This window comes from Pleuronectes platessa, chromosome 4 (assembly GCF_947347685.1).
Source record: "Pleuronectes platessa chromosome 4, fPlePla1.1, whole genome shotgun sequence".
Lineage (NCBI taxonomy): Eukaryota > Metazoa > Chordata > Actinopteri > Pleuronectiformes > Pleuronectidae > Pleuronectes > Pleuronectes platessa.
Genome location: NC_070629.1, coordinates 5576994 through 5649082, shown reverse-complemented (window position 1 = coordinate 5649082; position 72089 = coordinate 5576994). Strand labels below are relative to the sequence as shown.

The 72089-nt window shown below is 42.7% G+C and overlaps 1 protein-coding gene across 5 annotated transcripts; it reads left to right on the top strand.

Moving 5' to 3' along the window:
* Window positions 1-48634: 48634 nt before the first annotated feature.
* Window positions 48635-57117, top strand: LOC128438350 (uncharacterized). 5 transcript variants are annotated; one of them, XM_053420901.1, is made up of 13 exons: window positions 48662-48685; window positions 50524-50682; window positions 51174-51324; window positions 51726-52455; window positions 52739-52916; window positions 53277-53417; window positions 53750-53905; window positions 54158-54250; window positions 54458-54559; window positions 54743-54835; window positions 55349-55398; window positions 55818-55926; window positions 56408-57117. In XM_053420901.1, the coding sequence occupies exons 4-13, from the start codon at window positions 51740-51742 to the stop codon at window positions 56732-56734; spliced, it is 1965 nt and encodes a 654-aa protein (XP_053276876.1). In that variant the 5' UTR covers window positions 48662-48685; window positions 50524-50682; window positions 51174-51324; window positions 51726-51739; the 3' UTR covers window positions 56735-57117. The 5 variants fall into 5 exon arrangements, with proteins under 5 accessions (XP_053276874.1, XP_053276876.1, XP_053276878.1 ...); XM_053420899.1 differs by lacking the exon at window positions 50524-50682 and having other exon boundaries at window positions 48635-48685; XM_053420900.1 differs by lacking the exon at window positions 48662-48685 and having other exon boundaries at window positions 49467-50682.
* Window positions 57118-72089: the final 14972 nt, after the last annotated feature.

Genomic DNA, 72089 nt, shown 5'->3' with positions numbered 1-72089 from the left:
CTCACTTTAATCCGGCAGTTATTCACCACTGTAGCATTCAAAACATATGGTCCTTGTTTTGCTGGCACCCAGATGGTGGATGTGGTGGTAGAGGGGCCCGTTTCACCCCCTGCCTCATCATCAGGATGTTAATAAGACCATCACGCCTCATAAGGCCTGTTAAATGGAGTCAAAAGCCCAGAAGGAATAGCAGGTGTAGAAGTTAGAAATGAGTTCTGTGGATGCCGCACTGTATTGAGTTATGCTGGTGAGCAACACAGGCTGCTATGCTCATTCTATTGTAAAGGGGTGAATATTATATCCCTTTAAGCTTTTCAATGAGATACCCCTTCCCCTGACTTTGCTGTAATGTTATGTTTGGTCAGCCAGGGTCCAATAAAAACACTGTAGCTAAATGAAAGTTTATGTCATGATGCTTGCATAAGCTATTTGAAAGTCTTGGATGAGATTTGCTTACTACTGAATGCTATTGAAGTTTCTCATTGAAGACCCGTGGGCCTTGTTTTTTAAACATGCTGCTGGTATCAACTTTCTCCATATGCACATAATCACAGAGTTCTTCAAATCTTTAGGGTACGATATTTTCCACAAGGACTGTGCTAATTTAGAGAAACATGAAGCGTGTAACTAAGCAGATTTTAAATTAATTAATTATGCATTTGGATTAAATATATTACTCGTTTGCATTAAATGTGACTAGAAAAAAAGGGTTGACTCATGCTCCAAGGAGCATCTACATGGCCTTGGGGTTCGGATGTAAACATTTGGCAGACAAGGGACACACAAGCTGCAGTAAGGTATTGGAGTAAAGAAACAAGTGTACATTTCTTTGTGATTTTACTGTCATTTCAAACATCCTTTCAATGGCTCAAAATGCTCCCATTGTATGAATTACATATGCTCTAGGTTGGAAAATGTGTCTTATTATGCTGCCACTGTTATAGACTCTAATTTCCTTAAATGTTTGGTCTGAGTTAATAAAAGGCTATTTTAAAGCTGCTTGGTTTTCAATGGACTGTTTCAGCATTGTTCTGCTGCTTTGTGGAGTCAGCTCTCAACCTGCATCAGTAGCACTTCACCAGGGGAGCACAGAAGAAAAACAGAGATGGTGAAATTTACTGAACACGTGCACCTGCTGTTACACCTCTGCTGAGTATGTTTTCCTTCAGCATATCCCTGATGCAACTTATATTGTCCAGCTGCAGCTGACGCAGGAATGATTTACTTTAGAAACATTTGAATCAGCAGGGGTTGCAAATGCATATTTTATCCCTTTTTGTCTCCCCTCCAAAAGGCCCATTCTAATGTCATTTAGTTTAGTTAAAGTGGTGTTGATATGTCCCTTTTCTGGGACCAGCCAGCTCAATACAAGATAAGCAGGGTTGTCGCTCCTTGCCGTCAAACCGGAATACTTTGTAAATGCCCCCATTACTATCTTTCCATAAGCAAGGCATCAGTAGAAGGACACAAAAGAGTGTATTCAATCAGGACAGTACATTTTCCTCCCATTCTCAATATGTTAGGCTTTCTCACAGTAAGTACCCAATCCCAGACCAAGGTGCAAACAAACACTGGTCGTTTTATTTATTTCAAAAAAGAATAAGCAAAGGATCCAAAAAGGCAAAAATCCGAAAGGTCAATACCATTGGGGAGAGCGGGGTATAATGTAAGACACCCCCTGTATCTAGGCAACGGACCACATTTGTTTTTTGCATGTAAAAGTAAATTTTCTTGCTTTGAGCTTAATCAACTGTTGTGTCAAAACAAATTGAATCAGGTAGAAAAACTTGTATCATACATGTTGATGAACTTCAAACATATAAAACCATTTGATTGATGCTAGATGAAGATTAGCCTGAATTGCTAAGAGATGGTGTTTTGTCTTAAACATATTTTTAATGTCATAAACATTGTAGAAAAGCCACATGCCAAGAAACTACACCAGGAAGACAACCTGGGCCAAATACCCCTCGCAGAGATGGAGAGTGCAGCCGCTGGGGTCATGCAAGGAAAGAAGTCCTTAAGAAAAGCTGGAAGGGATAGAAATATTGACAAGATAACCCTCGAAAGATTTTAAAGAATAAAGAGAAAGTGGAAGTGGGTGCAGTAGCTGAGGCAAAGAGAATATTCGCAGTTAAGATGGAGGAGGAGCTTGCCAAACACTTGAAACAACTAGCTGACCAGTTCCATGGCCTTGCTCCAGTTAAGTGCCGTGAACTGGAATTTTAATACGCAGAGAAAAACAATATCCCTGTCCCTGCCAAATGGACAGAGAAACAATGTGCAAGAGATCACATGATTCTGTAGGTTAACTTAGGCCAACTGATCTTGCCACAAAGCTAAATATTATAATAATGGATTCTCTACTCTTTAGGAGTAGAGTGGTTTGGCAGCTTCATAGCATGTCGCCATCTCTCTGTCCGAACTCCGGAGGCAACATCCCTGGGAAGAGCTACAGCCTTCAATAAAACTACAGTTCGGGGAGTTCAACAAAGAGAGCTCTGAGGATGAGATGAGTGATCCTGCAAACACAGATCTGTCCGTGGGTAACTTTGTCTTAATTAACTTTGCAACCAAACACAGGAGTCTCCGTTACGTTGGCATGGTTGAGGATGACAAAATACTTACACAATTCCTCAGAATAATCCAGGGAAACAAGAAAGAGTGGGAGAGACCTACATTTGCTATAAGAGAAAATTATGTGGCACATGTTCCTAAAAGGTGATGTTGTGAAGAAGCTGCCTCAACCTAATAGGCCTGGAGGAACCACACAGAGAGAGCAACTCTTCACCTTTCCCTGTAACCTTCAGGGCTGGAATGTAGAGTAGGCCTTGTTATAGAGTATGAGGCTGATGTTCTAAGCCAGGTGTTTTGAGTCCCAGGCTGTTCTAGCTGGTTCTGATTGTGGTCTGTTAGGGAAATGTAAAATGTGACCGTGATATAATCATGTTTATTTCCCCTTTGATTGATCATGATTGAATCCCTAACAAAGACTTTACAGCACGGGGATTTGTGGTGGTTGTAAACATTGAGAAAGGGGATCTTGAAAACAGATGTTACAATCCAGAGGTCTGAGACAGAGTAGGGGACAGGATATTGGTCACCTATTTCTTAACATCGAAGACGCTGATCGATAAGTTTGTCCCTCTCTAGGAGGAGCTTGAAGATGTTTAAAGTCCTGTATTTCATTAACTGTTTAACAACCCCCTCCCGAATGGGTGGGGTTAGCCAAATGTATAAATACAAACCACTTTTCTGTCTGTGTGCATATTACAAAGTCAACACTGTTGTATGCATCATGCTCTGAGCATTAAAGTGTGACAATGCTGCAAGAGAATTGTCTGGTTTCCTCCTTGCTAAGGTGGGATTGTAGAAATTGCAGCGACAGGTCCCATGACTATTCTAAAATAACTGGTTCTCTCATTTGTATGTTAATTAAAACATTTTGAATTATATTATGTTGTATATGATTTTGTTCGGAGTTACTTTCAAGTGTTTAAATAAATGTGCTTAATTCTGTTACTAGACCGATATTAGTTTTGGAATGAGTGGTTGTCAATCTAGCTGTCAGGATTTTAACTATTACAACATGTGTTGTTATGGTAGTTTTAAAGTGGAAAAAGTAAGTGGATCAGTTTACCCCCAGCTGGTTCACTTTACCCCCTTGATTTCTCTGGTCTGTCTCACTTTACCCCTAAGCTGGGGTAAAGTGAGACACAAGACCACTTTTTAAAAAACAATCATTTTCACTGCCCTTTGTCCTGAAGACACTGATTATTTCCATTGCTAGGAAATGTGTACATTTTAGCTCGCCTAGACAGGACCATATGTAAAAAATGTCTCACATTAACCCGCTCTCCCCTACCAGGTAAACAGAGCTCGAAAAAAGCTGAATACTGGCATAGCTTCTCACAGACAAACGATAACAATCCCACAGGGGACTACAGAAAGACTGGGCTTATATAGAAGGGGGAACAGAGACACGCCACAGGTGAACAAATCAGGCAAACAATCAGGGTGATGATAGGGAACAGGTGAGGGAGAAAAAGGCCGGGAAGCAGCAGAGGGCGGAGTCTCCGGACAATAACAGAACACACATGGCCTGACAACACAAACACAACAAGCACATGACGAAATACGTGGCATAACAAAACACATGCAGGAGGCACAAGGGAAAATGTCTTAGATCGCAGGGATGTTAACACAATACCTCGCTCCGCAGTACATAACCACACACCAACTTCCACATTAAAGCAACTAAATAAAATCCCTTACGATAATAACATTTTCATTTATGAACTAGTCCTTACCTAATTGATTATTTAATATCATGACGTTAGTTTTTGTAATTTTCCCTTCACTTCTGTAACATGAGCGACACACATCTGTCTGTCGATCTCTCTCTTTGTGTGAGTCAGTGTGTCTTGTTTCTTTGTGTGTGGGTTTTATTTGTCCGTCTCCCTGATAGACTTGTGACCCTAATTCCAGTGGCAGACTAAGTCTCTGGTAAGTAGTTCTGTATACACATATATATATATATATACACACAGCTTCAAAAGTGACCAGAGACTTTCACAAAGTTTAATCAAGGGGGGCAATGCATAAGATGAGTGTTCATTTCATTTACTATATACAAATTATATAAACATAACTTTCAATTGATATAATAAAAAATTGCAATGTTTAGAATTGGAGGAGACTGCCTCTATTCGTTTCATAATCTGCATTACAGTGTCCTAGGTTAATGTCATCGCATCAAAAGTGATCAAATTGTTTTGGTTTTACCTCTAGGTGTTAAACAAGGGCTACTCTGCTCCTGAAAACAGTTTTGTGCTCTCTGCGTTATTTTCTGTCTCTCCCTTCTGCCTAGTTGACTGACTGCTGGAAAGGCTGTAATTTTCTAATCTATTTATGAACAGATATTAGCCTGGCTCACATGAAAGTTAATGGTTAAACCTAAGAATTTGCAGATGACCACTAGAATCTCAAAACAATTGTAACACCACTTGTGTGCTAGGGGATGTAAATGTTCATCTTTAGCTCAATTTGTCCTTTGCTGTATGTCTCACCAGCATAATGTTTTGATATCAAGAACAAAACACTACAACACAACTCTGGTATTGTAACACTTTCCATTTTTCTGTTTTCATTAAATGATTTGCTATGCCAGTCTATATGGTTTTAAATTCTTTACTTAGATTTTTGGTCCTTAGGTGAAGAAAAATCCACTCCTAGAGTTCATGAGGGGATTTCTGTACAGATCCCCGATGACCAAGAGGAAGGACTTTGTAAGTGATCATAGTTTCTATATTTACATTTCTGTGCCATGTTAGATTGGCAAATAGATTTGATGGCCCAGCCCATACTTTTCCTTATCAACACCATTTTCTCTTCCTGAAACCGATAATGCACTTAAAGAACTTGAGTCTTCTCAGTGTTGCACATGATGACACTGATGTCATTATTGATGCCAGCACACCAACAACAACCAGCGACTGGAAGACTCAAAACATCTTCTCGTCAGACAGATGGAAGGAAGCCAGACAGCTGCTTATGGACAATATGCTCAGAGCAAACTGCACCAAACCACAGCTCTGTCAAAGATGCTTGAAGAAGGATGCCACAATCAGATGTGCTGAATGCATGCCCATGCAATATTACCGCTGTGATTGTGAAATTATCCATCATCAGTCCCAAGTAATTCACAATCGAACATCCAGGATTCATGGCTTCCACAAGCCACTGCCGCCAACAGTTGTTGAGAAAGATGATGGTGATGGGCACTATTCTCATCACACGTGTTAAATCTATTTATTTATGTTTTTGATCTCTTTTCCCTTAGTAAGAATATTGCCAATGGAAATGCTAGACCATATTTGTGAAAGCCCTCCAGAGAGTGTAAATGTTGTTCCAGGGAGGCCTATAGTCTTCATAAACATGAAAGGTCACCCATTAGCATGAACGTTCCATACTGTGTGACAATTTTAGGCTTTTAAGTGCTTTTTTCTATATTTTTATCAGAGAATGTAACAGGATCCAAGGGCTATATGATCTGAATCTCCCAGAGCTGCAGTGTGGAAGCTGCTGTGCTAGCTGGAAACCAGAGCTCAATGATGTCCAAGTTAGTGGCTACTGGCCAGCCACCATAACATTTTACACACTCTATGATGAAGCCATATTTCAAGGGTTCAAGGAAATGAAGTTGGTTGCTCCATGGAATTCTCGCTTGAGCTTTATGAGAATGCTTGAAGCGCAAACAACAGAGTGTGGCTGGGTGGGTTGGCATATATCCAGAGCTGCCAACTCTCACACTTTCGCCGTGGAACACACGCTTTTGCATGTTTTCACATGCACTCACGCCACACATCCTATTTCTCGTTCCTTTTCAAACTCCCTGATGGTAGATGGCGCTAAGGAGTGCATCTGGAACCCTATTCGCTGCATAGACATCCAATTTACCCCAATGAGTCCCGAAGTTAGCGACAGAAGAAGAGTTACAAAGACAACCGCGGGAGAAATTCAGGGAGAGAATCTATCGCTGAAGAAAATCTTCATCTCCAGTCTGAGCAGAGACTAGGTGTGTTAATGACATGTGGTTCAATAGTACTGACTCTTTTAAACTTTAAATCTTGAAATAAATTATTAGTTTGGGTTTGTGCTTGTGAACTTTATGTTGTGTGGTGAATGTAAACTCAGCTGTCATAACAAGTTGCAGGAGAGCACCTTATTTACCTCCTGGTATACTGCATGCTCAAAACATCATAGTGTGGCTTGCACTCAGGGGTGTGTCCTCTCACCCAGTGGGTTGATGGGTAATGTTAGAGGCTGTAGCTATATATACTTCCCGTATGGGGAACATGTGGAGTTCTTCCTTGTTACTGAATAAACCACAGTAAACAGTACCTGCGTCTCTGCCTTTCCTTGTCTTGCCACATTGGTGACCCCTTTTGTTTTGGACATGTTCGAGGTAGAGGAGGATAGTGTCCCTTCCTCATCGGGGGAAGACGTATTTTCTTCCCCGGCGCCCGTGGACCGTGTCTCCACAACGACCATGGCGCCGCAGCTTCCGCGACCGACCAGCTCCGCGGAGCACGTTAAACTGCCGGAGTTTTGGCAGAACGACCCCGCGCCGTGGTTTCTGCACGTCGAGGCTCTTTTCCATCTGCGAGGAGTAACGGCAGACGACTCCAGGTATTTTTTGGTGGTCGCGGCTTTGGACCAGCAATCCACCCGGCGCGTGATGCAGCTCCTGCGAGCCCCGCCGCTGCGCGGAAAGTACGCCGCCCTCAAGCAGTTTCTCCTCCGGCGCTACAGCTTGTCAGCCGCGGAGAGAGCGGACAAGCTACTGTCGCTTCCCGGTTTGGGCGGTGGTTCGGCAGTGGACCTGATGGACGAGATGCTGTCGTTGCTGGGCTCCGAGGAGGATGGTTTCCTTTTCCCGCACATCTTTCTGCGCCAGCTTCCGCGGCAGGTGCGCGCAGCCCTCGCCAACTCTTCTTGTTTGGCGGCCGGCGACTTCCGTGGATTGGCTGAGCAGGCGGACCGGATCCTGCTGACTTCGAGGAACGTCTCCGTGCAGAGTGTGGCCGTGGAATCCTTGCAGCCGACGTTGGAGGACGAGGTTCCGGCATTGACGGCTGCAGTTTCCACCCGCGGACAGCGCGGCCAGCTGTGTTTCTTCCATCAGCGCTTCGGCAGCAAGGCGCGCCGCTGCGTTCCTCCGTGCGCGTTCGAGGCACCGGGAAACGGAAGAGCCGGCGCTCGGTAGCAGCCGTGGGCGCTGGCGAGCAAGAGGAGCTGCTGTTCGTTCATGACTCCATATCAGGTAATCAGTTCCTGGTGGACTCCGGCTCGCAGAAGAGCCTTCTCCCTCCTGCAGCTACGGACCTCTCGGCCTGTGGCAGTGGTCCGCGTCTGACAGCGGCTAACGGTTTGGCTATAGAGACGTTTGGTACAAAGTCTGTGACTGTGTGTTTCAATGGACGCAAATTTCTGTGTGACTTTGTTGTAGCTTCCATTACGGTTCCTATTATCGGAGCAGATTTTCTGTGCACTAATGGGTTGTTAGTGGATGTAGCTAATCGCAGGCTCATTGATGCTGTGTCTTTTTCGTCTTTTCCGTGTCAGACAGGGGGACCCGGGCCGTTAACACACGCTAATTTCGCGGCGTCGAAGGATGTCTTCCAGCGCTTACTGGCGGAATTTCCTTCGCTGACAACGCCCGCATTTTCTGCCGCGGTTACTAAACACGGCGTGGAACATTTCATTCCCACTGCGGGTACGCCCGTTTTCGCACGTTGGCGTCGCCTCGACACCGTGAAGTTAGCCACCGCGAAGGAGGAGTTTGCTACCATGGAGCGTTTGGGGATCGTTAGGCGGTCCAACAGCCCGTGGGCTTCGCCGCTCCACATGGTGCCCAAGGCGGACGGGTCTTGGCGGCCGTGCGGTGACTTCCGCCGTTTAAATAACATTACGGCCCATGACCGTTATCCCATTCCGCATGTGCAGGATTTTTTGATTCGTCTGGCGGGCATGACAATTTTTTCTAAAATCGATTTGGTGCGAGGTTATCATCAGGTGCCTGTGCGGGCAGAGGACGTGCCCAAGACTGCAGTCATTACACCATTTGGGCTTTTCAAGTTCCTGCGAATGCCGTTCGGCCTTAAAGGCGCAGCGCAGACGTTTCAGCGCTTGATGGACTCGGTGTTACGTGACCTCGCGTTTGTTTTCGTCTATTTGGACGACATCTTGGTGGCCAGCCCGTCGGTTGATGAGCATTTGTCGCACCTTAGGCAGGTTTTCCAGCGCCTTGATGGACATGGTCTCATTGTCAACACAGCCAAGTGCCAGTTTGGGCTGTCTGTCATAGACTTTTTGGGCCATCGCATTTCGTCGCAGGGTGCGGTTCCTTTGCCCTCGAAGGTGCATGCAGTTGCGGATTTTCCCCGTCCGGTCTCGGTCAGGTCGCTACAGGAGTTTTTGGGCATGGTAAACTTTTACAATCGTTTCTTGCCTCGTGCGGCCCAACTCCTGCAACCATTGTATGGTGCTTTGAAGCTTAAGAAAGCCAAGGACCAGGTTGACTGGACCCCTGTGAGGATCAAGGCTTTTGAGGGGGCTAAGGCTGCCCTGGCTAACGCGGCGCTTCTGGCGCACCCCGCGTCTCGGGCGCCCATCGCCCTCACGACCGATGCTTCGGATGTGGCTGTCGGTGCAGTTGTTGAACAGCGTGTTGCGGGTGCGTGGCAGCCCCTTGCATTTTTTAGCCGCGGTTTGCAAGACAGTGAGCGAAAATACAGCGTGTTTGACCGGGAACTGTTAGCGTTGTACCTGGCTACGCGTCATTTCCGTTTCCTGCTGGAAGGCCGCCCTTTCACAGCCTATGTTGACCACAAACCATTGACGTTTGCTATGGCGAAGGTGACAGAGCCATGGTCTGCTCGCCAGCAGCGCCATCTAGCGGCGATCTCCGAATTCACAACGGACATCCAACATGTGGCGGGTAAAGCGAACCCGGTGGCAGACTGCCTGTCGCGGGTGCTGGTGTGCCCTGTGCATCTTGGGGTTGATTTTTCAGCACTGGCTGCCGATCAACCTGGGGACCCGGGTATCGTTGCACTGAGAGCTGCGAGTACCGGTCTGGAGCTGGAGGAGGCAGTGGTGCAAAATGGTGGGCCTGCCCTCCTTTGCGACGTCTCCACGGGCCGCCCCCGCCCGGTGGTGCCGGTTGCTTGGCGCCGTCGGGTCTTTGATATGGTGCACTCTCTTTCTCATTCGGGTGTCCGGGCGTCTGTGAAGTTGGTGTCTTCGAAGTTTGTGTGGCCTGGCCTTCGCAAAGAGGTCAAAGAGTGGGCGGCCACATGTGTGGCGTGTCAGCGCGCAAAAGTTCACCAGCAAACTAGGGCGCCCCTCGAGCCATTTTTGATTCCGGCCAAGCGTTTTGATCATGTGCATATCGACCTTGTGGGGCCTCTTCCCCCTTCCCAGGGTTTTACACATCTCCTTACCATGGTAGATCGGACCACTAGGTGGCCAGAGGCGGTTCCTCTGTCTTCCACGACATCTGCGGACGTGGCACGCGCTTTTCTTTCAGCTTGGGTCTCACGTTTTGGTGCACCGTCTGATATCACCTCTGACAGAGGCCCGCAGTTCATTTCAGATCTCTGGTCGGCGCTAGCAAAGTCTCTGGGCACACAGGTTCACCGTACCACTGCCTACCAACCCCAGGCTAACGGCTTGTGTGAACGTTTTCACCGGTCGCTTAAGGCGTCATTGCGGGCTGCGCTCTCAGACGCGAACTGGTTGGATCGGTTGCCGTGGGTGATGCTCGGGTTGCGCTCGGCTCCTAAGGCTGACCTGGATGCCTCGCCTGCAGAGTTGGTGCTCGGTCAGCCGCTCCGCGTCCCAGGGGAGTTTCTGCCTCAGAGCTCGGCCCCCTTTCCGTTTCCTGTTGCGCGTCCTGCGTCACAGGCCGCTTGTGCACCGGTGCCCGTGCATCATTTTTCTCCTCGGCCTTTCGTGCCAACGGATCTCGCGACCACTCGGTTTGTTTTCGTGCGTCACGATGCTCACCGGTTTCCCCTCCAGCCCCCGTATGACGGCCCGTTTAGAGTGTTAGAGGCGGGTTCTAAAAGTTTCATTCTGGACATGGGCGGGCGCAGGGAGCGCGTTTCGTTAGACAGGCTTAAGCCAGCTCATCTGTTGGCCGGCAAAGAGGTGCTACCGGCCCGGGTTCCCCGTCGTGGTCGCCCCCCTTCTAAGACCCCTGTGTTGTTTTCTCCAGTTGTGCCTCCTGATCCTGTGCCTGTTGTAAATGATGTCCCTTCTGCCTGTTCCACCCCTGCGTTTGCGGACGGGGTCGGCGTAGCCGTTATGGTCGCCTCGTTAAACCCCCTGAGAGGTACTGACTTTTGTCACATTTTTTTTTCTCCCTCTGGGGTGTTCGGGGGGGGGCTGTGTGGCTTGCACTCAGGGGTGTGTCCTCTCACCCAGTGGGTTGATGGGTAATGTTAGAGGCTGTAGCTATATATACTTCCCGTATGGGGAACATGTGGAGTTCTTCCTTGTTACTGAATAAACCACAGTAAACAGTACCTGCGTCTCTGCCTTTCCTTGTCTTGCCACAATAGCATTTTTTATTTAGACTGCTCCTATAGCATTTATCAACAGGCCAAAGACAAGGACTCACTCTGAAGACTTTTTCAAACAGCACTTTGAACAGGTAAGTCGATGTATTCCAAAGAATTTCATGTAAAGACAGGAAATTTGTGCAATAGAAGTAAGCACGTTTCTGTACCAAGAGTAAAGTTATTAAAAACCATTTGAATTCTTAAAGGTAGCAAAGATGTCTTGTAAAAGACCTTTGCCAGGCCCAGGACAAAAGGGAAATCTATTACACTCCTGATCAAAATCTTAAGACCAGTTAAAAAATTGCATGAATTTGCATTTTGCACTGTTGAATCTTAGGAAGGTTTCTAAGTAGAGTTTCAAAATGCAAAAAGAAGACATGGGAACAAGAGCCCACAAGTTGTGAGCAGGCAATTTATTGAAAACAACAATTTAACTGAAGTAGGCTGTTCATCAGCTGATCAAAAGTTTAAGACCACAGTCCAAAAAAAAAAAAAAAACCCTCCTAAAACAGAAATTAAAGTGTCAAAAACTGACTCAGTAATGAGTAGCTCCACCATTATTGTTGATCACTTCAAAAATTTGTTTTGGCATGCTTGATGCAAGTGTGAATGTTGCGCCAAGTGGTGAAGATGGCTTCACGAAGGGCATCCACTGTCTGGAACTGAAGTCCATTTTTGTAAACTTCCCTTGCCATCCATCCCCAAATGTTCTCAATTGGATTAAGATCAGGGGAACACGCAGGATGGTCCAAAAGAGTGATGTTATTCTCCTGGAAAAAAGTCTTGGTCAGACGGGCATTGTGAATTGAAGCGTTGTCCTGCTGAAAAACCCAGTCGTTACCACACAGACGAGGGCCCTCAGTCATGAGGGATGCCAGCTGCTGTTTGACGCCCCTGCACAACCTGGAGCTCCATTGTTCCATTGAAGGAAAAAGCACACCAGATCATGATGGTCCCCCCTCCAATGAGCCGCGTAGAAAACATCTCAGGTGGCATCTCCTTGTCATGCCAGTAATGTTGGAAGCCATCAGGACCATCAAGGTTACATTTTTTCTCGTCAGAGAATAAAACTTTCTTCCACCTTTGAATATCCCATGTTTGGTGCTCCCTTGCAAAGTCTAAACGGGCAATTTTGTGGCGTTGAAGGAGACGTGGCCTTTGAAGACGTTTCTTGTTTTTGAAGCCCTTCCTTCGCAGATGCCGTCTGATGGTAATTGGGCTGCAGTCAGCACCAGTAATGGCCTTAATTTGGGACGAGGATCGTCCCGTGTCTTGACGGACAGCCATTCGTATCCTCCGGCTCAGCGCCGGTGAGATTTTTTTGTTCCATAACCCTGAGGATCTTTTAAGAAATGCAAAATGACTGTCTTACTGCGTCCAACCTCAGCAGCGATGGCACGTTGTGAGAGGCCTTGTTTATGCAGTTCAACAATCCTACCACGTTCAAAGACGGTGAGCTTTTTTGCCTTTGCCATCAAGAGATCTTCACAGTGTGATTACTTGACAGGAAATGACATGGAATCCAGATTTTGGCTTTTAAAGGCTGTGGTCTTAAACTTTTGATCAGCTGATGAACAGCCTATTTGAGTTAAATTGTTGTTTTCAATAAATTGCCTGCTCACAACTTTTGGTCTCTTGTTCCCATTTCTTCTTTTTGCATTTTGCAAAGCTCTACTAACAACCTTCCTAAGATCCAACAGTGCAAAATGCAAATTCATGCAATTTTTTAACAGGTCTTAAGATTTTGATCAGGAGTGTATATTATTTAAAGAACCAGCCAAGTCAGAAAAGACAGACAAACACACTGACAGAACAGCCAGAACAGTCAGACCAAATTATAGAAACAACAGGGCAGCAGACAGAGGAGCAACACACAGGACAGAGAGAGCCGGAGACGGAACAGAGAGACAGTGTTTCCGCCGCGCAATTCTCAAGCGCGCAGGCGCCTGGCTGTTAACACGGGACGCACATTTCTCAACAACATAAACCATATCGATGTTTTTAAGAAGCTGGTTAGGAAAGAGATGAAATTACCAAGCAACACTTTAATCTATTTTCATTGGACCATTGTTCAAAACCGGCAAATCCGACGTGAAAAGATTTTTATTATAGACGGAAGTTTCAAAACGGTAACTTAACACAAATGAGGGTTATGGAGAAGTGCTTGATTCTAACTAGTCCTGTTTGATTGCTGTGGTAACAGTGATTTCAGGTGGTAGAGAAGTTCAGCAATGGTAAGATTGCTAGTAGGATCTCGACTTTTGTCTTCTTTCACTTTATGCGCATGCTCCATTACGTCTTTACAGCGATTTCAACGACTCCGCTCCAGCGTTTCCGGGGTTCAGGTAGACATGATAAACATAGGTACCGAACCATAATGTATGTATGTATGTACATTACTACATACATCAATAGACAGATATATAGAATACAGTTCATAGAGAATGAATAGGGGATTATTTCAGTTTTTTGGGGGATTTAGGAATGTTCTTTCGAATATGAAGACAGCATAAACAGGCAGTTGTGAGAGGAAAGCAGACCCGGCCATTTATAGAGTCACCCTGCCAGTCTTACAGAAAGGACAAACTGGACCAACATGACGTCTGAGCATCACAGAATAGCCTGTCAGCGCCAGTCACGTTTGACAGCAGGTAAAAATGGTTTATTCTATTATGATTTGATCAATAACATGTTTGGCTCTTCAATGCTGATGAAGCATGTCATTTAAGGTAACACTGACCTTGCATCATTTGAGCCCACAGTTGTCCTGGAGCATGAGGCTGTGATGGGGGCATTCAAGTGCTTGTACTGGCTAATAAAGCATGAAATAGTCCACCACACCAACTATTCATTCTTGCTGCAACTAGCTCTTATTTTGGGCTGCACCTATTTTGACAAGCTCAATGTTAGCTTATTTTGTCTTATGCGATGGCTATATTGACAATCAATTGGATTTTTCTTGCATAAAATTAAAGAATTCATATACTGCATTTAATTTCCAGGCGTCTTTGAATGTTAACCTTTCCAACATCTTTTTTAGATTGGAAAAAGCACCACCTATAGGTCACATCAAATCGTTGATGAAATGCTGGAAATTCTGGCGTTGTCATCGTCAAGGCAATATTGAGGGCAATTTCTCAGTCAAAAGCCATAGGCTTGGAGATTGATGAGACCAGAGATGTCTCTGTGCGCAAACAGCTAGCCATTCATGTGAGGTAGGTCTACCCAAAGTGTAACATTTCATTGACCAATACAATTTAAATATACAGATAATTCAAATGTATATACTGTATCATATGGACATTTTTAGATACTTGGACAATGAGGGGAATGCTTTCTGCCAATTCTTGGATCTTATTTGCCTGACTGCAGGAAAGCAGATTCAATTGTGGCAGCATTAAAGAATATTATTCACACAAAGGGCATCCCCACACACTTAATATTTGGCCTTGGAACTGATGGTGCTGCTGTAATGACAGGTGCCATACCTTGTTTTTTGTACATAATTAAATTGTTTATTAATTTGACTTGTTAGGTGAGCACAACCTGTACTAAAACAGTCGAAAAAACGACTGAATGGTATTCGGTTCATGTCAACATGCTGTAAAATCATTTTCGGTTTGTAACAGCCCGCACAGACATGCTGACCAGATCATGGACTGGAACAAAAGGATGGTGCAAAACATGTGCAATGCCTTATGCTCCAGATTTCATAAGGTAATTTTCATACATTTTTTAAAAGGCCACATTGCACTCAGTGATTAATAGATAACATTTGTATTCTCTATTTTATAGACACAATCCCTTTGTGTCTATTTTCCCCACAGACACAAAGGGATCTTCAGAGGGAGAGGCAGAGCCTAGAGGCTATCAAGGGTTAGGGTTAGTCTGTGAATGATGTGACTGCAGCAGTGGGTCACAGATGTACAGGATTGGGCTGAACATAGTAGGTGTCTTATTATTTCCGTGTTCAAATATGAACAGACAAAAGACTTGGCAACATTGCATTACACAATTTACATAAAAATTACAGTATTGCTTTGTGTTGTTCAGATTCACCAACTGGCAGCAGTGATTCTCTCCTGGAAGTGAGGAGGAGAATTCACTGGGCTTAAGACAGCGTAGAGTCCGTCTTTAGAGTCATACAGGTACATACATTGTGGAATACATCTAATAGTGGACTATTGAATATGTTTTGTCATGTACCGTGACACCAACTCAGGACGCTCTGTGATTCGTAGCTGCATGTGGAGGGAAAGGAACAAGCTTGAGGTCCATGTGGCTCAGCATGACGAAATGGTCCATCCACAACAGGAAATTGGCGCTGTTGTAAACCACTTAAAAACTGGCTACATCTTTCCATGGCTGTTGCCACCAATTTGTATATTACCTATTTCGTTATTTGTGATGATTCTGATTGAGGGTGTCCCAGGTGCCAGCTAATGGTTTGCTTAGACCACCTGCCTTAACTTTTTGTGAATATGGAAAATTATGATACTATTGTTTTTGAAATAGCGTATCCCATTTGTTTTTAGTTTTAAATCTGTTTTCCTCAATAGTTTTAGCCCTTCCACCACTGTAAACTAATGCATGGAATTGTCATGGATGCATTTCTAGATAGCATCGATTTCCTTGTAAAAAAGGTGAAAAGGTTAGGCATGTGAGAAGACTTGAGGAGGAGGTCAGAATCCTTGCTACTTAAGTAAGGCAGAATTGGAAGTTCCTCAAGCAAAGGGAGGATGACTTGAGTGGTCTTTTCACCAGCACAGAGGGTAAGCATTGACCCACATATTGTAAGGAATTTACTCTGTTTAGGCACCATATAAAAATGTAACTGTAATAGATTTGTTTTTCTTCATAATTAAGAAGGTAGCCACAGGAGTCTCTCCATAGAAGGCCTTCAAGGTCTCCAGGGAGAGCTCAACCGCAGATTGTTTCGGCAGCGATCTCAACTGAACTCAGTTAGGCATAAATACTTGGAGCTGATAAAGGCAGGGCTTCAATGCTGGCCCTATTTGGGGGGAAGAGCCAGGGGTCGGATTTATAACCATTGCGTACGCACAAAACGGGTCCTGAAATGTGCGTACGCCACTTTTCACACCAAAGTTGGGATTTATAAAAACGTACTTGACGGGAAAATGTGCATATATCCCAGCGGGTCGGATTTATAACCGTTGCGTACGCACAAAACGGGGCCTGAAACGTGCATACGCCACTGCTCACGCCAAAGTTGGGATTTATAAAAACAAACTTGACGGAAAAATGTGCATATTTCTAAGCAAACTCTGACCCATGCGTACGAACGTTTTGGAGATGGGAGAGTGGAGATGCAGACATGAGGTGTTGAACTGATGACAGATTATTGATCCAATTCTTCATTTACATTAAAACAAACATCTTAGTTTTGCTCGCGCGACATCTGCTCCACACGAGTCTTTTAATTAAAAAATATATCAAACAACTTACAGCAAATTACGTTCAGATTCTATTTAATAGTGGAGGTACAGAGCCGAGTCATTAATAGTTTTTAATAATATCTTCTAACAATGTGCGTGTATCATCATATCTCTGCAGTGAACGTGGCCGTGCCACAGGGCGCACAGGAGATCACTTGTAAGAAATGAAGACACTTTCCCAAAAATATCCCAGTGGAGGTAAGGATCCACAGATGTGGGGGAATCGGTCCGATTCTCTAAATAAATAAATACTGCCATGACAGTGGTGCGGGGATCTGTGTGATGTGTGCACGTGAATGGAAGGACGAGGAGGAAGAGGGCGTTCAGCGATTTCTGATCTCACACATTGTGTTATCCCCAGCAGTAGCAGAATGTCAGTGTATTTTCTTTATTAGTGACATCACTGCTGTCCCATAAAGTCGCTCTTCACCACACTAACGAACACCTCAATGTCAGTGTCAGAAAGTTTCACTTCCTCTTCACATCGCTTGATGCCGTGCCTCCGTCAGGACTCAAGCTGGAAACCCATTGGTCAGCGGCATCATTTAATGTTCGTGCCGTGCTTTGCATTGACCATTCATGGTTGAAGGTGGGCATGTGGAGGGCGGATTTGGAGGCAGATCCACGTACGAATGTTTCCAGGTGGACTGTGAACATTGCGTTCAGGTGTGCGTACGCACACTTTTAGTAAGAATCCTACGCAATCCGATCTCTGAAGAGTCTGAGGCGCAAGCTATGAGAAACACTTATGAAAGCTGCTCAGATGAGGAGGACATGGACATGTTGATGATTAATGACATTTTAACATGGGACAGTATTCATAGATACTGTGATTAGTTGAATGTTGTTTTATACATGTATAAGAAATGCATTTTTCTGTGGATCATACACATTGAACTAAATGCAAATTACCATGTCTTTCCTTATATCTTGACAGTAGATAGCAGATTCCAGAAGAGGACGTTGTTGACTCTGTTGACCCTTAACAATTCTAAATACTGCTGTAATAGCACTCCGAGTGCACACCTCCACCAAGATCTATCTGCACCCTTAAATTCAATCAAACCACACCTAATTACACACTCTCATAGATATCAGTTCTCCAAATATGCCAAAGAAACACAGATGAAAAGATAACCTCCTTGGCGGAAGTAATAATCTGTGTATTTTTTGTAGGATAGAAGGGATACATCATTAATTTCGTTTTAAAACCTGATGCGATATATGTTGTAATCACAATAACTTGCAGTTCATACCAAAGCTGTGGTTATCCCATATCTTATCTAACATAATTTTATCTAATATTGATAGTGTTATCTCAATAGACACAAAGTAGCATCTGTCTTGGATGTTTTTTTTGGCAGTTGAATTCCAACGTCAAGATGCATTACCGACATATACCTAAGTTGCAATCCTCAAGAAGCCAAACACAATGTTAATGTCTGGTTATTACATGCACTTCTCAAACCGACCAACGTTACATGTGCACTTATTACTGTGTAATACTGTTTTAATACTTAAAACACAGCTCAGACGACATCTCTCTCTTTATGTTCTTTAATTTGGCAACAGCACAGTACAACATATGCCTATGAAAGGCAGTGCAGGATATGGGTGGGAATACGTGTGTTTCTATTAGAAGAATTGATATTTATTCAGTCTCTAAATAAATTTAGACAACTTGATGCATTTCCCAGAAGCCCCAACATGATAACGAATGAAAATTAGCTATTTGCGTGATCAGTAGCTGCTAATGGAGTCGGAAGAGGAGCAGGTGCCAGAGCCGGCACAACAGAACCAGGGCAGGAATGCTTTTCTATCCTGCAAATTCAAATTCATTTCGAGTTAAAGACAGAGAATGGAGAACTTAATAAAACTGTGCAGTGCAACCTCTGCTTGCCAGCAACCAACCTCCTTTCTGCGTCCAAAGACTCCACCTCCAACCTGAAGGAGCATCTTAAAGTACGTTTATTTTTTAATTAGCCAAGGGTAGTCATCAGCTGTAGTTTTACTGGTCAGCTTGCTATTTTATAGTTGTATCAGCCAGATGTGCGATTTTACAATCTCCTATGTGCTGATTTACTAGCCCCGGAGCCGTTGAAAGACTCTGATTAGCCCTGTTTGACATGCTAGCTAATGTTAGCTAAAATGAGCTCGCTTTCGCTTAAACTGCGTTAGATTTTTGTAGTATGCAGTTCAGGACTACAAACACAAAAATGTATCTGCGAGTTCAGGTAATTGTTAGTAACACTACTGTGGAAGCTTTTATATGTTTAAATGCTTCCAGATGGTTTTAGTTGCATGTATGCATGTGTAAGTTGTTTAGAATGTTTCATGTGTTTTATAAGATTATAGTAGTCGAGTTCCTTCATTCTTTTATGGTTTATTTTCATTTGTGAGTTAGTTCAGAGGGTTCCAGCAAGCTAGCAAACATGTTATTTTTTCTGTGCATGTGCTTTGGTATTCGCCATTTTGTGTCCTGAAGAATGCCTTCTGATCCGCGTATTTTTTTTATGTTAGGCATGGGACCAAATGACGAATGATGTTTTCTGTTCTTTTGTTTTTGGTATGTTGATTTTGTTAATAGAAGATTTGATTATTTTCATGATGTGAGACATTCAAAAGGTAATTGTAAAGTATAGTTGTTATTTATTTTTATGAGTATTTTGGCACTTATTATTTCTTATATAGCCTAACCTTATTTATTTTAATTAGACAATATTTGTGATTGTATTGAGAATGTTCTGGACCTAGCTGAGAGCGGCGTGTGACCAAAATGACGAATGGTGTTTTCTGTTCTTTTGCTGAACCTCTGAACAGAGAAATAATTATAAATATAGACACAACGCAGAGTTCATCACAACAAGAAGAGACCAGTTATACATGCTCCTGTTGTTATAACAAACTCATACCCCTTGGCTAGCAAAATGGGTCCAGGATAGTCTCACTCAGTGCTTCCAATGAATAATGAACGGACCTGATGGTGGCTTCTCAGATTCAACAGCTTTTTTATCTGCACTTGAAATGAAACCTTCACCAATTCCGAAAGGTTATGATTTTGCTATTATCTCTATCTACATATTAATGCAGTTAGTTACAGTTAGCCTACTGTCTTCAGCTAGGCTACTGTCTTCAACAAGTACCAATCCGAGTAAAATGTGTCAATCATTACTCGTTATGAATGAAAAAGTTCACTGCGGCTGCAATAGCAGCCCCACACAACACAATCGTATGTTTTCACAGCCACACTGTCCGCGGGGATACTAATGTGTAACATCTTTATCTATGATCATATATTCTCAGCTTCCACTGGCCGAGTCAGCCTTCACCCAGCCCGGCTAGAGGCACACAGAGCGAGCGCTCCTCTCCACAGGCTGAGTGAATGAGTGAGAGCCAGGTGGCTCGCACAAGTTCCACTGGCCGAGTCAGAGTGAGCAATGCCCGGCTAAACGCACACGGACCGAGCCCCCCTCTCTCTCAACTACTCACCCGTCCACACACCATTACCCCATAATTAGCATTGTGGCACGGCATGAATGCTGAAGCATATAAATTAACCTTCTGATCGATGCATTTGTACAGAGAATCATGGAGGGTCAAGTATTACAGAGAAAAACTAAGAAATGCAATTTTACTGATGCTGAAATAGAGATGCTTGTGAGTGAGGTGGAGGTACGAAAAAACATTTAGTTTGGAAGCCGGAGCAACAGGATCACTAACAAACGAAAATGCACAGAGCGGCACTTAGGCCGTAAGGTGAACCCTGTTATCGTTTCATCCCGCTCCACAGTCTTGCATCTACACAATCTTTGGCTCATAAAAAAGAACGAGTCGTGCTAAGCTACCAAAAAAAAGTTTGTTGCTGAAAATTCCAGTCGATGCGTCTATGTTTTATGCAGAACTAGTTTCTTCAGATTGAATAGGATGTTGGTCGCGAGTGTTGGCACGGTTCGACACGTGATTGTTCTACACCAATGAGGTAGCAAAGAAAATAGAGTGTAATAAATTGAAAAGCAAACATTGTTATATGCATATTCAGTCAAGCACGAGGAGGTAAATTATTTCACCACTACTCGTTGGAATGGCTGAGATCTCAGACAACAGAGGAAATGCACTGTGCAGGTGAGGGCTCCCAGCCCCCTCACCTGCACCACAGAGGATCACTCAGCGCAGGTGAGAGCTGTTAACTGATTGGTCCTTGTGCTTAAGAGGCTGCATCAGGAGACTGAGGAACTCGGAGAAACACAAAGGAAACAGAGAGACTCTGGAAGAGACCAACGGAGCTGTAATGCTCGTTGCCTTTAGTTGAAGTTTATTTATGCTTCTTCCTGTGTGTTGTTTAAATAAAATATGCTGAAGTCTGAATGGTTCGTCTGTGGTTGTTGTGATGAGACCCCCGTGGCAATGTCGACTGCCACACGCACAATTAGATTAGAAATTACACTTGTGTTTAAGTATGATAATAAGGTTTGTTCCTCCAGAGTCGATGAGGGCGGTAGTTGGAGAGGATGCCCCCAGCTTGGAAGCACCCAGAGAGCAGTAGCCAGTCCCCGGCAACAGTGCGTCCTGTGTGCATGGCACCTCTGGGCATGTGGTGACTGATGCTGTGCTCAGGGCCGGCCCTAGCACATTTGGCGCTCTAGGCAAGCTTCACTCCCGGCGCCCCCGCCCCCCCGAAAAAAAAATTCCAAACGATTTTCCACGAAAACAAAAATACTATTTTGCCCTGTAAGACTGCGTTTCTTTCAAATAAACACAACAACGATCGCAACAATGAACAATTTTGAATTAAAGGACAAAATCACTGAGAAAATGTTGCAAGAACAAGAGTGCACACTATAGAATCAAAACTAACAATACAATAATATATGTAAGTGTTAAATAATCAAAATATAAATGTTATAATATAAAAAGTGCAAATGAACGTTGTCTAAAAAACTATATACATATCACTCCCTTCACTTCAAGGTTTACAGTACAGCCCTTCTGGCCTTCCTTGCTGCAAAGTCATCAATGACATCATTGTAGTGAATCTGACCACCAACTTCATGGTTAATGCTGATGACAGCCAGACACTGAGGCGTTCCTGAGCCATGGTTGACTTCTGGTATGTCTTTAAAAGTTTTAATTTAGAAAAACTCCTCTCAGCTGAAGCTACTGTAATAGGAAGGGTTGCACTGATCCGCAGAGCAATACAAAGGTTTGGATATATCTCTGTGAGCTGCTTGGTCTGGATGAATTTGAACAACTCAAGAGTTGACATGCTCTTTGAAGGCAAGTCAGGTACATTGTTCAACTCCTGGGCCAGCTCCTTCCCATCCAAATCAGATTGCCCTCCATGGCTTAAGGTGTGTGCCAGTGCCTCTGCTTGCTTCATCAGCTCTTGGTGTGGCAGGTCTTGGAAGTTTGATAGAATGCCAAACTTGTCTTCCACATCTTCAAGAGTGGTAAACCTCTCCTTTTGTACTGACACTGCAGCATCCACTCCCACGTTGAAGAAGGTTACCTCCAGATTTTGCAAGGCATCCCTCAATGGCTCATCAGGAGACTCATATGAGAAGTGCCTCTTTGTGGACTTTAGCCTCTTTTGCAGAAGGACAGTGTCCACATTCATGTCTTCACACATGGCCTTGGCTGAAGTTTGTGCAGCCACAAAGCCTGTGGCTCTGTAGGATTCAAGAGCTTGTTCAGTCTTTTTCAGTAGACTTACTGCTACATCCACTTGCATTGTTTTGGACTGCAAGAGTTTGCTCACCTGCTGAATTTGATTTAACACATCATACCAGACCACTGTGCACAGTGAAAAGCGGAATGACCCCACTTCTTCTGCGAGAGACTGGGCTTCAATCCTGATGATTGGGTCTTTAGTAGGGATGAGCGAGTACAGCATTATCTGTATCTGTATCTGTTAACCATATGAATTATCTGTATCCGTATCCGTACTCGGAGTGGGCGGGGCCTAACCCGGAAGTGGGTGTGATTTAACCCGGACGTGGGCTGGATTTAACCCGGAAGTAGGCCGGGTTGTCTTGATACGGGCGGGGCTTTAACCAGTATGTTATTTTAAGCATGCAATTGATATGGGTTGATCAGAAATTGTTATATTTATTGCTGATTAGAAAACTATTACAGGACAGTATCAGCATTGAGCTTCAGATCAATGATTTTGATCACAATAGCAAACGAACTATTTACAGAACAAGTTTTGCAACAATGAATACAACACATGCTGTTGCAATTATGAAGTGAAATGTAATAACAAGTGTTTTCATACTCAACATAACTTTATTTTTTAACTTTGAAATTTTTTTATTTTAATTTTATTTACATTTATTTCCACACGAGGTGTGTGTGTGTGTGTGTGTGTGTGTGTAGCTTAATTTGTAATATTTTTTATACCACTACTACCTAGAAAGTGTCAGACACTCAGTGCGTGAAGTAAAATAAAACTGGTTAGAGCCAACTGACGGTTTAAAAAAAAAAAAAAACTCCAACGACCGGCAGAGAGAGGGAGAGAGAGTAGCCAGACGCTAGAGAGTAGTCCGACACTCAATGCGTGAAGTAAAAAAAAAAAAAAAAATCTCCGACAGGCAGAGACGCAACGCGAGTCGCTTTCTACCAGCACCACGTCTGAACGAACCCACGTTTAACAGAACTCTACTGGTTAATAAGTAAGTACAAACTGAAATAAAAACAAACTTCAAGCTGAAGAAACCCTAAACGTTAACGGAAAAGACCCGCGAACCTGAGTGACTGAGAGACAGAGAGCTGTTCTGTGAGTGAGTGAGCAGAGCGGTGTGTGAAGGGGAGGAGCGCTGTGACGCTGTGTGAGGATTTTCATTCAGTCCGAGCACAGATATTGACTCGTATTACTCGTATAATACTCGTGCTCGGCAAAAGTGCTTTATCCGTACCGGATACTCGTTTCAGCCGAGTATCCGGCTCATCTCTAGTCTTTAGCCTGGTTTCTCACCTCAAGCAGTGCCTCGCTCACAGCTGCGGCTTCATATTGCAGCAGTTCCACAGCTTTCACTCTGCTCTCCCATCTGGTTTCTGACCACATTTTGAGCGAAAGGTTGACATTTTTCTTGAGGATGGCCCATCTCTGTGTAGAAGCAGAAAACAGGCAGTATAGCTTCTGCACAATACAAAAAATGATATGGCATCTTTGGAGCTTTTGGCAGCATCAGAAATTACCAAATTGAGTGTATGTGCCCCACAAGGCATAAACAAAGCTGTTGGGTTCAATTGCAGTAGCCTGGCCTATACTCCCTTGTTCTTCCCTCTCATATTTGCCCCGTTGTCATATGACTGTCCTCTGCAGTCATCAAATGCAATCTCCAACTCCTCCAGCCTCTTCAAAATCAGAAAAACTTTCACCAGTGGACTCCTCTGCTACTAGGAATCCCATGAAGTGCTCTTTAACCTGGGGGTCTTCTTCCAATGTCAAAATTCGTATCACTACTGACAGCTGTTCAATGTGGCTTACATCCAGGGTGAAATCTAGAATGAGGGAAAAGTATTTGCATGTCTTTATTTCTTGCACCATTGTTGAGAGAATCTTTCCACTGATGCATTCAATCAACTCATTCTGGATGGTTTTGCCCAAGTACCTGTGGTGTGATGTTTCACATTTAATCTTGTGGATGTGGTCTTTCATCACTGGGTTAAACTGTGCCATAAGCTCAACCTCTTTCAAAAAGTTTCCATTTGAAGGAGAGTGGAGTATTTCAGTGTTTCCTCTAAATGCCATATTTCGCACAGTCAGAGAATGTACAATAGCAACCAGTCGTGTCAGCACTGCTCTCCATCGACTCTGCTCTGCCTCTAAGAGGGCCTGCTCTGTCCATGGTTGTACCTTGTTTTAATCGAACTGCCAATTCTTTCCATGATGCCATATTGTTCAGGTATTCCGGACTATTTTCATGGCTGTTTAGAGCAGCTCTTGCATTTTTCCAATCAGACAGTCCTCCATTTGTTTTGGGGAGAAAAGTTGACAACAAAAACAAAAAAGACTATTTTTCTTTTTTGAATATGTCAACCAACTTCTTTTAATCCTTTCTCCATTTTTGTTAAGGTCCTGCTGAAGTGCTGGTGGTGGCAATCCCCATCATCTCTCCTTGGAAAATCTCTCCTTATTGTGTTCATGAGATGTGGAGCATCTGTCTTTGCTGCATCTGGAGGGCACGCGAAAAGCACACTCGTCTCATATGCACAATTTCACACACACATAATTGTTGTAGTTTTAAAACCATTCTTGCTCGATATAAGATATTCAGCTGTTTGTATAACCTCTGCATTTAAATGGATCTCTATGAGAATGGAGGGGTGGGTGGGTAAATTCAGCTGTGAATTACGTTGGTACAGTATGGTGCACATGTTTGGCTCCATATATATATATATATATACACATAAAATTACAGTATTTAATAAATGTTTCCAAATGAGATATGCAATTACAATGTAATGTTACTGTATGACTGCATCATGAATGGTTCATGTAGATTAATTCATGTAAAGCGTATCCTCATATTGACAATTAGGTATATAGCTAACAATCTTTACATTCATGAGGCACACACCTGAGAAGAGTGTAGTGGTGCAAACAGGATGAGATACAACACGCTGGTCTGAAGTTCCTTGCAGTAGAGCAAATATATTGGCTGGATTAGAAATGGCACGACATTACTTGTCACTTTTACATTAAATTATTTAACATCAGGAACATCTGTTGAAACATTGCCGGCACAGCTGAGGTGCTTGGCTGCTCCCCGTCAATTGAGACAGCAGGTGGTGCCAGATATATTAATAGTGAATCTAAAATGATATAACAAAAGTATGTATTATCATTACTTGTTAAATGTAGCTATTATGTATTTATTAAGCATTTTGGTGAATTTGGACAGCCTAAGATACTTTTTTCATTCCAAGATGTATAGCTTTTGATTAGTTGAATCATGTCTAATTACTACACCAAAACTAACGACGTTATAATTACTCAAATAAATGACGCAAATTGCAGTACAGCTAAACTTGCACTATGTTTTGCTAAAGAGCCTGATGTTTCGACTGAATGGCAGTAACAAGTAATGTCACTGGCTAGCTAGCGTTAGCTTACATACAATCCATTCGCTAATTTGACAATACACAACACTTGGATTTACCTTTCTCCTTGACACGTTTCTCTTCTTCTTCCTTTCTTAAATTGCGCCCCGGATGGCTTTTGCCTCTTCATTATTTCTTTCCCTGAGCGACAAAACGCTGTGGAGGTGCATTGACGAGCAGAGCGCCCCGGTTGACGTTCGTAACATCGTCCAGGGCTGGAGGCGTGCAGGCGCGACGTTGGCGAAAAAGAAAAAAAAGACGGGGTACGTGCGCCGGAGCCTGCCTCTTGTCCAGTCGTGCGGTTGACCGGTAGATATTGGTTGGAGATATAGAGAGGGGCGGAAAAAAACTCCGCTCAGGCAACCGCCTATGTCGCCTGTAGGAAGGACCGGCCCTGGCTGTGCTGCAGACACAGAGAGACAATCAATGCAATTTATTCTGTAACAGATAAGCTGAAAGAGATCGGAATGGTGTTGTGACATTTCAACTTCATTAAAAGTACTTGAACCTTTTGCATTTGTTTGTATGTTCAGAAACTCTGCATGACATCCTATCGTATCCTCGCTCCCAAGTGTTATGCTTCCTGTCGGAGGGGGCAGTGGGACAGGGTCATCATTTGGTTGGGGGGTTGAGATCAGGATTAAGGGGAGGACCAACTATTTGGGATATGTTGTGCAGAACTGCACATGCCATGATTATGTTGCACACTTTGGGGGGGGGGGGTGTACAGAAGCCTGCCACCTGAGGCATCAAGGAACCGCCATTGGCACTTCATGAGTCCGATGGCACGCTCCACAACTGAACGCGCCTGAGTCACATATCATTTGAATGTTTATTGTGTGCACGTGTTTTCTGTTAACATACACATGCTCGTTCTCTGATGGAGCCCTTCTAGCAATATGAGTGCAGTCAATTGCGCCGCTTACATTTGGGAAACCGGACAGTGCTGCAAATTGACATCACAACACGACCTATAGAATTTAACAGTTATATTATTCTCAAAAGGGGCTTTGGCGGAGAGGAAAATATTCTATATTTTCTATCATATCAAACACATACCTGTCGGCTAATTCCCGCTGATAAGAGCCGGTTGCCAGAAACCCAAGAGTGGTTAATAGTTGCGTTGGCACCGGGATGGCACAGTTACGTCGGGTCGGTCTCCAGCATTGGAGAGACTGGAGCCGATTTAGATCCAAGAGCACAGCTCTCGGGAATCTAAATCGGCTGATTAGCCAGTCATCATCATGGGCCAAGAGATCGATGTGGTCCCTAAACACACATTCTATCCTAATTCGCCTGCTAGCATAGTCCTCCAATAGAGCCAGTGCATCCATCATCATGCACGACCAGTGTTGCCAACTCAACACTGGTCGTGATGAGTGGGAAAGTGGAGGAGATTAGGATGGAGAACTTGGTCCAGGAGGTGAATGGGATGTGAATGGTGCTTAAATATTAAGGACAACGTGAATTAATTTTGATGTATTCCTGGATGTTAACTGACAGTAACTTGCACTTGACAAAAAGTCTAGAATTTCCGCCAGTGCAAATGCCTGCAGCTCGCCCGTTTACAGGAACCGAGTTACGCGTTCGTCCACAACACCAACGGGCAGAAACATAGTCCCGCTATCGCAGTGGTGGGGGCTGGAGAAGGGAGTGCCGCCGGGGAGTTGCGGTGCGATTTTAATTAGCATATGAATCGCAGTGAAATCGCTTGTGAGAACTTATCTCACTTCACCATTGGATGAAACCAATGACCCAGTGGCAGTTCTACATGGAATTGCGCCCCCCCCGGAAAAAAAAAATCGTTTTTATTTTAATTGTAACAATTTAAGTGAAAGAGAAACTTAAATTTCTCAAATATACAAATCCTTCAATAGAACATTTGAATAACACACTTAGGAGAATCAATGCACACAATTCTGCACAACAGAGAGGATTTTTCCAACTCCTACATCAGAGGCGCCTAATTCAACCACAAACTGTAGGTTGGGATAAGGAAGAGTGAGGACAGGAGCAGAAGTGAATCTCTATTTCAGCCTCTGGAAGGCTCGTTCTGCTGAGGGGGACCACTGAACCTTGGTGTTGGGAGAGGTCAGAGAATGCAAGGGGGCAGCAACAGAACTGTAATTCCTTATAAAACGTCTATAGAAATTAGCCCAGAAAGCGTAACTGCTTGCGAGTAGCCCATTCTGTCACTGCCACGAGCAGTGTGGTCAAAAACCTTATGTAGGGTCTCCGTGAACTACTGCACCGAGGAGCAGACAGGCGAGTTTCTTGCCCACTCGGCAGTCGCCCGCTTCTCTGCTCGGCCGGTGAGATCATGTACGCTACCCGGGAGCGTCCCATTATTTTCTCACTCACTAGACAGTTATAGCCTTTATTTATTAGAATGGCCATGATGTTTTAAACTTGGCTCATGGCGAAACCCTCTTTGATAATTGCAGGAATGGAAGTTGGACTACTGATTGGGCATGAAGGTCCTCTACAGCAGTGGTTCTCAACCTTTTTTCAGTGATGTACCCCCTTGGAAAAAAAAATTCAGCCGAGTACCCCCTAACCAGCGCAAGGCATTTTGGTTGAAAAAAATATGTACAACACAGTGCTGTGCGGCTAGTGTCTGATTTATTAAACTTCATCAAAGTGCATAACATTTCTCATGTGTAGAGGTCTCTCAAACAATTTGGAAATAAAAAGATATCAAAATAACCAAGGACTTATTGTGACGGCCTGCTGGCCTGTGCCGGTATTGTATCTAACCCCCTGTTTGTGCCCTCTGATCGCTGTATGCAGATTGGCTGTTTTGGCTGATGAGCTGTAACTGGGTGCACCCGGCGCGCAGGTCCCGGACTGGTTAAAAGGCTCTGGCTCCTCCTCCATCGGGGTTGTTGGACCTGCAGCAGAGACGGCTGGAGGCTGGTCTTGGCCCAGCAGCGGGGGTGTTGTGTTAATCTTTTGTTTCGTACCTGTGCGTCGTGTATTGATTGGTTGCAGACGTTTTTGTTAACTTGACTTGGGTTGAACAATTGTAGGGAACGAAATCTGAAATAAAACCTTAGTATTACCTGGTACCACGTCCGTGTTTTGTATGTCATTTCCACCCTAGGTTGTGACACTTATTAAAAAAGAAGAGATTTGTGCACATAAAATTAATTATCAACTTAAAGTGCCCTCTTTCGGGATTATAACAAAGATATGTTCTCAAACTGAACTCAGGAAGTTATTTATAAACACTTCACAAAAAAGGAATAATTATCTCAATTATAAATAGAGATTTGTGCACATAAAAAGAATCATCAACTTAAAGTGCCCTCTTTCGGGATCATAACAAAGATTTTCTCAAACTGAATTTATGAACTTAATTTTAAACACTTCACCAAAAAACAATTCTCAATTATAAATAAAGATTTGTGCACATAAAAATAATTTACAACTTAAAGAGTCCTGTTTGTTTTTGCATTTACATTTCAGTGAGAAACTTGTGCTTGTGCTTCACTGAGGATCTTTGTCAGTCTTGGTGGCAGGGAAGCAACTGCTGTGATCAAACTCTTCTCCAGGCACAGTCTGTTTCTTTGCTTTGTTTTGATAACAGTCATTGCAGAGAAGGAGGCCTCACATAAATATGTGGAGGCAAAGGGTAGTAGATGCTCCAAAGCTTTCTGTCCAAGGTCAGGGTGCTCCTGCTTCGCAAACTTCATCTGGAGGCCACGGTCAGATGACACTTCCAGGAGTTTTTCCTGATAAGTGACTGGTAGCTTGCTTCCGTTTGCTTCGGACAAGAGAAATGGGTTTCTCACCCAATCCAGCTGTGCAGATTTCTCCTCCATGTCAGGAAAGTAGGAATGGAAATCTTGAATCAAGTTGGTCAAATGGCCCATTATGACCGACTTGACTGGAGCTCTGTCAACATCCTCACTAGAGAGAAAATTATCCACCTGTGGAAAGCAGGTGAAATCCCCCTGTGCAGAGGCCCTTCTCCACAGCTCTGCTTTCTTCAGGAAGCCACCCACCTTGTCATACAGGTTTAAAATGCTGGAGTCCTTGCCCTGCAGAGACATATCCAGCTCGTTCAGTTTGCTGACTATATCTGCCAGATAGCACAGCTTTGCAAGCCAGTCTGCGTCCTGGAACAAGGTGGCATGGGGAGATCTGTGCTCAATCAGAAATGTTTGTACTTCAGATCGTAATTCCAACAGCCGGTTGAGTATTGTCACGCGCACTTCTGTGTTCAGCAGCAGTTGTGTGTGTTCAGCTCCCATGTTTTCACAGAGGCGGCGAAACAGGGGTGCATTACGTGGCCTTGACTTTATGAAGTTGATCACTTTGATGCTGTCGTTCAAAACGTCATGTAACACAGGGCTCATTTTCTTGGATGCCAATGCTTCCCTGTGTATGACACAGTGAGTCCACTTCACTTCGGGGGTTTTCTTTTTTTAATGCGCGCTATGAGTCCTCTCGCGCAGCCCGTCATTGATGCTGCGGCAGGATTTCCATTCCATGTCGTTTTCGCAGAAGAAGGAGTTGACTACATCAAAAATGTCCTCTCCTGTTTTACCCTCCAAAGTTTTGCAGAATAATATGTGCTCATAAATGTCCTCAGTATCGATGTACCTCACAAAAGCAACAAGTCGTGCATTTCCACTGACATCTGTGGATTCATCCAGCTGGAGTGAAAAAGGAACGGTAAGTTTTCCCACAACTTGCTCGACTGACTGTTCCCATTCTATCTACTCTGCGACAAACATTCATTTGACAAAGGCACAGTCTTTAATTTTTCCGCTGCGCTTGTGTCCAGCATGGTCTCAGCCAGCACGACAGCGGCTGGAAGGAGCAGGTCTTCGGCTATAGTGAACGGCTTCTTTGCTTTAGCGATGAGCAAAGACACCGCATAAGAGGCTTCCATGGCTTTGGCTGATGTCGTGGAGGCTTTCCGCATCGTCTCTTGAGATGACCTGAATTCACAAAGTCTCCTCTTGAAAAAACTCAGGTGGCTTACCAACGTGACTAGCATGTTTGGTCTTGAGATGCCGTTGAAGATGTGCTGGCTTCATGCCACTGTTGGCTAATCTCTCCCCACAGAAAAAACACAAAGCCTTGGGTGGGTGGCAACTCGTGGACGTAAATCCCATTAAAACATTCTTCTGAATATTGACGGAATTTTGCCGGCTCTGGTTTCGCCGCCTTTGCCACTTGTCCCTCCGTGTTTTCAGCGGCATTGCTGCGACGCTTCAACCACGACTCCATCATTTAGGTTTTCAAGGCGGCAGTGATGACAGGTGGCGCAAGGTTGGGTCAAACCATCGGTATGGGGGAGACTCGGGGTATTTAGGATAATGAAATTGAATAGCCTACTGAATATAAAATTCAGTTGATTAACTTACACTTATATTTGATTTAATATTCATTAAATAACAATTTTTAAAGGATTTTTGAATGGATGCTAATTTTAAATATATTTTTTTAAATCTCACGTACCCCCTGGAGTACTTTCGCGTACCCCCATTTGAGAACCACTGCTCTACAGGATGCATTTCCTTTGGATGGCTTTAATGTGGCTGTGGTAGCAGAGAAGATCATCCTTCATGACATCAGAGATGTGCCCACTGCCTTTGCTATGCTACTTGGAGCCAACCACTGCCTTAATCTTGAGTACCCGCGAAATATGAGGTACACGTTTGAGTTCCTTCAGAAGGTCATCATAAGCATTAAACCAGACCAATGCTCAGCAATGTCCATGGACTTAGAAATAAACTGCTTAGATATCGCCTGTGAACAAAAGATGTGAAAAAGTGGATGTTCAGTGTACAGCATTTTTTCTTCATATTGAGGTTTTAATGAACCTGTTGTCTCAGATTGTGTCATTGTATAACATGTCTCACATTTGCCTTATTGTAATCTCTCTCTGTCTCTCGCTCTGCCCCCCCCCCTACACACAATTGTCTAAGTTTGAAACTGGTAAACAGCTAGTTGGTAGTGTTCAGCATTTTTCACCATATTGAGGTTTTAATGAACCTGTTATCTCAGATTGTGTCATTGTCTGACTTTGACACTGTGGTTAACTGCTAGTTGGATGGCATGTTATCTGTTTGAGAACCCAATGTATGAGCATATATATATATAAAATAAATGTTGTATTTTTGGACAAATGGAATAATTCTGTGTGTTCTATCATGTACCATAAGAGTTATATTAAGGATTTTGTATTAAGTTGAGACAGCAATTGATAAAACGTTAAATCAACTTTGACAACTTATAAAACAAAGTTGAGTCGACTACAACAATGTAGTACAATCAACTTTTTAAACTTTAATTTCTGGGTTGAAACAACGATAAACATCAAGTTGAGTTAACGTGTTTTTAAGGCAGCAGGTGAACTTTCATTTGCAAGTTTAACTGACTTGAAATGTTTTGCAGTGTGTCAGTGTCCGTTATATTGTGAGGTATTAGTGTGTGTTTGTCGGTGACTGATAGACCACCAACAAACCCTGTTTGGTTCAAAATGTCCATCGCACTCGTTCCCTCTTAATCCCCCTCTTCCAGCTTTATCCACTTGGAAATCCTCCTCTGCTGCACTTCTTCACTCTTTATGTACTTTGCTGGAGCCATCATGTCGGCGTCGAGCCAGCTTTGGCGAGTGGTCAGCGTATAACAAATGACTGTCACCAAGGCCCACGACAGTCCAGTTCAGCCAGTCCTGCGCTATATTAGGTCATGTGCTATTGGCATACCAGTAAATCCTCCATCAGCGGACACACTCCAATTAGAGAAAACAACGGCAATGTACAACCCCATTTGCACCTAACTGAGCACTCCCAGAATACTGATGAAGCTTGTGTGCTTATGTCCTTCACATTTGTTGTACGATTTATAGATATCTCCTTCCAACTATACGTTCAGTCAGGCACGTTCCTTCTGTTTTCCCGCTTCTTCAGCACTTTACAGGTCAGTCATTTACAGGGAGACAAATTAATAGAACAGGTTTCTTTCAGGGGCTCCTGAGCCATCAACTGTATGGCTTGACTGCTAAGGGCCTGTATTATGAGGTTTCTTTTTTTTAAAGAGTTTTTTTTTTTTTTTTTACTTGATTGAATTTTCAAAAAGTATACTAGTAGACAGAGAGAGAAATATGTGACCATTAAATGGTAATAGCAAACATTTCATGAATAAATGATAATGGCAAGCGAGACCAAGTTCCGAGGGTTTCGATTTAGCAACGGTAGGAAAAATCATAAGTGATTGGCAGGAATAATATATTACATATGGAGAGGTAAGCGACCCATCCAAGTAGTGTTTGCATTAGATGCAATGGAGAGAACCCTGCGCCCACAGCTTTGCCTGAGATTCGAGAGAGCTGAGGCAGGTCTGGCCCCAATAGTACCAACTGGTTAAAAATTTTAGACACTAAGTGTCAGATAGCAGAGATTGTGAGTGTTATGTCCCCCAAGCTGTCTAGGGTACAGGGACAAACAATTAGAAAAAGCAGGGCACTAAACAAGGAAGCTATAAAAAGGAAACAAGCATTCATTAAACATCTGTCAGTTAACAAAAAGAGGGTCTTTATTGGTCACACCCTGTTGCCAGAGTGGCCTCAGCTGTGCCAGTGAAGGTGCTTCTGAAGCACCCACCTGGAGGAGATATGAGAGGGGGAGAGAGACAAAACACGGCATGTAACAGTGAGGATAACATAATCTGAGTCCAATTATGAGTAGTAGCAATTATCGTTTTATAGTCTTTACGATGAGTAAAACTGGTCCCTCTCTTTTTGAGTAGTCCCAGATCTCACCGTTTTCGGAAACAGCATTTGATAATCTCTCATTCAGCTCTTTGCTGTGTGTGTGTCTGTGCTGTGTGTCTAAATAATCTTTTAAAACCTCATATTTTCAAAGCACTGTCCAGAACCTTTTAAAACTCAGCGAGATGTAAATTAATTCTTGAAGTGCGCTGCAGTGGAGCTGCTGAACAGAAGCAGACATGTTATCAAATGAGAAACATGGCTCCAGAGAGAAACTGACACACAAAACAGGCAACTTGAAAAAGACAGAACTGAGGGTTTGACTGAAATAGAAACTGAACTGATGATAAACTACAGACAGGTGGGGAAAAAGAGGTGAAACAAGACTGGAGGGAAACACAAAGGAAGGAAGTTAAACAGAAACACATGAGGGAGATCAGAACATCAAAATAAAAAAAGAAACACCAAACATTTTCAGATTTCAGGTTCAGGCCAGAATCATTACAACCATGACTTTAAAATAGACATCCGCCCAAAATCATTTGTACTTATAGAGAAACAAATGAGTTGATAATTTAGAATTAAACAAAATAGATTAACAGAGGAATAGACATTGGTGCTTAGACCACAGTGTAAAGAAGACTGCCATGGAATCCGTCCTGTGAATATGCTTTGGATATGAAGGAGGAATCTAGCATGAAGATGGGATCTCTAATGAAGGTCGCACAAGGGCTGGAAGGGGGTCAAGAATAACAGGAAGGAGTGAAAACATTTTCAACTTCAACAGTTTATGGTGATGTCATGGTGAGCATTTCAGGTTATAATTGCATGAAAAGAGAGAGCGAGCTGGTGGAACTCAATGATTGCAGGAACTGTACCGTCAGAAGAAGCGGTCCTCTAGACCGAACTTTTGTTTAGTTTTATTTCCTCAACTGAGATGTGTTTTTCATTGTAGGAACACCACATCTGTTACCATCTCACTCAATTATGTCACTTCCTCCATTTATATTTCAAGGTGGTCCTTGCTAAATTCTCAGGGAAGTATAACAAAAGAGAAAAAGGACAAAAGCCAAAGAGAAACCACACAAAGTGCTTCACTTTGTTCCTCTCCCCTATGGTCTCTATCAGTTTTACCAACATGTTTCCTGAGCTGTTAATGTCCTACCATCATTCTAATATCATTACGGAGTTTATAAATTGATCAGGAAATGTTATGATTTCCACAATTAGTCCATGTCGATTATTGTGTGAAATGTCTGCCATTTGTGTTAATGTCCCTCTGTAGACCTACTGCTGGAGGACCACCTCCTGTTCTCTCCTTCAGTCAGCCCTACATTATTTTACACATTTAACCTACACTGTAACAAATTGTGATGTTAAATAACAGTTAACTGCAGTTTAACAGTACACATACTGTAATCAATTTTACAGAATGTTACCATAATAAAGAAATCAGCTGAATTACAGTCTATTGCTGTCTTAACAGTAAACTGCTGGCAGCAGGGTGCCAGTATATTACCGTCCCGTAGATATTATTTACAATTTAATACTTTTATAATACTACGTACTAAAACAAGGTATAGTGCTGTTCTTTTTTTAATTTACTGTATACTATTGGTTGTGGGGTAGCCAGTACAGTATTCTTTTTAAATGCAATTTCACCATAATCAATTACAGCAAAATGTAAATTTATAAGAGCATTTTACTCGCATTATTGATCATAATCAATTACTATGAATTAAACATTCCCTTTACTGTTACTTTGATTAGCTATTCAAGTGATTCTCTATACAAAGTATACACACTCAATCATTTAGTGAACTAAAATTAAGCAATCAAAACATTCCAAGGAAGAATCATTTAGTAACCAAACATTTATTTATGAAAAGGCAACATCAACTGAAATCATTTTTTGATTCCAAACAAATTAGGTGTCTGTTTCAGTTGTAAATTTCAGTGTGCAAAACAACATGGCAGTTATCATTTTTTCATTAAATGTGATAAGTTATAAACATTTTTATACACTTGTGGGGAATGATGCATGAGAAAAGAACAAATCCCACAAACAATATAGAAGCAAAGACATTTCTACTTTCATAGAAAGCCAACAAAATGAAAGACTTGAGTGTTCATTCTGGCAAATAAAGAGCGCTCCCAACAACAATCATCTAACACCAAAATGGAAAGACACATATTCTCTTCAAACATTATCAAAATTTGAACAGTGGGAAACCAAGAGGTGTCATACAGTGTATGGAGTAACCTATTAATAAAAAATTCAAAAATCTCCCTGAGTAGAATACACTGTACACATTCTGCATTTCAATGTAAGCTGTATTAATTAGAACTTAAAGGAGTCTTAAAATAAATATAAAACAATAAATACAAAATTAAATTAAGAGCAGACCCTGTTCTCTCTAAGAATAGTACTGATCCAAGGTGTGCTCAGATTCTACTGACTGTTACACGGTGACCTTAAAAGGCTAAACTGATCAAATCCAGCAATACCATTTCTTCCCTGGGACAAATGAACATGTTCCCTTTTTGTGTACATTATACCATATTTGCTGGCCAAGAGAAAAATAACAACATTACATGAACAGGGAAATAACTGTGGCTGTACCTGGGTAGTGAGCTTTCACTGGCCAATGAGGTCAATGAGATTCTTCAGGAGAGTGGAGACATGAGTATTAACTGTGACTGACTTCTTTAGAATGACTCTCCCTGTCCTCTTGGAGATGATCTTGCCTCGACCGGCCTTTGTTCCTCTTTCTGGATTGATTCCAACAAATCGCCTGAAAAACATAGTAGTCTGAGATCAGAGGTTGGATAGACATTAATTCTGCTATATGGGCCATTCTACCGAATTGGTGCAAAGTCAGGTTGGAAATATTTTGAAATTTTGTATGTTTTATTCCCAAATCTTTTTCCGTATATATATTGTACCATATCTAAAGTACACATATCTAGTAAAAGAACCGTCAATTTTTATGTTGTATTTTCAGACTGTGTTGGAATGTTTTTCCTCTACAAAAAATTGTCACTACCGAAACATAGTAAAAAACTATAGTAAAAAAGTATTATTATTAACCTGTTAAGATTATGTTTCCTTCCTTTCTCTGAAGAGTATTTTTAAAAATATTTCTTGAATGTTTTCACAATTAAATCAATAAAAATGAAATTTGACAAATTTCAAAGTTCAATTTATACAATTCATCAAAATCTAAATGCAATATTTCTTTGTAAAATGCATAATACTGATCATATTGATTCCAGAGTTGATGATTGATGAAATTGAACATACATGAAACCAATCAGTATCATAACATTTTAGTTGACAACTCAATATACTTAATTTTTTACAAAACATCCAGTGTTTCGGTAGTGACTGCACTGTTTTTGGAGTGACCACAGTATTTTGTTTGCATGGTTGTATCATATTTCCTCAACCTTATTGCTTAATCTTAACTCATAACATGCTTTAGGTTGGGAATATTAAAAACACAAATGTTTTGTGGTCAATAGAATAATTTTATTCTTGAAATCATAGCCAAATAACTGATATTATGTTGTACTGTATGTTTAAGGGGGTTTAGTGTCTGGACATGCCTCTGTGTGACGTTTTCTGGGGGGGGGGATAAGGTGACGTCCTTGTCCACTGTGTACCAGATCTTGTCCTCTAGTCGCGGCCAATAAAGGCGCTTTCGCCCAATGTTGTGCGGGACTTTGACCTCAAGGCCAAAATTTTGGTCAGAGAATTGGAAACATTTTATAATGGATATGTCCTGTGAGCAGTTTGCAGCATTAAAGTATTTGTGCAGAACTAGCATCTCATGAGTTGGCAAATTGCAGCAGTGAGATCGGCTTCAGACTGTTGAATAATGTGCAGTTAAACTTGGCCATATGTTTCGGTAGTGACTGTTTCGATAGTGACTGTTTCGGTAGTGACAATTATAGCTAACTTTGAGCATACAGTGCCTTGCATAAGTATTCACCCCCCTTGGACTTTTTCCCATTATGTACTGTTACTAACTGGAATTCAAATAGACTTAAATAAACTTTTTCCCGTTTGATCAACAAAACATGCATAGTACTTTGGAGGTGCAAAATAAATTTTATTGTGACACAAACAATAATGAGAACAAAAAAGTTGACATCTGTTGGGTGCATAAGTATTCACCCCCCTGTGTCAATACTTGGTAGAACCCCCTTTCGCTGCAATTACAGCTGCAAGTCTTTTGGGGTATGTCTCTACCAGCTTTGCACATCTAGAGATGAAAAGGTTTGTCCATTCTTCTTGGCAAAAAAGATGAAGCTGAGTCAGATTGGATGGAGACCGTCTGTGAACCGCAATCTTCAAGTCTTGCCATAGATTCTCTATTGGATTGAGGTCTGGGCTTTGACTGGGCCATTTTAAGACATTAACATTCTTTAATCCAAACCATTCCTTTGTAGCTCTGGCTGTATGTTTAGGGTCATTGTCCTGCTGGAAGATGAACCTCCGCCCCAGTCTCAAGTCTTTTGCAGACTGCATCAGATTTTCTTCAAGGATTTCCCTGTATTTGGCTCCATCCATCTTTCCCTCTATTCTGACCAGTTTCCCTGTACCTGCTGAAGAGAAGCATCCCCATAGCATGATGCTACCACCACCATGTTTCACTGTTGGGATGGTGTGCTCAGGGTGATGGGCAGTGTTGGGTTTTCGCCACACATAGCGTTTTGCATTGAGGCCAAAAAGTTCAATTTTGGTCTCATCTGACCAGAGCACCTTCTTCCACATGTTTGCTGTGTCTCCCACATGGCTTCTGGCAAACTCCAAACGGGATTTTTTATGGATCCCTTTCAACAATGGCTTTCTTCTTGCCACTCTTCCATAAAGGCCAGATTGGTGGAGTAGACGACTAATAGTTGTCCTGTGGACAGATTCTCCCACCTCAGCTGTGGATCTCTGCAACTCCTCCAGAGTAACCATGGGCCTCCTGGTTGCTTCTCTGATTAATTTTCTCCTTGTCCGACTCTTCAGTTTGGGTGGACGGCCTCCTCTTGGTAGGTTTGCGGTTGTGCCATATTCTTTCCATTTTCTTATGATGGATTTTATGGTGCTCAGAGAGATGTTCAAAGCTCTGGATATTTTTTTATAACATAACCCTGCTTCATATTTCTCCACAACTTTATCCCTGACCTGTTTGGTGAGCTCCTTGGTCTTCATGATGCTGTTTGTTCAGTAATGATCTCCAACAAACTCTGAGTCCGTCACAGAACAGGTGTATTTATACTGAGATTAAATTGCAGACAGGTGGACCCTATTTACTAATTATGTGACTTGCAAATGTGACTTCTGAATGCAATTGGTCGCACCAGATCTTTGTTAGGGGTTTCACAGTAAAGGGGGTGAATACATATGCACTCAACACTTTTCAGATTTTTATTTGTAAATAATTGTGAAATCCATGTAATATTTCCCCCCACTTCCAAATGATGCACTATTTTGTGTTGGTCCATTACATAAACTCACGATGAAATAAATTTTAATCTGTGGTTATACCATGACAAAATGTAGAAAAGTCCAAAGGGGGTGAATACTTATGCAAGGCACTGTAACTAAAGAATGCTAGCAAGCACATGGCTAGTATACACATCTTTGAAGAGGTGTACACACATAAAAACATAATACTTTGCATAAAACCCCAAAAAAGTTTACTTAATTGAAGAGAATGTGTTCGGTAGTGACAATTCTTATGGTTACACACTGATTTTCAGACTTTGGATCACATTTATATCAAAAGTATGAGATTTAGCTATTTACCATTCAGCCATGAGGGACAGGGATGCAGTGTCACTGACTGGTCAAAAATGCAGGGGTGTGGCTTAAAACCAGGCTCAGCCAATGGACAAACTCTTGTGTTTCGGTAGTGACATGAAAACTGGGGACATGATTTTTTGAGTATAGTTTTTTAATTAAAAAATTAAACCCACAATAAATCTAATTTTTCCAAGTTCTGTATAAACTTAATCATAAAGATCTTTGAAATAAGATCATTGAAAAAAATCTAAAAAGTGTTATTTTCAGAGATGGAAATTTAGATGTCAGGGTTAGGGACAGCTAGTACCCTATAAATGATGATTTTGTATATATTTAGCTTATCCCGATCTCATTTAATGTCTTGGGTTTAAATAGAACATAACATATTCTTAGTAAATATCTATGTCTGAATACTTAATTGTTTTGTAAATAGTTTCTTGTTGGGGACAATACTTTGCACCAATTCGGTAGAATGGCCCATATATGAACTGTTCATGAATATGAAATATGTCTTACCTTTGAATGAATTCAAGTGTAAAGGCAGCTTCCTCCTGGTAGTGTAGGTTGAAGATATAGTACACTGAAAACAGAGCAGCAAGCCCTGTCACAAATGCTTGTTGGATGCCCTCACAAATGACATGTCCCTCCAGGCTGATCATCCATCTGCCTGCTCTGTTCCACCTGAAACGTGGAATCACGAAGAAGAATTTTAGAAAAAAGCATCTTTACTTGTATGAAATCTGTTTGAAAGAACATTCATGCATAATTGAAATACAGACAACTTGAAAAACTCATCTGTACAATATACATTTGATAATCCACTGAATACATACCGAGCAGTATTAGACGAGGAGTCAGGGGTAGGGTAAAGGTTCTTTCGACATCAGCCACAGTGGAAGACAACTGTACAGCACAGATGACCGAGTCATGGTGAGGATATTAGTTTCAACAGTTGATTTTATAAAATGCCAAATATTCTATGAAATATGAATGAAAAAGGAAGAGAAACAAGCTTACGTCTGCAAGAAGGATAAATCCATCTGGAGTCTCTGCAAAGTGGGCCATCAGCAGCTGGACAACATGGAGGGCTACCTCAGAGTTCTCACCCTGGTAAAGGGCACTCTGGACATTTTTGTTTGTAGACTAGCTGCGGAAGTATTCTATTATTGACTGTCCACATTCTTCCATGGCAAGCTCCAGGAGACGTAATACATTAAGGTCTGTGAGAAGTTCAAAATGAGCATAGATGCACTTCTGACTGAAGAGGTAAGGCCATTTGCTTCTGATGTCCTCAATGGCAGGAGTGGGAATAGTGTTTATATGGCGACGCTGTAGACAGATGGTCTTCTCCATGAGAGTTTGAACCTCTGCTTTTTCAACCCCCCCTGCACCTTCCTGGCGATAGATTTCGTCCAATCTTTGGCGTTTCTGTTCCACTGTTTCATTACTCTTCTGGTGGGAGTTCTGGCTGAAATCTGGTACATCCATATGTGTCAGTAGGCCCTCTTTTGCGTACAGATCTGGATCCAGAGCATCTTGACGCTCTGTGGTGTGCAAAGCTGCTGTCACAGTTTAGGTTTTCAATGAGAGTTTTAACCTGAATTAGTAGTGAGGTACAACCACCAGCCATGATTGAGCCATCTGTAAAAACATCAGCAAAACTCTGGGGGTATTGCCTCACAATATTTTGACAGACTGTGAGACACTGGGAGCGTGTGGGGTTAACCTCATATTTTCTCAGTTCGTCAACCAGCACTCTCACCATCTGCCGCCTTTCAGCAGGGGTCGGTCTCTTTATATTCGCAGTGGCTGAACGGATTCCTTGCGCCATTAGGTCCCACGGCACTTTGAACTTTTCTGGCCATGTTTTGGATATGTGTAATCTGTTGCTTGGGCTGCTCTTGTCTGATGAGGACGATATAGCTGCTGGTGATGATGCACTGGACTGTGGGGAGCAGCTTCCAAGTGGTGATGGGCTGGACAGTGTTGTGGGGTTTGGAATGATTTGAAGATCCAGAGTGACCATCTCTGTCTCTGGCAACAAGAAAAATAATGCATTAGTGAATGACTGTCAAATATGGTAACCAGACAAAGTGGCTTGTAGAATTAAAGAAAAACTTTTGCACATAGCCAGAATGTCCCAGCATTAGCTGGGACCTAGCATATATTTCAAGCCTTGTACATCACATTAAGACAAATTTGACTTACCTGATTTAAATGCCTTCAACAGCTTCCGAAGCTGAATAACAGGCAAGAGGTCAGTCAGGTCTTCCTGCTGTACATATTCCAGGTCTTCTTTTGATTCTAAACCTGAACTTTCAAGCCTAGATTTAGTCTCTTCAGAGAGATTTGGCAATGCCTTGAGGATGATGCCCCAGATGTCTTCCTCTAAAGTAGACATTGACCTACACTGTGATAAAAGAATGGTGGAGAACTATTAATGCAACGCCATCAACAGTGTATTCAGGCAAGGGATAGTAGTCCAGCAGATTTTCTTGCTTAACACAGCAGTAGCTTTTCTGACTTTGTGTAAGGCAATGAGCACCTAAATCAGGAAGACGCACAGCCAGATATTTCTCAGCAATAAAATGTATATCTGAATCTCTGTGGATGAGTATTACTTGGATTTTTCCAACAATGAGCCCCTCATCAACACCATCAATCAGAATGAACATGTTTTTTTTGTATTTTGTACCCTTTACAGTCACATCATTGGTTATGAGAGTGTTTTCCAGCTCAAAAGTGCAGTGTGCAACTGATGCTCTGATGTTGTCATTGTAGTCCCCAAAGAAAAACTCTGTACCCCTCTCTGCTACAACAGTTGGTGGGAAAAAGTTGCCAGCACTCAGAAAAGCCTGAAGAAGCTGATGCCTCTCTGCAAGAGTTGAAGAAAGGTTCTTAAAGATATGCAATTTTCTTGCACACTGTTTAAAGTATGAATGTTTACTCTCAAATCTTAATGTCCATAGACGAATGAGTGGCCCAAACTGCACAATAAGGTCTGGATAATGACAGATATAAGGATGCTTGGGCTTTAATGGGTGATCAGGAAACATATGCCATCTAAAATACAAATACTCATCAATGATAACTCTTAAATATGCTATCTGACCAATGGAAATGGCTGGTGCAGATTAATTCCACAATCTCCCTGAGTTGTAAAACCAGTTGCCATATTTGGTTCTGACCTGGACTTCCTATTTTCTCTCCAATCAAGACTGGCAACATTCTGAGCAAGCACCAGTTTTGCACAGTGTGCCCACCAAGTTTATCACTCTCTGGATTAACCTCACAAGGTTTGTTGTTGGCATCATTGCCAAGATAATGGAATTGGTTTATTCAGCTTAATATAAGTAAACTGTTTGTCTACTTTGATGAGATGCTTGATGTACAATGCCAGATCAGATGAAACAATACCTTCAAAAAGATCATGACCAAGGCAAGGAGGTAATCCTGGCTGACATACATAAAAATAAGACAGCTCATTGTCAAATTTAACACCTCAGCTGACAGTGGAATCCCCATCTGTGCATCTCTGAACATGATCTCTGTACGACTGTGCTGTCCGGTTAGTACCCTTGGAAAGAGGATTTGCCTGAAAAGTTTTTCTGTCAATTTCACTATCTGCAGAAATTAATACTCCTGCTGAAATTCTCAACAAAGCCCCCAATATTGTGTGAACCTAGGTTATCACCTGCAATGGCACACACAGTTCCTTTGTAGACTGCTCCATCAGGCAAGTCAATGCCACTGACTTCAAGATTCTTTAGGTCTTTGACAAGGGGACCAAAGACTAAGTCTTGACCAAAATATTTGTAATCCTGTTCCTTACAAAGAAGCACAAGTTGCATATGATCAGTGCTTGACCTGTTATGTGGCATAATGTCTGCAAGAGTAAGATACACTGCAAGTATCTTGTGTTTTTTCTTGCACGACCCCAAAGGATGTACCACTTCAAATGCATCCTGATATAGAATCAAACCAAGTGATGAGGCCTCTGTCTTGAACAACAAGTTTTCTCTAACATTTGTGCCATCCCATACATCTCGAAGAACATCTTCAGATGGGTCATGCGAGTGTACTTGATTGTATTGCTCCCTCACAGATTCACAATGAAAGAGAGATTCAATTGTTTGTTTAAGTGGGATATATTGAGCAAAACATTCTTTGCCTGCCACATTCTGTCCCAGGCAAATGGGCACTGGTTCAACATAGTTAAACATTCTTGAACACGTTTTTTCTTCTTTGATCAGTTTTAAGAGTATTAGTATTATAAGCTCTCAAAAGATCTTCAGTTTTCAGGACATCAATGACAGTGGCTATATCAGCTTCTGGAACCTCAAGTGCAAGCAACTTTTTTCAGTTTGAAAAGTAAGTGTGACTGGCTGATGTCATGAATATCTTGAAAATCTTCAAGAATTGTCTGAATAACAGAGGATGGAAGCAATAACTTAGCTTGTAGTTTAAGGTAAAACAGAGCAACATTTTTCAAAAACTGTGCAGAATCAGCATTTTCTGGGCACACATCTATAGGCTCATCGCTGACATCACTAGGCACACTATGGTACATATTATGTTGGTCTCTTTCATTGCTCTCTTGGTAGGTGCCATGATTTACTGAAGTCCCCACAACAGAGTCAACCAGACTTTCCTCAGAACTGTGTCTATGTTTTCTAGACATATGTGATGTGAATGTTGATAATACTTGAAAATGCTTCTGACATTGTCTGAATGGACAAGCAACATTGTTTCCCTCTTTAATGTGCATTTTTAGATGAGAATATAAACTGTTAACTCCGTTGCACCAGACAATCTTGGTCGAATTTGGTCTATTTTATGATGTCTGTACACATGGGATTTAAATGCTGCAAATGTACGAAATGTTAATTTGCAGTTGGGCAGGGCACACTTTAAAGTTGAGTTTGGAATATTTCTATGAATTCTCATGTGCCTAATATATGCCAACAAAGTGGCACATTGACGAGCACAGACCTGGCATAGCATTTTGAAAGTCAATAACTGCAAAAAAAAAAATTGATTACACTCACAGAAATGAATCATGGTAGAGTTTATATTTATGCATATACATCTATTAGATTTTATTTAAATTAAATATTTTTTAAATGTATGTATTGAAATTAATTATAATCTGTGTAATTCTGTCAATTCTAAAATATATTAAATGTAATTACTTAATACATAATAAAATGGTTTAAATAATCAAAGCTGTGAAACAAACACGATTCTTTTACTTAAAATGTATGGGATTGGTGCGCATACAATTAAGGCTACCGGTAAGTGAAGCGGAACAGGAAATGACACCCTCGTTTTCCACTGGACGCCATCTTCCCAGCTCAGGTGTAATGGTGAGTAATCCGAGTCATCCTTTGTATTCTTACATCAATCTGTGTATTATTCGTGCAGTTTTACATTAATATCAATTCACTAATGATCAAATCTGCGGAATTCGTGATGACTGTAAGCAGTTTTATCTTGAGGCCTACTAATTTACCTCATGTGCTGGCACTCGCTAGCTAACGTAGCTAGCAATTCACTAAACTTCGTGCTGTATGCGGAGCATGGATGTATTATTCATCCACGATGTGGAGTAGGAAAAATGATCAATGATTGGCGAATTGAAATATATTTCATTCAAAACTTTTCGGGTATCTGAATGGAAGGGACACACCGGACGTGGAAGCGAATAGCCGCGAAGCGCCGCCATTTTCCTTTCGGGGCACATATTAACCGATTATGTCGTTCACACCAGAAGCAATCCGGTCTGGTCTAGAACCCTCTAAACCAGGGGTCACTAACTGGCGGACCGCGGTCCGGGTCCGGACCCAGAAGCCGTCCCATACGGACCCGGACCTACAGCCAGCTTTTGTAGTCATTACGGTAGTGGTTTAGCGGAGCTTCCGTTTTTTCTAACAGGCGCAGCTTTTGTAGTTATTACGGTAGTGGTTTAGCGGATGAGGAAGCGCATTGACCAATTGCATGCGAGTAAAGCCATCCCATGTGATACTACTCAGCCAATCAAGTCTGTGCATTCACGGCGGTAAACATTGCGACGCTGCCGACAGATGACAGAGTTAGAGGCAAGTAAGACACGAAAATACGGTAGAAAGAAAAGGAAAGATAGCGGTACAGGTAGAGAGAAACAAAGGAGTGAGTCGGAGAGAAGGAAAGAAGCAGGAGTGAGACGGAGAAAAGTAAAGAAGCAGGAGTGAGACGGAGAGAAGGAGAGACACAGGAGTGAGACGGAGAGAAGGAGAGAAGCAGGAGTGAGACGGAGAAAAGTAAAGAAGCAGGAGTGAGACGGAGAAAAGTGAAGAAGCAGGAGTGAGACGGAGAAAAGTAAAGAAGCAGGAGTGAGACGGAGAAAAGAAAAAAAAACAGGAGTGAGCCGGAAAGAAGGAGAGAAGCAGGAGTGAGAGGGAGAAAAGGAAAGAAGCAGGAGTGAGACGGAGAGAAGGAGAGAAGCAGGAGTGAGAGGGAGAAAAGGAAAGAAGCAGGAGTGAGACGGAGAGAAGGAGAGAAGCAGGAGTGAGAGGGAGAAAAGGAAATAAGCAGGAGTGAGACGGAGAAAAGAAAAAAAAACAGGAGTGAGCCGGAAAGAAGGAGAGAAACAGGAGTGAGCCGGAGAAAACATAAGATACACATGTCGCTCTCCAAAAAAAGAAAAGTGGACAGCGAAAATAGAGCATTCAATCCGGAATGGACAGACTCATTTCTGTTCATTCTTCCCACTGGGAGCACTAAACCAGTGTGTCTCATATGTTCAGAGACTGTGGCACTTATTAAAAGTGCCAATGTGAAACGCCATTATGAGACAAAACATAAAGGTTTTGAACAAACATACCCACCTAAATCTGAAGTGAGATCACAGAAAATAAGTGGTCTCAGAGCCCAATATGTCCAGTCCACCAGGATCCTGAGCCACTCATTCACTGCCCAACAACGTGCTCATGAGTGTTCCCTCAGAGTTGCTTGGATTTTGGGTCAACACAAAAAGCCATTTACTGATGGAGGGGTTATCAAAGAATGCATGAGTGCAGTTGCCGAAACACTTTTGACGGAAAACAACAACAACAGGTTTGTGATAAAATAAAGCAAATACCCATGTCAGCCTCATCTGCCACAAAGAGAAGTGAACTATTAACTGAGGATGTTCTAACCAAGCTAGATGAAGCCATGAAGAAGGCACCGTGTGTAGGCTTAGCCGTGGATGAGTCCATTGACGTGTGTGACAGTGCTCAGCTGTTGGTATGTCAGGTTTTTCAGCACCGACCAGAAAGCGTTCTGTGAAGACCTGTTAGGTTTCACTCCCCTTCAGACCAGTACAAGAGGTGAAGACATCTACCTGGCTGTTAAGGAAATGTTAAAAAAGAGAGGGATACATCCACAACAAGTGGTTTCAATTACCACAGATGGAGCCCCTGCAATGATAGGGAGAGAGAAAGGAGCTGTAGCAAGACTGAAAGAGGACAATCCTGAGCTCATAGGTTACCATTGTATTATTCACCAATCTGTCCTCTGCGCCTCCCTGTCAGATGAACATGCTGAGGTGATGAACACAATGATGAAAATGATCAATTTTCTCAGGGCATCCTCTTCCTACCAGCATCGCATGCTAAGGGAATTCCTTAGAGAAGTTGATGCCGATGCTGATGACCTTTTGCTGCACAATAATGTGAGATGGCTCAGTAAAGGCAGGGTGTTAGAGCGCAGAAGAAGAAGGCAACACAGTTTTCTCTCTTTTTAGAAAATGAGAAACAGATGGATAATGTGGCATTTTTGGTTGATATCACTTCGCATCTGAAGGAACTGAATTTGAGGCTACAGGGCAAGGACAATTCAATTTGTGAACTGATGACAGCTGTCCGCTCCTTTCAGAGGAAACTTGAGGTGTTCAAGGAAGACCTGCAGGGAGACTGTGCACACTTCCCAGCAGTTCAGGAACAGGTTCAGGGACAGAGAGATGTGTCTGCGTTTGTTGGCTTTATTGATAAGCTGATTGTTAACTTTAGCAACCGTTTTGACAGCTTCAGCTTTGGACAGCCGCTCACCATGTTCATTCAGAACCCATTTCTCATCACAGATGTCAGGGGGTTCTCAAAGGAAGTCACACAGCACTTTAAATGGGTGAACGCTGGGCTTCTCCAGATGCAATTGGTTGATCTCCAAGCAGATGTGGCCCTGCAAGAGCAGTTTGCAAGAACTGACCCTTCCACTTTCTGGCTCCAAATGGTCTCAGAGACAGCTTTCTCAGCTCTGAGGAAAGTAGCCCTATTAAAAGCGGAAGTCAGTCATTCTAAAACTGTTCAATTGTTATCATCTGTGAAATTGGTTGAGACTGTTAAGTCAATTTGTGAAACAGAAAAAGGGAATTTCAAGCTTTTGCTTCATTTATTTTATTTTTCTGAAGTTAAGCACTTTATTTGCACATTTTTATTTATTATTTATTTATTATTTATTTCGAAATGCAGTCCTACTTTTATTTAGTTAATGATATACTCCTGCAATACATATATGTTCAGTTCTATGTTACATGATAATAAATATTGTCAAAAAGTTTTTGAATCGTACTGAATTCATTTGATTTGAAAGTCAGGTATTGAGTACATGCAGTTGCTGATACAACTACTAGGCTACTTAAATATATATCACACTAAATAGTTAGAAATTATGATCTTCCGGACCTTTGCTTCAAGAAATTTTCTCAAACTGGACCTCTTTAAATTTTAGTTGAATACCCCTGCTCTAAACCATATACATCGTATACGATAGACGGAGCATCGAATGCTACCGCCTACTGGCGCTGACGAGACGCGGGGCCGCCATTTTGGAGTGGTCATCCGCTCCACTCAGTGTAATCCGTTTGGCTGGAGCAATGAACTGTCAGCGCATTTAATTAATCATACCTCACTGAATACCACTGATTTTCATGTGTTTTTTTGTCATACGTGTAGCTATGATAAAGGCCACATGGTTTGGCGTGTTTTATTATTCAATACTAATTATACCAATTGTACGGTAATGTTAAATCATTACCACTCCAAGATGGCGGCCGTATTTCTCGCGTCCCAGGAGCCAATGCTCCGTCTATCTATAAGATGTCTATGCTCTAAACCCCCGCCGCTGCCGCCTCCCTCGCTCCCCCCCTTCACACAAAATTGTTTAAGATATCAAAGCTAAAATTGAGTCAAAAGGATAAATTCATTGATAACAGAAAATACAAATGGCCTAAAATTTCTGATCTTGTAGAAGGTTGGGTGTGTGGGTTTTTCAGTAGTGCTGTAGATTATACATGCACTTTGAAAACGGATGTTTTTGTAGCCATGTGGAACTTGTTTTTTGGTTGTTAATAACATGCTGTAACTGACTTATTGTTCTTTGTATTCATTCACAGGTGCTGTGTTATGTGGCCATGCAGATTGTGTGACACTATATTATCCTCAAGGTATGAGTTAATAAAACACTTCAGACTAAGACATTTCCACCATGCCCGCACATGCAAATATCCCTGTATTTATGTAGAGTGTCCTTGCACATTCACAACCTGGAAGAAACTTTTGACTCACATATATCGAGAACACAGAAAGCTAGAAACAGCAGTTGCTCAGTCAACTACATTCAAATGTCAGACGTGTGGTTGTGAAGAACTTTCAACTGAGAAAGATTACTTTAGTCATACTTATCAACATCTTAGACAGTATGAAAATGTAACTTGTATGTTTGAGGGATGTGCATTTCAGACACATGTATATGGTACTTTTAAGTCACATAAAAATCGTAAACATAATCCCCACAGTCTATCAGATTTTAAGGCAGGTGTAGTTAAGGTCACTGTTCAGTCTGCTAGTCCTGATGATAGGCCCACATCTTCTGCAAACATAGATGATAGTCAGTCCGATGCAGATACTGATATTGATTATTCAGAGGACCTTCCTGAAGTAGTAGAAAAAAAACTTGCCTCTGTTCTATTGAAATTAGAGAACATTTTTCATGTTCCATCTATAGCAGTAGATGACTTGGTTGAAGAGCTACACTACCTGCTGAGTACAGTGTCTGTGCCGATAACTAGGAGCAGGCTCTCAGATTTTTTCAAAAACAAAGACATTGAGGTTGATGGTGTTGTTGTTAATGAATTAGCTGATTTACTATGTAAATCGAATCCTTTGGTTAATGCACTGGGGAAAGGTGGTGCACTTTCTACAGCTTATAAGAGAAAAGAATACTTAAAAAAAGTGTTTAATGTTGTGGAGCCTGTAGAGTTTGTTCTAGATCAAAAAAATTGCAGGTCCTTTCAATATATCCCATTACTGCGATCGTTGCAGCAGATACTTGATTCTACTGAAGTGTTGAATAGAGTTATTGATACCCACAGAACACAGAGCAGTAACACTGACCAGCCTGAAAACCAGCAGTATCGCTCCATAAGAGATGGTGTGTACTTCAAGGAAAACCTGTTCCTCTCAAGTGATGATTTAAAACTTTGTTTAACCTTATACATTGATGACTTTGAATTGTGTAATCCTTTGGGCACGTCACGAAAGAAGCACAAGTTGTGTAGTGTATATTGGATTCTGAATAACTTGGCACCAGGCTCTCACTCAGCACTCACCTCAATTTATTTGGCAGTTTTGTGTAAGAGTGACGATGTAAAGGCATATGGATATGAAAAAATTTTGGAGCCACTTTTACATGATCTTGTTACACTAGAAGAGCATGGTGTGTTCATTCCAAAGCTTGGATCTTTTGTCAAAGGAACAGTGCATAGTGTAATTGCTGATAATTTGGGCGCCCACGGTTTGGCTGGTTTCATAGAGAGCTTTTCTGGGCAATATATTTGCCGATTTTGTACTGCTCAGAAAGTAGAAATACAGTCAAAGGATGTTCATTCAGGTGCTTTTTGTCTACGAACCAAAGAAATACATGAAGCACATCTGAAGATTGCACAGGATACTCAAAAGAATTGCTTTGGAGTGAAGAGAGCTTGCCCTTTAACTAAACATCTTCAACATTTTCACGTCGGCACAGGCTACCCCCCAGATATAGTACACGATTTGTTTGAGGGCATTGTCCCATTTGAACTAGCACTGTGTTTGAGCATTCTGATCTCGAAGAAGTTCTTCAGTTTGGATTCTCTTAACACGCGTATACTCAAATTTCCTTATAAGTGGAGTGACAAAAAAAATCGGCCTCACATCATACCACTTGCCTATTCCAGTAGGAAAACGATAGGTGGCAACTCCCATGAAAATTGGTGCCTCATACGTTTCCTTCCATTTCTCATAGGGGACCTTATACCAGAGGGTGAGCTGGCTTGGCAAGTGATACTAGACCTGAAGGAAATCGTAGAGTTGGTTGTGGCACCTGTTCACACGCACGAGACCATTGCGTACCTTGATGTCAAAGTGTCTGAGCACAGACACAGGTTGCTTGAGCTTATCCCAGGTGTGACGCTGAAACCTAAACACCATTATATCGAGCATTACCCACACTTGATCAGGTGCTTTGGGCCTCTTGTGGGTGTATGGACTATAAGGTTTGAGGCCAAACACAGTTTTTTTAAACAAGTAGCTCGACACACAAATAATTTCAGGAATATTGCACTTACTCTGGCAAGCAAACACCAGCAATTGATCAGTTATCACTTGCATTCATCCAGTCTCAGTGCATCAAATGTGGAAGTTACAAATGTCTCCATAGTCCCAGTTGATGTTTTGAATGAGGAGGTTGTATTGGCTCTCAGACTGAAGTATCCAGACATCAGTCAAGTGAATCTCACAAAGAATGTCACCACTAAAGGGATCAATTACAGAAATGGGATGTTTTTGGCATGTGGGTCAACGGCTGGAATGCCTGAATTTGCAGAGATCATACAAATATGTATAGTGAGAGATGAGTTGAGCTTCATAGTTCGTTTATACTTTGCTTGGTATCAGCACCATTTTGGGGCGTTCCAGTTGACATTGTCACCAGGAAGAGAGGTTGCCCTTGTTCAGCTTGAGGAGCTTACGGATTACTGTCCACTTGTGGCCTACACAGTCGGATCCAGACGTATGGTGACCCTGAAGAGACACATCGTCATTACAGGTTTGATTTAGTTAATTTACAGTGCCGTGTAAAAATCTTCAGTAACAAATTTGGTTTTAGTCCACCACATAAACTTTGTGGGTACTTCTCTGTACTCATGTCTGCTCTCTACTGACCTTCTCACTCTCCTAGTCTCCACTCTCTACTGACCTTCTCACTCTCCTAGTCTCCACTCTACTGACCTTCTCACTCTCCTAGTCTCCACTCTCTACTGACCTTCTCACTCTCCTATTCTCTCCTAGTCTCCTCTTTACTAACTTCCTTTGTTACCCTCCTCGCTGTCCTAGCCTCATCACATCTAGGCAATGACTGTGTCCTGACCATGTATTCTGCCTGAGTGATTGAATATTTGAATAACAAGACTAATACCTGTCTACTCTGTATTTCTGTATCCACCTTAGATTAGCAAAGCAGGATGGCAGCACGAGTAACCTTCAGAGTCCTCTTTGGAGGTGAAGAGGATGCAAGAAAACTCTCCATTGAATCCGGAATACCAAGAACTGTGGAGGACTTGGCTCTTAAAATCAAGACTTTCTTTGAAGTGACTGAGAAGTTCAGACTTCAGTACAAAGACAAAGACATGGATAATCAGTTCATGAATCTCTTGTCAACATCAGAACTTGAAGATAAAGGGACTTTGAAAGTGGTGTACATGCTTTGTGAGACAACCAGGTCCGCTCCACTCACGGAAGATGCCTGCTGCACAATCCCAGGTACTCCTTCCAAAGACAGCTCTTCATCATTAGAACCAAATGATTCAGACTCCCACTCCAGCAATGATACCATCGTCTTGTCATCGCCTGAGACCCGGTCCTGCCCCTGGCCTAGACCCTTTGTCGTGCCCCGCTTCTCATCCTGTGCTGAGATTATGCTCCAGAAAGGAAATGATGAGTTCAAGGCACAGGGAACTGTTCTGTGTCCTACGCCGAAAGTACGCTCAGATATCCTTGAAGGCCTAGCTGAGGAAATAATAAAGCACACAGCTTACCCAAGGGATGAGCAATTAGAGGAAGTGGCAAAGGCTCTGATACAGTCACATCCATGTTTACTGGAAAAAGCAACACGAACTGGATACTGTGGCTGGAAGCATTACCTGAAGATAAAAATGATGAACTTCCGCACCAAGCTGAGGTTTGTGTTTTATTTAATGGGTTCTTTTTTTGTTGCTGTCCTAAGTACCAAGGCTTATGCTTTATATTTGTGCCAGCAGAGGGTGGAGCAAGATAGTAAATGCCAGTCCGACAGATTAGAAGTCTTGCATTTAAGGTCTTGTGCCACTTTGCACCAGCATAAATGTATGAAAGACATGGCGCTAAGGACAAAACTAAAATAGAGCCCATTGTGTTTAAATTGTGAAGCAATTTTTGATCGTCAGTGAAAGGTGCTGAAAAAATATCATTGTTCTTCTCCTCAGCCGAGCTGGACACCCCGAGGTTGCCATCAACTCTCTGAAAAACAAGCGAAGTGGCCAGCAGTCTCCAGCAGCCAACATCAAGAAGCCCAGGAAGGGAGATGTAAATTTCTGTCCGAACATCCCTAGTGGTGAAACAATACACAGTTTGGAGATGGAAAGGGTGGCTCTACTGATGGAGGTATAATGTGCAATACATATCTTACCTATCCATGATTACACCATGTTCACGGCATGGCCAGTATAAGAGCTTTTAACCCGTCATGTTTTTTGCACTATACTTCCTGTCCAGCTCAGCTCAAGCAGCCCAACAGTTCATTTTGCACAGCACTGGACACTTAAGCTGTTTTGTGGTTACTTTGCACAGTTCATTTTTCTTTATCTATTACGCTCAGTTTGGAAAATATTCTTACTCCCTATTCATATTGTTAATACTTCTGTTTCCAATTGTATTGTGTACCATTGCTGAGAGTTTCTCATCATATCTCGTTATACAAGTATCTTTACTGTATAATGACAATGACGTTTCATTCCATTTCAGGTAAAAAAGAAGAAAAGGGATGAGGCCCTCATCAAGGAAAAGATGCAGCGTACATTCTCCCTCAGGAGACAGGAGGTTCTCCAGGAGCCAAAGATTCCAGAGTTTTTCAATAAATGGCCAGCACTCTTTGACGTCATTGAGGCAAGTGTGAATCTGAAGTTTAGTAACTTGTGTATTCAATGTCACACATTGTCACACATGTGGTAATTGGTAATTGGAAAAAAGCTTAGCGTCGAGCCCAACCCAAACCTAAGTGCTTTACAATGGCTTTCTCTCATTCACCCAGTTAACAATTCAATGGCGGCAGCCAGCTGCTGTGCAGTGCTCTAGCTTTGCTCCAGGACCCTTTGACATGTGGACAGTCAGAGCCGGGATTTGAACCTCTGACCTTCGGTCTATGATTGACCCCTTTACCAACTGAGCAACAGCTGCCCCTGTTTAAGTCTGTGTCCTGTCTCTGTTGTCTTTTACAGATCAACTTGGAGTTTATGCGGCTGACAACTGTACCACTGACCTTAACATTTTTGAGGGAACTGGACCGCCTGACCGGCGACCTGATCAGGGTTTTCAACACTAAAGGGGGAGCTGCAGGGGAAAAAATCGGAGCCATGATGGCAAAGATGGAGAATGTAAGTATTTTTTTGGTCTAACCCAGGGGTGTCAACCTCATACGCCATGGGCCAAAATTAAAAAATGTGTACAAGTCAAGGGCCGGACTGGTTGTTTATTGAGAACTTATTGAAATTACATTTTGCTTTAATGGAGTGTAGTGAAACCAGTTGAGTTCAGGATGGTCAAGGAGGGAAATGTTAGTGGCTTGACATGCGTGTTAGTGTGTATCTGACACTGACCAGCATGGAATCATGCAATGTTTGTTTCAGAATCAAGACATCAACGTGAGGCGTGATTGCGTTTTGAGATGTCTCAGCATCTACCTCTGTGAAGACCTGGACACATTGGTCAAAGAATACGTGGTAAGTATGTCATCTTTCTGTCCTTTGTGCCAGATGTAATTAATTTCCCTCTAGGTGCGCCTGATAACATGTGGTGTTCATGAGAATGGGATGGGCATTAGGTCACATTGACCTTGACCACCAGTAGTTCGTCATTGGGTCCAATGGGTTGTTTGTTTTGAGTAAGAAATTCCCTCAAGGCAATGGTGGTAGTGCTGTCACTTGTAGGAAGTAAATCCAAATGGTCCGGAGGGGCCTGAGGTGAAGAGACGGGTCCTGGCACCTAAGCGTCTCCCATCTGCCAGCAACAATTCTGCCCCAAACACGAAGGTGAGTACACAGAAACTTGATAGTTCTCATAAAGCAGCAGTTATGTAATTGACACCCGTTTTGGAAATGTTATTTAGTAAGAAATGCCTTTCAGATTATGTTAGTTCGGTTTTAATTCTTGATTCTGATCATCTTAACTCTCATGTGTGTGTGTGAGTGTGTGTGTGTGTGTGGGGTCAACAGGATGCATGTTGTGGACTCTCAGCTTATGAGCTCCAACGCCTGAAGAACATCGGGGAGAGGGAAGCCTTCTTTTCGTCCTTGATGTTATTGCAAGTAAGTGGACATGTTGACTGGAACTCTAACCAACACAAGATTGATCGACTTGTCTCTCTCCCCCCCCCCCCCCCCCCCCCCTCTCTTTATCCTACCACACTTTGTCTGTCTCCCCCTACTCTCTCTTTTCTGTCTCCCTCCCCCTTTCTGTGTCTGACTATCTCCCTATGTCTCCTTCTTCTCTCTGTCTCTCCGTCCTTCCTTTTCTCTCTTCCCCTAGGTCTTCTCCCTCTCGGTCTGTCTCTCTCTCTCTCTGTCTCCCACACACTTCACACATATAGCTTTATTGTGTGTTACCTCCTATCACAGTGTAACTTCACACATACATAAAGCATGGGATTTTAAAAAGGTGTAAAAGTATGGCGAAATTGTTACTTCTCAATTTTTTCAACAATGAGGTTTACAAAGATAATGCAATTCCTGTCTTCATCCTTTACCATACCTTGTATTGTATTTAGGGCTGATATCTGTGGAGAGAAATAATGGGATAATTATTGTTTTTTCTGTCAAAAGGCAGCTGAGGATCTGAGGCAGACTATAAAGCCAAAGCCGGATGTGAAGAGGTAAGTCATAAAACAGTGTAGTAGTAAGGATACTTTGTTTTGTTTTGGCTGTTGGGGCTGATTCTATTTAGTAGAATGGGGCATTTGCAAGGGTTGATGGGTTAGGGAAGAGAAGGTCAGGATAGGAAGAGATTAGTTCCTTCTATTTGCTAACAGGAAACAGAAGGAGGTTAGGAGAGAGGGAGGACGGCATGAGAGAGGGTTGGATAGGAGGGAGGAGTAAACCTTACCCTATGAGAGGAGATTAGGAGAGATGGTGGAGGGTAGGAGTGAGGGAGCAGTAGGTTTGCCTCTTTCCTACTGTCCTTTCACCCTACTTTGGCTCTTTTGGGTATTGTTACTTTGAATATTTTCATAAACCTCACAGATTTTTTATATTTTTAAGGGATGTTTTGTTGACTCCATTTTTATTGTGGCAGGTCAAATGCTTCGTTGGATAAAGTGCAGTCTCTTCTGTCTTCCCGGAAATCCTTGCGTCTTAAGGAAGCACAAAACCTTAGCCTCAGAGTAGGACGAACCTATGAACATGTAAGTTGGTCTCTTATGTTTCATGTGCACCATTAAATATTCACTAAATTAAAGGATTACCGTAAGAGTATTAATTTTAAGCAATGAGACACGACATGCCATTCTTTACGGCACAGTTACCACAAACACGGTAAGGAATGGCATCTAGATTCTTTGACACAACCCTCATTGTGATCAACAATGCTCAAACACCACTTTTTTTTTAATCATATTTAAATAGTTTATGATCATTGAATGTACAACTCCATTTATACATAACTTGACTTTTTGTTTTGTTTTCCAGGCTTTTAGGGAGTCAAAGATCTTGAGGTCATTGTAACCTTGAACTCCATCGCATTCTCATGAACGCTATATCTACAGTGCCTTCAGAGAATTTTGTCAAATTAACACGCACTTGGCCTCAATGATGAGCTGCTTAGAATTTGGTGGTCAAAGGTGAGGGTGACACAGCTCATTGTTCTCTGTTCTCTCCATCTTTCAGGACATCGAATGCAGTGAGGCCGAGGCAGATGTCGCAGGGACAACCATGGCAATCTACACCGTTCAAGCTGAGGGTGATGATCATGATGGTCCTGGTGGACTCTTTGCAGATGTCGGTATGGTCCTGGAAGGGGTCCAAGTTCTCAACAACCTCCAAAGTATCAACCATGCATGCATAATGCTTTATGGGTTGGTCTATGCTCTTAATTTGAGCTATCCAAAAAACTTGAAGTATACATTCGAAGCTTACCAGAAGATCCTGATGGACCTGGAATCGTCCAAGCCTTCAGCCAAAGTACGAGCACTGAAACTCAAATTGCTCAGGTGACTCTTTTTTTGGGGTGGGGTGGTGATGGGAGGAGGAAGTACAGGAAGAGACCTATGTTCTACTACTATATGTTTAATGTTGTTGAGCCTGAAGAGTTTGTTCTGTCCTTTCATATCCCATTACTGCGATCGTTCCAGCAGATACAGATGTAAGGAATGTTGTTGAGCCTGTAGTTTGTTTGTTTGTTCTAGATCTAGAAAAAAGAGCAGGTCCTTTACTGCCATTGTTGGAGCAGATACTAACTTGCCTCTGTTCTATTGCAATTACAAAACATGTTTCATGTTCCATCTATAGCAGTAGATTACTTGGTTGAAGAGCTACACTACCTGCTGAGTACAGTGTCTGTGTGAAGAGAAGCGTTAATAAATTAGTTGAATCAACAAGGTGGTCTGATTGTATGCATCATTGAGATATTGTTGAATTTCAAACAAATACACAATCATCTTGAATAGGTAACCTAATAGAAAAAATCCATTGAATATGAATCATAAAAATAATGCATTATGATTAAATTTAAGCTTAATTGTTATGTATTTCAAAAACATACACAATAATCATCTTGAATAGGTAACCTAATAGAAAAATATTAATGGATATTAATCATAAAAATACATAAATCTAATGCATTTTGATTGAATTTAAGCTTAATTGTTATGTATCTTAAACACATACACTTTATTCATCTTGAATAGGTAACCTAATTACTATGTAATTCAAACAAATATACTTAATGTATTCTAAATGTATAACCTGAATAATATGCATTTAAATTCAATAAATTATATTAATACTGAATACATAAACCTGAGGAATATGCATTTCAAATGAATAGGCTTTATTACACTGATGCATATGGATCATGTAAAGTTTATGTGGTAGGTTTATGTTCAAAATATAAAAAATAATCAAATGGAACTTTGTTATTAATTAAATTACATAAATCTTAAAAGTTAGGGTTAAATATTTCTGTGAGTGTACTTGCTTTTACAAGGTAAAAACACGTATTTAAAATTGTCTACATATTACATTCCGACATTCACTATGAACATGAAACGAAAAAGCACAGCAGTATGAATAGTCTTATTGTGTAGCTAACCAACACTGTCTATATGCTAGCATAAGTAGATCAAATTAGAAGGTCAATTATATTACACCTAAAGTTAATGCTACTAGTGCTGACAATAACAATTTTAACACACAACAAGCTGAAACATTGCTAGCAAGCCTACTGTGTTACTGATGTACTCACCACACCATGGCAGGTTCAGAGGACCACATGTGAGTGCTGCAAGCTAGCTTAGTTGCATTGCTAACCAGTCAGAGTTAGTTTAAAGACAGCAAAAGTAAGCAAACAATACCAATCAAATAAAGTGTATATGAATTTACAGTGTGATTTGCGCATAAAATGCCGGATTTAAATGGATAATCTACAAACACCATGCAGGTCCACAGATTGCTTCTTGTAGTTGCATTCACATGTATCTCCAATAGAAAAACAGTAGAGCTCTGTAATAATGGGATCTCTCCAGGGTTGATTCAAGCATCACCCCCAGAATGCAATGGGGTTTACGGTAAACTGCAGTATTTTTAGACAAGTAAACCACCAATACATATTTCCCAGAATGCAGTTTTCTACAGAACATTACCGTTTTAATGGAAAACTGTTTGTTACTGTGAGAATTTGGCCGTTTTCTTACAGCAATTTGTTACAGTGTACTATTCTTGTAGTTGGCATCACTGCTGCAGGTCATTAGTTACAGTCTCCTCCGCTAACTGCTGCTCTCCCTGAAGACAGTGTTATCTTTCAGCTGTAGCTCACCTGAGCTACTCCCTGCTGCTCTTAATGCAGACACAATGACTGTTTATGCCAGACTTCACTGCACTCAAAGCATTTCATGTCGCCAAAATGGCCTACACAACATATCTATGTTTAGTCTCTTCGGAGACTGACTTTGGATGAGTTATATCTGGCATTGTTACTGCCCAGATTAACCTTCTTAAAACCACTGGAAAATTTGACAAAAATGGCCAGCCTTTTTTCCAGCAGTTCATTTGGGATGATGCCATGTACACAGTGATCTTTGGCGAGTCAGGTATTAGAGAAAATGCTACAATGGCCTTGTTCTTTCAAGAGCCATACGTGATGTTTGCATAACTGATCTGTTCTCCATTAGTCAGGAGAGGATGCTGCGGGTCAGCTACAGCTCTACCAGCATAAATAATATGTGCAGCGAACCATTCACAGGCAGGTAAGTTTATGACACGAGTGTGACAGTCCTTTACAAGTCTGGAACTCAGTTCCAAAACTTTACTTCAATAGTCCATTCAGGGATAAGGCAAAATCCAAAATCATAAATTCAGGCAGAGTCAAAAAAGCAGGTAGTCAAAAACACAGAGGAAATAGCTGGAGAGCATGAACACACAACGGAGACAATGACAATCTGGCAGAGGGTGAGGGGAAACACAGGGTATAAATAGGGAGTGCTTAATGACAAACAAGGTACAGGTGTCTGGGGAAACCAACAGGAAGTAGAGCTAGACAAGAACCCAGACACCAAAATAAAACAGGAAGTGAATACAAACAGAAACAGACTGCACGATTGTTATAATGAGTTCATAAGGTTGATTTATTATTTTATTTGGTGTGTTTTCATACTCTCCAATTGTCTGAGTGCATGTTGGGAGTCAGTGTGGTGGAGAAGAGGGTTTGGATTGTGTCTTTGTAAATTTTGTAACATTTTTTTTGTCCGATTTCTGTCTTTTTGCTCTTTAGGACCCGAGCACTGACAGTGGGAGGCCCTATTGAAATTGTAAGGATTATTCTGAGTTAAGTAAATGGGCTTTTTGAGGGCTTCAACGTGCTCAAAAAGTTTAAAAAGTTTGCAGTAAATTAGAAAGTGGTCAAAATGTACGTATTCTGGAGTATTTGGAAATGGGCTGGCAAAATGGCTCAACAGTGCCACCTATGGAAAAGCCCCTCATTTAGCATTCACTGATCCTCACGAAAATGAGGATAGTTGTGTATCATGACCAGATGCACAAAAAAGCCTCAAAGAGCATTATAAAAAACGCAACAGGAAGCTCACCATTTTATATTTACCGGCCATTTTGGCCATATTCCACATTTTTACTTTGATGGACTTGTCGTAGAGCTTTAATCAGATCAACTTAAAATTGAGTTGAGTGTCATCACAACAAGATGGAGATCTAAATTTCTTGAAAGATCGATTCTTCGTCACACCATGTGACCGTGGAGGGGCGTCAAAGTTTGATTACACGCCATCAAAACACGGGCTTCTGTATCTTCGACATATTTGGTCCAATCGAGTCCAAACTAGACATGTAAGACAAAAGTTGCGACTTTAAGACATCTATACAGAAATCGTGACTTAAAATGACAGTGCCTCCTGGTGGCAGCAGGAAATGTCTTGTTTTTAGTACTTCTTACACTTGGATGTATTTCTCCTCATCCACTTTGCAAAACCATGTCAAACTGTGTCAAATGGGTCTCAAGACATTGATAATGTAGGCATAAGATTACTGTGACTTTTCATCACGCGGAATATTAATGGCGTGGCATCAAAGTTCATCAGAAATAAGTCTCTTGGACAGATTGCTTAAACCACACAGGAAGCCCACCATTTTGGATTTGGTGGCAATATTGGCCAAGTCCACACTTTTACTTTGATACTAAAACCTGTACTTGTTGTAGAACTTTCATCAGATCAACATAAAAGTTAGTTTAGTGTCATCCCAACAACATGAAGATTTAAAGTTATTCAAAGATCGATTTTTCTTCACATCGTGTGACCGTGGCGTGGCGTCAAAGTTTGATTACACGCCATTAAAACACAATGTTCTGGACCATGAATCCTTTGATGCTGAGCCATAAACAAACAACTCCACTCCTGCAGTGTCAGTGTTTAAAGATCAAAGGAATCTTTATGTATTGCAAAGGTGACGTCTCTCTCTCTCTTTCTCTCTCTCAGAATTGGACAATTCCTCAAACCGTGTAAACATTGAGGTACGGGCGAAGGTTCATCCTTCGCCAAAGGAGACGATGTTGTCATAACTCCACATTGTGCATTGTCCTATCACCACCAAACTTCTGTCTCGTGATCAGAGTCCAAGCTTGAACAGCTCTATGTGTCAATATTTCCTCAGTCATTATTTATTTTTTTCAGGTAAAACGATTCAGCACTTCAAAAAGTGCTGAGTACTGCTTTGCAGTCCTAACATTTTTAGAAATTGTATTTATATCTATTTTACATTTGTTCCTCGCAACGTCTTATCCTCCAGTCTGCAGAGCCTTCTTTAAGGCTGCCAGGGACATGCTGTGGCGCTGTTTGGAAGCGGAAACAGTCTTCAGTATCAGATTGGACACTGTGAAGCCCAATTTCTTCCTCTGAGGCTTTGCTCTCCTGCTTCTTCTTCTCTTTCAGCTCGTTCTCTCTTTTATCTTTCTCTATCTTCTCCTGCTTCTTCTTCTCTATCTCCTCCTGCTTCTTCTTTTCTTTCAGCTCCTTCTCTCTTTCTCTATCTTCTCCTGCTTCTTCTTCTCTTTCAGCTCGTTCTCTATCTCCTGCTTCTTCTTTTCTTTCAGCTCCTTCTCTCTTTCTCTATCTTCTCCTGCTTCTTCTTTCAGCTCCTTCTCTCTTTTCTCTTTCTCCTGCTTCTTCTTCTCTTTCAGCTCGTTCTCTATCTCCTGCTTCTTCTTTTCTTTCAGCTCCTTCTCTCTTTTCCTATCTTCTCCTGCTTCTTCTTTCAGCTCCTTCTCTCTTTTCTCTTTCTCTATCTTCTCCTGCTTCGTCTTCTCTTTCAGCTCGTTCTCTATCTCCTGCTTCTTCTTTTCTTTCAGCTCCTTCTCTCTTTTCTCTTTCTCTATCTTCTCCTGCTTCTTCTTCTTCTTCTTCGTTGGTGGAGGTGTAGTTGTGAAGAGAGGAGGTGAAGGAAAGCGCGTTCAAACTTTTTCAGGTTTATATATGTTTATTGTATGATCATTGTTTTGTAGTGTTTGTGTACGTGTAGTGTAGTTTTCTGTGTGTTGTGCGTGTCTCGTGGCGGGGATGGCGTCCGCAGGGACGCCGCCGATGTCCCTGAGACATGGCGTCAGGCTGGTGCCTCAGCTCAGCTCCACAGTGGAGCAGGTGCTGTTGGCCGTGGGGGAGCAGTTGGGTCACGGGAACATCACCTATGCTTCCAGGATGAACAAGGCGCTGGTGATCTTCTTTAAGGATCCAGACTCGGTCACTAAGCTCATTGAAAGCGGGGTTACAGTAGAGGAGGAGTTCATTCAGGTGTCCCCGTTAGCGGTAGCTTCCACCCGGATCACCGTGTCAGGTGTCCCTCCGTTCATCCCCAATGAGGCGCTGGAGCGAGAGCTGCGGCGCTTCGGGAAGTTCGCGAGTGGGTTCCGCGCGGTGGGTCTGGGCTGCAAAGACCTGAAGCTGAAGCACGTCCAGTCTCTGCGGAGGCAAGCTTTCATGTTTCTAGATAATGAGTCTCACACACTAGACGTGTCTTTCTGGGTTCGATATGAAGAACAGTTCTATATGGTGTACGCAAGCTCGGGAAGCATGAAGTGTTTTCAGTGTGGAGAAGTGGGACACAAGAAAGTGACGTGCCCGCACGGGAGACGAGCGGCGGGGTCTGCTGGAGCGGAGGGAGGGGAGGGCAGCGCCGGGGGGACTAAGCCTGCGTGGGGACGGTCGGCCGGTGCTGCTGCGTCCTCTGAGGCTGCTGGTTCTGATGCAGCGGTTCCGGGCCGCGAGAGTGCCGGTGGCTGCGGCGCTGGCTGCGGTGGTGGCGGCGGTGGTTCTGGTGAAGGTCCAGCTGTAGTGAGGGGCGCAGAGGTTCCCTCTGCTGCACCTGTTTCTGAGTCCTTGGCGAGGCAAGAGAAGTTAAGTGAGGAACAGGTCGTAATAGGAAAGGTGTTGGTTGCCAGCGTACAGCAGGGGATGCAGTGTGGTCCTGCACAGCAGGCTGAACTGATACAGGCTGAATTAGACAGCAGTCAGGTTAGTGAGATGGACGTGGAGGAGGACTATGAATCGGACAATGTGTCTCTAGCTGACAGCGTCTCAATTAGCACAGATTTATATTCATCAAAAGAGGTCAACGAATTTCTGGATGAATCCTTTGGCAAAGCAGTGGAGGTAGCAGAGTACTTCCCAGACATTAAGAAGTTCATCCAGACAGTCAGTACCCTCCAGAAAGAGGTAGGGACGGATGTCCTGGATGAGAAACGCAGATATAGGCTCAGGAAACATGTGACTGCAGCACGAAAAGGTCTTCCTTGTAAGATACGGTCCAAGAGAAGGAAAAACTGTAAATAAAATTGACCATGACCATTTATCACTGGGTGTTTTCATTCTGCTGTGTTTACCTGTTTGTCCTTTTACGCTCTATTTTTTATCCTCTCATGGCTTTAAAGGTAGCCTCATTAAACATGAACGGGGCTAGAAGTGCTAATAAAAGGTTTTTAGTATCAGAACTTTTTAAAGTAAAAAAGCTGGATGTCCTCTTTTTACAGGAGACTCACAGTGATTCACTGAATGAAACAGACTGGGGAGTATGGTGGGGGGGGGGCAGCACGTACTCAGCCATGGCTCTAACCTGAGCGCTGGAGTCGCTGTTTTATTTTCTCCCTCAGTAAACCTGACTTTTTTATCCAGCACAGAGATCGTGGCAGGCAGGGCTCTGAGTATAAGAGTGGGAATACACGGTATTATTTTTTATCTAATCAATGTGTATGCACCAAACCACGGTCCTGAACGTCTTACTCTTTTTAAATTATTAAAAAACAAGTTTGACAGTGTGGCTCAAGGGGAGTGTATAATAATGGGGGGGGATTGGAACTGCTGCACAGACGTCACTTTAGACCGGACAGGACAGGAGCTCCATCCTCAGTCCTCCTCGTTTCTGGGCCAGACAGTCATGGAGGCGGATCTAGTGGACGTGTGGAGGAGGAAACATCCTTCCACCAGGCAGTATACCTGGATAAAAATAACAGATGGCAGGGTCAGTGGGGCCCGGCTGGACAGATTTTACATATCAGCTCCTTTTATCACGCGTGTGACCAACTGTCAAATCCACCCGGTTGGTTTCACAGACCATCATTTGGTTTTAGTAGAGCTATTTTTATCTCCTGCTAGAAAGCCTGGATCCTTCTGGCATTTTAATGTTAAGCTTTTAAATGATTTAAATTTCTGTGAGAATTTTAAACTGTTCTGGGCCAACTGGTGTTCCAGGAAAGACTTGTTTCCCTCCCTGGGTCAGTGGTGGGAGGTTGGCAAGGGTCAAATTAAGGTCTTCTGCCAGCAGTACACTGCATACTCTACGAGGAACATTAAAAGAGCGATGGAGCAGTTGGAGGAAGACATTAAGGAGCTGGAGAGCGTACCTACCAACACAGAGAAATTAAAAGGTAAAAGGCAGCAGCTGAACTCCTTTCTCCAGGAGAAGGCCAAAGGAGCTCTGGTCCGAGCTCGGTTCCAGGAATTAAAAGACATAGATGCACCTACCATGTTCTTTTTTAACCTGGAGAGATCCGTGGCCCAGGGGAAGCAGATGGTGGGTCTCCGGCTGCCGGATGGGAAGATTACATCTGAACCAGCAGAGATGAGGAGACACGCGGTGGACTTTTATACCGACCTGTTTGGGGCAGAGGAGTGTGACGGGGAAGCTGTGGCCGAGCTGCTGCAGGACCTCCCACAGCTGAGTCCAGGTGAGCAAGACACCCTGAGCGCCGACATCACGCTGGAGGAGCTGACCACTGCTATATCTCAGATGGCTGCAGGCAAGTCACCAGGGTTGGATGGATTACCAGCAGATTTTTTAAAACATTTCTGGAAAAGTATGGGACAGGATCTGCTGGATGTCTTGAAGGAGGCATTTGCTAAAGGGCTTCTTCCAGCCTCCTGCAGACGGGCGGTAATATCACTGCTACCGAAGAAAGGAGATCTGACCATGCTGAAGAACTGGAGACCCGTCTCTCTTTTATGCAGTGACTATAAGGTTTTATCTAAGGTTTTAGCAAATAGACTCAAGGTTTTTATGGAAGTATTTATTTGTGCTGACCAATCTTATTGTGTACCAGGAAGGTCAATCCAGGACAATTTGTTTTTAATGAGAGACATTTTTGATTTATGTACAACAGATAATATTAATATTGGCATTATTTCCATCGACCAAGAAAAAGCCTTTGATCGTGTCGATCGGTCATTCTTGTTTGCCACACTGCAGGCTTTTGGTGTCGGGGAGCACTTTCTGTCCTGGGTGAAGTTATTATATAATGATACATGTTGTGTGGTGAAGGTGGGGGGAGGGCTGAGCAGACAGGTACCAGTCCAAAGAGGGATCAGGCAGGGCTGTCCAATATCAGGCCAGCTCTGCAGCGTGGCCATCGAACCTCTCCTGTGTCGCCTCAGAACTCGGCTGAAAGGCCTGCGTCTGCCAGAGCTGCCTCAGTCCCCCTATAATAATATCAGCTTATGCTGATGATGTAAACATTCTTGTCCGGGATCAGGGGGACATACAGGAATTAGAGGGCAGTCTGACATTGTACGCAAAGGCTACGACCGCCAAGGTTAACTGGGAAAAGAGCGAGGCATGTGTGATTGGTCAGTGGGACGCAGGGAGAGTACCCCGTCTCCCTGGGAACCTGACATGGGGAGTAAAAGGGTTAAAAGTCCTCGGTTTGTTTTTAGGCAGTGAAGAGATAGAGAGGCAGAACTGGGAGGGAGTGCTGGGGAAGGTGCAGCTCAAGTTGTCTAAATGGAAATGGTTGCTACCCCAGCTGTCCTACAGGGGAAGAACTCTGATCGTCAATAACCTGGTTGCAGCGTCCCTGTGGCACAGACTCCAGGTGCTGACTCCTCCACCGGGACTCCTGCAACAACTACAGAGGCTGCTGGTGGACTTCTTCTGGTCGGGCCATCACTGGGTGCGGGCGTCCGTGCTGTACCTCCCTGTGGCAGAGGGGGGCCATGGACTGATAGACATCATCTCCAGGACGGCTGCTTTCAGACTGCAGGCCGCCCAGAGGCTGCTGTACGGATGCACACTGTGCTGGTCGGCTGTGGCCCGCCTGCTGCTCTGGAGAGCCGGGGGCCTCGGGTACGACAAACAACTGTTCCTGTTAAACTCTCCTCTACACAGACTGACTGGGCTCAGTAATTTGTATACCTCTGTGATAGATGCCTGGAGGACTCTCACCATCCCAAGGCCTCCTGACCCCACGCCTGGGATGTGGCTCTTTGAGGAGCCACTGTTCAACAATGGTTTCCTGGTCCTAACATCCACATCCTCATCAACGAAAATACAAAACAAGTTCAGGGAGGCAGGAATAGGGAAGCTGGGCCACCTGACACGGACATCACTGGAGAGGCTGGTGGAGATGACAGGTATAAGATCTACCAGGATGGTGCGGAGCCTCGTGGACGAGGTGTGGCAGTCACTGCCCCAGCCTCTTCGGACCTTCGCCCAGAGCCAAAGCCAGGCTGACCAGTGGACAAAAACAGAAGAATACCAGTTTCCTATCCTGAATGTGAGTCCTGCAGTGGGGGAGTGGAGAGAAGAGAGCGGCCGACTGCTAACCATCAGGACTCCAGCACTTGGCACCTTCAACACCTCTGCAGGGAAACAGCTCTACTGCAGCTGTGTGAAGGTCCTGAACTGTCGCTCTCTTGAAGGAGTCAGGGAGTCGAAATGGACGGAGGTTTTTGGCTCAGATTATTCCCCTAGTGGCAGCTGGCGGGTCCTGTATAAACCTCCTGTGGAGAAACGGATGGCAGACATCCAGTGGAGAATTATACACGGAGCTCTAGCTACAAACAGATACAGAGCTCACCTGGACCCAAGCACTGAGGGGGGGTGTCCTTTCTGCCCACTGCCAGAGACCCTGGAGCACTTAGTAGTGTCGTGTCCCAGGCTAGCTGACACTTTTAAACAGCTACAGGAATGGGTGGGGGGTTTAGGAGAGGCCTTCTCGCTACCACTCTTTGTTTTTGGACCAAAGTACGTTGCCAGGAAAAAACATACTATGGTTTTAATGAATTTTATTTTTGCTAATGCCAAGATAGCAATCTGGGTTAGTAGAAAAAACAAAATGGCGGGGGGAGGCTGGACAGATCCACTGCTCTGCCTGAGGGGTTTGGTGGCAGCTCGGCTCAGAATTGAACATTCGTATTTTACACTTACGGACAATCTGGAGGGTTTCAGGGCTGTGTGGGGGGTGGGACAGGTCCTTTGCTCACTGGGGGACAACCGGTCTCTGATTTTAAAATTTTAACAGAATATCTGGAAATTTTATCGTTGGTGTATGATGTATGTGTGCCTGGAATCTTTTTAACATTTTCTGTGACACATAATTTTGAATAATTAAGGATTTATTTTGACAATGTGACTTAAATAAAGTTATTCAAAAGTCAAAGTCTTTCAGGTCCTTCTCTCTTTTCTCTTTCTCTATCTTCTCCTGCTTCTTCTGAGCTTTTCTTTCATCCACACTTTTTCTGGCTTTGTCGCTGTCTGACATGAGGGCCAGTTCCTGAAAAGACAGAGATGACACGTGTTTCATTATTTTCACTCCAAATGTCTAAATCTGAAACAAACTCACAATCCAACAAGTTATTGTTCAAATAAAACTGAGCTATTGTCACTTACCTGAAGCTTAATAGACTTTACGATGAGGAGCTTAATATCCTCCTCCATCTTCTGAACTTTGTGTTGTGAGTCTTCCTGCACGTTCAGCAACTTCTTCTCCGTGGCTTCAACTAGACTCTTCTGCTCTTGGATTATTTGAAGGCAGTTCTCTTTCTCCACCTGCTCACTCCTGAGCTGATCCTCCAGAGTGTTGATTTTAAGGTCCGAGGTTTCTACCAGACTCTCCTGCTCCTTGATTCTTTTAGAGCAGACGAAATTCTCCGACTGCTCCCGCAATAGCAGACCTTCGATGAAGTCGACTTTGAGGTTACAGGCAGTCTTGCAATCGCGAATCTGAGTCTGTGCGTTCTTCAGTCTGGCCATGAGCTCAACATTATTTTGCAAGTCCTTGTGCATGTTGAGACACTTTTTGAGCTGATCCTCCAGAGTGTTGACTTTAAGGTCTGAGGTTTCTACCAGGCTCTCCAGCTCCTTGATTCTTTCAGAGCAAACGACATTCTCAGAATTCCCGCTCCATGGCTTACACAGATCCGTGATAGTGAGATTAACTATAAAATTATTGCGGATCTGAGCCTCTGCGGTCTTCAGTTTGGCCATGAGCTCATCATTCTGATTGACAGGCGCGGTCTTTTGCCTTTTGAGAGTAGCGATTTCTTCATCTTTTTCCCTGTCGACATCCACCTTCATGATCAACATCCTGTTAATTTTCTTCAGCTCAGACTTTAGTCCTCTCTGTACCTCCTTAAGAGCTTGTCTGTTTGTGTTTTCCGAAAAACCAAAAGCCTATCACAATAATGATTTAGTTATTAACTATTTTCTATCTTTTCAAACAATATTTCATCTAATCAGAATCAGAATGTATTTATTGCCAAGTAGGTTTACACCTACGAGGAATTTGCTCTTGTTATGAGGCAGTCGAAGAAACTAAGCAGCATTAACCAGGCCAAGTTTCTGTTTCAGATGCAGCAGACAATACCTTAAACACTCTATCTGATTTGACATTAGCAATTTAGATCATTGGCATTCCTTTGCTGAATCCTTTCCTTCAAAGATTAAGATACAGATACAGATTAAGATACATTAATCCCAAACACATGCACAGACATGCACAGGCACACTCATGCAATTGTAGGGAAATTTTGGTTTTAACCCATCTGGTGCAGGACACACAGAGCGGTGAGCAACCATGTACGGCGCCCGGGGAGTAAGGTGCCTTGCTCAGTGAAACTAGACAGGGTAGGGAGAATCCTCTTGAATCTTTGGACAGATCAATCCAGGTTCGTCTTTTTGTTTTTTCTCCGTGGAGTCGAACCAGAGACCTTTTCTGCCCATAGTCCAAGTTTCTGCCACTAGTCCACCGCCTCTCCGATGGGGTATAGATGGGGTATAGAGTGTGTATCGTAAAGGTGTTATCAAAGACCATCCAAGGATGTCATAAGCGATCCAGATGATACCCCATTCTTTGAGTCCTTGTGATCAAAACTATACCCCATCCTATGAGTCCTCTGAAGGTATATGATATTCATCTATCATCATAACCTCGGCATTCCTTTGCTGAAACCTTACCTTCAAAGGATGGGGTATAGAGTGTGTATACTGAAGGTGTGATCAAACACCATCCAGCAACTCAAGGATATCAAAGTAAAACACAGAAATACCTTTTATGTAACATAACCCGAACCCTAACCCTTACCCGTAATTGACAGACATTATCAATATTCATCTATTATTATAACCTTTTTGAGTGAAATTATGAACAAATATCATATATTCAATATTTTGTCAATTTGTTTGTGTTTCTCGCAATTCTCTACTACCTTCATAGCCATAGTGATACAGATGAGTGTATACACATTATATCGATGTATACATATCGGTCGGGCTCAATTCTGTCAAAATAATGGGTTTTTTTTCTCCAATTTAAAAAATATATTGGTTATATTTAGTTCCAAAATGGTCATAGGCCATAATAGATCAAGATCAATGGGATTTCTTTGTTATTGGAGTTGGAGTCTTTTGTGTTGCTTTGTAGGATCTTCCCTCTTATCTCTGTCTGTGTGTTCCTGTACTGTACTTCCTGCACTCATAGAGTCTATGCTTAAATGTAGGGTATGCCATAGACCCTACAAAGTGAGGACATTTGAACTGTTCCTCACTTCTTCAAAGGCCTGTCTGAAGATTAAGACTTAGTTTTAGGGTTAGAGGCGGTGGACTAGTGGCAGAAACTTGGACTATGGGCAGAAAAGGTCTCTTGTTCGTCTCTGGTTCGACTCCACGGAGAAAAAACAAAAAGACGAACCTGGATTGATCTGTCCAAAAATCCAAGAGGATTCGCCCTACCCTGTCTAGTGCCCCTGAGCAAGGCATCTTACTCCCCCAACATCTGCTACCCGTGCGCCGTACATGGCTGCTCACTGCTCTGTGTGTCCTAAACCAGATGGGTTAAAAGCACAGGTTAAATTTCCCTTCCATTGCATGAGTGTGCTTGTGTTTGGGATAAATAAATGCATCTTAATCTTAATCTTTAGGTTAGTTTGGATGGTTAAGGTAAGGGTACGAGGCTACGTAATGTCTTATTTCAATGAGTGTCCTCGATAAGATAGAAGCACAAATGTGTGTGTGCGTGTCTATCTGTAGTTATGAGGGCCAATTTTGGTTCAATGCCATAATTGTGAGGAAAGTTTGGATGGTTCTCAGATATTCAAACGGCTGTTTAAGGGGTTAAGACTTGGTTTTAGGTTTAGTTGCGATGATAAGGGCTAGGGAAGGAGTGTCCTCGCAACTATAGAGAGACGTGCGTGCTTGTATGCGCGAGAGAGCGTGTGTGTTAGTGTGTGTGTGTGTGTGGCAGCTTCCCCAAGAGGGGCTGGCTGTCAGACCCATAGATATATATATATATATAAAAACTAGATGTCTCGTCCGCGTTGCCGGCCAACGGAATCGAATGTCCGCACATGGCGGCCATCTTGCCACAGGGCGGCTCGCCCACCCATAACATTGTGTTGGTAGTGAAACATGTACTTTTTAAATAAAATAAAATAAAATAATTCTTGATGTATATTTGTAAAGGGAAATCTTGTACCTATATAGAACATTATTCTATTTTTTTGAAAATAACATAATTATTCATAAGTATGCAGTGTCATAACTACATCTCTGACGTTTATACCAAACCAAACCGTTTAAAAATCAGTTGAAAATTGAGCAAGTTATGCTTATTTAAAAAGTACGTATACTGAATCTGGTGTCTGACCTCGAGAAGCTGGTTGCTGTCACATGCTAATTTTTAACAGCATTACAGGGATTAGGGTTAGGGTTAGACTAGACTTGAAAAAATCTGCAAATCCAACCAGAGCAGATGGAAACGACTGTGGGGAAATATTGGAAATCGCTGACAGGAGTGTATGTAAATGAGGCGTCGAAAGGAAAAGAGGTGAATATGAAAATTGTATTATGTGTTTGCATCTTATTAATCGCTGCAGCGATGATCATTTTGTGTCCTCTGTCCACTGGCTCAGGCCTTCTGCGGAGTGCAACGGATATGCCTGCAGGCTGTAACTCTCTTGCATGCTGTCATATTTTGACAGCATGCCCCCTCTTTTCTGAAAAACAAGTTGGAGAAAAAGGTCAATCTAAATCTCCTTTCATGTTGATGGTCCTTAAAAAGGAATGAGGAGCTTATAGTTGTTTTCAATTCCGAGTGGATGACTTTGATTATATACCCAGGAAAATATATACTTAAGTAAAAGTAAAAGCACTAAATCAACAATTCTACTTAAGTAAAAGTAAAAGTACTCACACAATGGGTTGTCTCTCAATGTCTAGGCTGTGCCATTTTGATAAAGAATGCAGATGGGGGCGCTGTGGAGACACGAACGATGTAGGACATGTTTTTCGGTCGCTCCTCGGGAATGTGATAATAATATAGTTTTAATGTCATTTTAAGTTTCTCGACTGTCTGCAACTTTAAGGTGATTGAACGTTTTTTAAGAGACCTGCATCTTGTGAGTCGGAACCGCATTAATGTCGAGCTCTCGGGCGAAAAATTAGCCTACGAAGTCGGGTCGGAACAGGCCGCAACTCCAGCCCTCGGAGCCCGTGTCAGCGGAGAGGCCAGGTGCTAACGAGGAGATGCTACGTAGCATTAAGGTGATGATGGACGACCAACGAGCTGAAATTGTGGCAAAATTCGAGTCAATCATATCGGAGCTGGTTAAGAAGGAGGTGGCGACTGCTCTCAAACCGCTGCAGGAAAAAGTCTCCCTGCAAAGTGGAACTATTAGTGACCTGGGGCGCTAATGAGCACTCGGACAAGCTGACTGATATGCAGGTGAACATGCTAAGCTATCTGCTACGGTGGAGTCTCTGGGCAAGAAATGTGAAGAATTGGAGGCACGCTCTAGATGGCATAATATTCGACTAGTGGGTCTGCCCGCGGGATACGAGGGTCCCCATCCTACAGAGTCTTTTGCCAAACTTTTAATGGACCTGCTGGGACTCGACGTGATGCCCGGGCTCGACAGGGCTCACCGCACATTGCGTGCTAAACCAAAGGAGGGAGAGCCGCCACGCCCGATGGTCATCAGGGTGACACAGTTTCAGGTGAGGAATGCTATTCTCCGCCACGCTGGACAGGGCTCCCCTCTGCTGCACAACGGGAAGAGGGTGCACATTTTTCCGGACTTTACACCGA

Coding starts and splice junctions, on each gene's coding strand:
- LOC128438350 (XM_053420899.1), top strand. CDS start 51,740: ATGGCAGCACGAGTAACCTTCAGAGTCCTCTTTGGAGGTGAAGAGGAT. Junction 52,917..53,276: donor GGGTGGCTCTACTGATGGAG/GTATAATGTGCA, acceptor ATTCCATTTCAG/GTAAAAAAGAAGAAAAGGGA. Junction 55,927..56,407: donor TAGGACGAACCTATGAACAT/GTAAGTTGGTCT, acceptor TCCATCTTTCAG/GACATCGAATGCAGTGAGGC.